Below are 72,089 nucleotides of genomic sequence, written 5' to 3'. Positions count from 1 at the left end.
TGAAAAATTCAAAGATTTTTCTTTCTATAAAACCCGATTCACTAAATTTGAGAGCATGTATTTGAAGTGACGCAGCAAAAAAAATCATACAAGATTGCTTACTGGAAAATCGCCAAGTGCGGACTGACCCGATGTCTTTTATATCCACGCGAAGAAGATATTTAAATTTTTATTTCGCTTTATTGTTCTGGCAAACTTGCAAGACATCGGGTCCACTGGGAGCAGACGTCAATGAAGTTTAAAGCCTCCATTTGTATTAAATAAACTCACACAATTTATTTTTTCCTTTGAATAATTTCATGCGATCTTTATAATTTTGCTAGCGGGGGAATATAAATTCAATAATAAAAACACATTAGAAAATTTAAAGGCTTAGTAATATTTATGTCATAAAGCTGTCGAAACCTTTGAAAACTATCACTTTCTTCACGGTAGATTCGATAGATTCACGGTAGTTCTTCTTGAGTAGAAGTAATTACATACAAACACTACACCTTTTAAACATTACTGAAGTGTTACCCTATGTTATAAATGCCTAAAACATTTGCGACCCCTTTACGTTGTTTAAAGAACACGATGACCACTTACTGTCAATTTAAAAGTATAACAACCATTTAAAATTATAATATTTTTCAAGCCGTATACTAGTATAGAACGTTTTATACGAATTATAAAATAACTAAGCTGTGTCCTATAGTGGAGTTCACGATTTTAGATAATTTCTATTTCCATTACCAAGAACAGCTTGGTTTTCAGTCCACTAACTACATGGGTAGGTGTTCTAATGATTTTGCTTTCTTTTCTAAAAGCTGATTAAGCCACCAACAAGAATTCCAGACATTGAGGGCCATGTCAGCCCTCTATTCCACTTTCTGCTGACTTCACGCCTGGACGGATATTCTATCGCAGTGGGCTTACTACTAGGTTCCTCCGACCACTGTCACGTCCGGAGTCAAATACCTTGCATGTAGACTAATACAAGTAAACATACTGGTTCACGCCGTACATTGCCAAATAAGTCATCAGACTGCGTGAATATTACGCATCACTCCAATGGAAGCAGCTTTGTTTCACATCAACACTTTTTAACACTTCACTGGCGCCAATACTGAAGCGATTCTGCAAGGTATCGAATGCTTTATTCAAACTTAGTTGTATTGTTTGGGGAAATAAATGAAATGGTCCAATCAATCTTTTAATGAAGCTAAAAAGGTCAAGGAAGCCGCATAGTATAACAAGCGAACCGGCGGGCACGGTCTCACTTGGAGTATTGAACTATTACGTCTCAGAAGAAATCTTCTGTGTGTGTTCCACCGCCTGTATAATGGGATGTGTGCTCGATAAGTAGTTTACAGGATGCCAAAGGCCAAATTTTATCGTTTAATATTGGTAGTGAGTCCATCCTCTTACATTGGCCCATATTTTTCAGAGGAACGCTGACGTTACAACTGACACAATGGAATAAAATGATTGCTGAAGTTTTCCTAAGAGACTCCTGAATATGGTTCTTCATGGAAGTACTGAATACATACGTTTAGGGTCGGAAACGCGCAAGTGATATTCTTGGTATATCAGGCATCCACAGGCTACAGCGATCAGTTAATATAAGGCCGACAGTACACTTATTTGCCATCATCATGGTAATAAAAACAGAGACTAAGCGGTATTCTTTATGAAACTTTACTAATTTTTTTTAATAATATTCTTTACAGGAAATACATAAGGGGAAATAAGATCACGAATATAAAATCCCCTTCATGACCTAACTTTATAAGAATGTGTTTTTCATCAAGAGTAGTGAAGTGAAATAATAAGCAAATAAAAAAAATATGATAAAATTGTCTATAACAAGTACAATTGGAAAGAACTTTAAAGAAACGTTTGTATAAAGAAAAACAAAGTATTGCGACAGTTCTCTAACAATTCAATTCTTATGTCTGGAAAACACAGTTAAGAGTTTTCCATTTTAATACTTCTCCGTCCTCTTCTATAATTTCTCACATAGGAGACATTTTTTTGCATTTATAATTTTGACTGTGAAAATTTTGTATTCTATTAAAACAAAAAAGAACAATATATACCACTATCACATGAGACCTTCATTTCAATTTTATATTTTTACCATTATAACTTCAAGAAAACAAAAAGAAATTTTAAAAGAAAAATATTTTTTACTCAACGTCTCAAATTAAAACAATCTTTTAATTACAGAAAACCAATTAAAAGTACAAGCTTATAATCCGAGGCAATTTTGAGCGGACGACTCCTAGTAACACTTGATCTTCCTTGACAACGTTTCGTTTTGTATAGTTGAAAACATAATTTGTAGTACAATTTTAATACTAAAGACTTCAGATGAAATCGAAATGCTCATGGAACCTGTTTTGATTTTGTCCCGAAAATATTAAAATATCTCCAGTTAATATAGTATGAAGATCATTACAGTGTATAGATGAAAAAAAATTTGAATGAGAACCTACATATTTCTTTATTAAACCAAAAATATCTTTCACATTTAGGTTCTCGTTACATAAAGCGTAAATACCGTTTTATTACAGCTGCCTAACTTAATATTCATTTAGTAACTTCTGATTAATATTTATTTAGTAACTGATGTATAATGTAAATTACAAAAATACAAGTTAATTTCTACGGTATGTAGAATTAAAAGATTTTGGTTCACTAACAGTGAGAATTAACTTTTATAACGAAGCCAAATCAAAAACTACTAGATTGTGGTCAGAAATTCTGTCTCAAAATAAACAAAATAACGTCACTGTTATCAGAAGGCTAAAGTTAAATTGTCATTTTCACAAGAGTTTTGCAAACACGAAAATTTCCATTCTATTTCCGCTAACATTTCACGCATACGCAATAATACTATCATAAGGGACATAACTATTAAGTTACGTTTTGTTTCCCGATACTGCAAACGTTAAGTTTCCGCAAGTTGGATATCACACTAATGTCAGAGGATATGTTGAACCTACTTCAATTGATGAAAAAGGAATTAGATAAACAAACAGTAATAATAACTCAGATATAAATCTGATCAATGAAAGCAACGTTAAGATGTGAAAATGCAACCAATAATACAAGCAAATGACACCTTTAAAGCAGACATGGAAACATAAAATATATAAATAAGAATTTGTATATAAAAATAAAATGTTAATACCAGAAAATATTTCTGTATACGTCATCCATTAAGAATAAACTCTTTTTAAAAGATAAATCAGAAGCTAAAAAAAGACAGAGGAATCTTCTATTGCACCCAATAATTTAATAATGCTACCACACAACACCACGTACGCGAAAAAACATTAAATATCCTTCGGAACCACATTACACAGACACTTTTTCTCATATGACGTCTTGATTTTTTCCCTCTGGTTTAATATAGGCATAAAAATAAGACTTAGACATTTCTAGACACAAGAAATAGGAACACATAAACAAACATATGAAAAGCACTCAGTTACAACATATTTTCTTAGGGTGGATATATCTCAGGACAACAAATGGACTACAATTCTGAGTGTCGTTATGAAATATTGATCTGTACTGAAGATTATGTTTTATGTTTTATTTGGTATCCGAAATTTTCTGTGTGACTGCTACTGCTTTAAGTTATTAAGAAGATAAGTTTAGATTACATATTTGGTATAAATATATTCGAAAAGTTTTCTTGCAACTTTATTTAAGAAAATAAAAAGGAAAAACCTTTAACTTACACAATTTTAGTGTAAACAGCAAATTGTAAAAAAGCCAAAAAAATAATTAAATAGATACAGACATGGGTACCAGTATGTATACATCTTTCCATTTTTGAAATAAAATAACTCATTGCCTGCTCAATTTTAAGTAATATAAATACGTATCAATATAAATTCCTGAAAATGCACTGCATTATAAATTAATATAAATTTAACAAATTTTTGCACATATGCATTGACAAGACTACAATAAAACTACAGAACGAAAATTTTTATGGACGATTGTTATATTTTATAGCCGTGGCCATCTTGAATGACAAAAAATTTTAATGTAGGTATATAATTTGTCTAACCAAAGGGGTAGGCCAAATTTCAGATCGATCGGTTTTTAGAAAGACGGTGTAATTTAAATATCTAAATATGAGTTAATAAAAATCAAACGGAGTAAGCTAAATAATATTTTCTAAAAATGGCACAGCTCATTCTATAAACACACACATATATTATTAAAATTCATTTTATTTTTTCGTCTTCAATAAGGATACATTGAAAAACGAGCATAAATATTTAAATAAAGCAAGTAATAGAAGCTTATACTGAAGATTATTATAATTAAAAACTGTATGTATAATATAAATGAAATCCAAGCACATAAACGTTATTGAACCTTAAAAGAGGGTTTGATTTTACAACGCCGACCTTTAATTTTGTAAAGGAATTTCGGTGGCATTATAATGAAAATCCTCGACCTGGACCACTCCAAAAACGCTACGAATTATTTTAGATTTTATATTAAACGGCTCAAAGATATATTACGGCTTATAGTAAATACAAAGAACAACGGTTACGTGTTAGTCGTACTCGCACATTTCATTGATATATTTTAAACACTTTCCCACTTTAAAATATATTAATAATAATTTTAATCATATCTATAAGTTTTTCAATGGAATTTTCAGCGGAAATTCAGACAAGTTATTATCTAATATTGCTTTCAAATTTTAAACGACAACGATATTGGTGGAATCTGAATTAACGCTCAATGATTTTCGTATTGCCTATTTAGGCGTAATTGTGTTCACAAATTAATGTGACGTTAACAAGCACCGAATTCCAAGCTGTAATTATAGCGTGTTTGAATAAATTGTATAACTAATGTAAAAATAGCCTTTAATTTATGAAAGCTGATAGTTAAATAACAGAACATGAAGACGTATCATGTTTTAAAACAACATATGTATGTTTTAAATAAACAGTGAAATACAAGTATTATAACGAGTGCCAACTTAACAAAAAGACGGCGCTTGTGTTGGTTTAATTATAATAAACATCATGTTGTCCCCGGAAACGATAAAATTGAGTTTGTACGAAACAAAAACATGAAAGATCAAATTTGTATATAAAGTGATATTGCCTTTTTATAATTTATTCTTTGACATTGACGATTTTAATGTTGAAAAAAAAAATGATTGTATCTTATTATTATTATTAAAAATTTTGTTGCTTTGTACTTTTGATATTAAAACATCACCTTACTGCGGATGAAATTACCGAGAAAATAGCTCCAGTCGCTCTATATATAAGCCGGAACAAACCTACAGACAGACAGATAAAAAGAAAGAAAATTTAATTTTTCATGTTATATATTTATATTATGTGATTAGTGAAAAGTCATTAATTTCAAGTTATAAGCGCACACTACATTATTTTAAGTACTAGTGTAGCCGATTTATTTTTATTCGTCGAAGATATTAATAAAGAAGATAATCTACCTCAGAGAGCATAATTTTTTTTTAAAGTTTCGATCTGAGTCCAACTCATTTTCTCACCTCAGTTTAATTAAAATGTAGTCAATTCTTTATCCCTATGTAGCAATATCCTATAATTCCTTCAACATATAACAATCTTTAACGACTAATTGAGGTTGTTAAACTACCTTCCACTGATTGATTTTAAAAAGTCAGTATCTCTACCAATTATAATTGATTAGTAAATGGGACTTTCTTCAGGGTCCTTGTGATGCTTGTTTTATAAAAATATTAATAGCCTATAGACCTTATTTTAATGTCATCAGGTTTGAAATTACTCATTCTATTAGATTGGAATTCTAGATCATGATATTTATTTCGTCGCATGTTTCATAAAAAAAAATCTATGTGATAGAAAGAGAAATGTGATAAGAGAATATTTGTCCTTAAAAATGACCTCCTTAGGTTGATATCTTACTATTATAGAATTTTGGGAACAGATGAAAAAAATTATAATTAAGATTTTAAAAAGCACGTTTGCCAGTACTTTGACCAGCTGCTGCTAATTGCTTACGTAATTTGGTGGCTAATGGTACACCCTTTGTTCGCCCACGCTTTCAAAGCAAGAGATTAGATTTTGTTTAAATCCTGCGGTGTATTTGTTTGGTTAGATTGGGATTATTACAATGGCATAAAAATACAAAGTATTAAGTGATGATAACGGTACATAATTAGCTGATTACTGTCCAATATTAGCTTATGTGAATATTTTATTTGATACTCACAATAATTAATTATAACGTCATGAAATTATACTGACAGAAGTTTTGCTATAAATAATTCAATACGCAATATATTACTAATCGATTAAAACCTATTTGCTGGCAGATGAGTATATAGTTCGTTCTTTAATATAACCAGAAGCTTAACATTTTACCTCTAGGAATATAGATCATAAATGATTTCAAACTCACTATGCATTATTAAATAAACCGAAACACTCACATTAAAGCAGCGAAGTGTAAAACACTATCCGAGGTTATTAATATTTATAATGTGATGCACATCACTTCAGTTCATGTGCTTTGTCAGCAGGTTGAAAAGTTTGCACTAAGTTATAGTCTCTTAAAACTAACAACATACATAGGCATGAATTATAAATGATTACCATACTAATGCATCACTTTAACTTAAAATATGTAAATAAGAACTATAAAATCACTTCTAAAATTATCCGGTAATTAAAATATCTTAACTATTATATCTATTTTTTTTATACCCAATTTGTCGCATTGTATCAATTATTGTTATTGAAAAGCAATCACTCATAAATAACGTTCCAAACTATCTGAACAATGGCCCAAAGTTAACACCTTCGAAATTTGTTATAGAAGTTCTCGTATCCTGAAATTTAATCCATTAATCTAAGTTATAAATTACATCGTGCTAAGCAACTCACTATTTGAAATAAACTATTTATTGTAAAACAAACAAAAAGACGAGACATAACATTTTCTAATAATGTTTTATACTTATATATTTTTCCTCAAGTGTGACATACATCACACTGTTCAGAATATTTTTTTAATTTGTCACACATAAGGTAACTAATTATTAGCGATTATTTACTTATTTTTATTCTTATATCTTAATTAAGTATATGAAGGACCGTCATTTATTGAATAGCGCAGATTTTTTTTAATAAATGATTAAAATAATTTTAAGCATTACAATAAGCGTATGAAGGTAGTGAAAAACAAAGAGAAAAGTAATATATAACTTTCTATTTTATATTAAATCCTTTCACAATAAGTCTTTTAAAAAGCATATCTTATAATTTTCGTCTGACTTTTTTATTTTCTCTTTATTAATTTTTTTCGACAGCGGCGTTGAGAAGTTTCAACTAATGCTCACAGAATAGTTTTTATTGCATCCTAATCTATTTCACAAGGCTACATTACTTGTAATATTATATTATTTTATGCTTGTAAAAGCCATTCTTTGCGTATCAAGTTTTTGAAATAATTTCAGTCTTACGTATGTATTATAGAGTTTGTATAAATATTGATCGAATAATAGGTTTCTTTCAGGTTTTGTTTATTACAAATATTCTTAAAGTCTCTGCAAGCATTGTAGTGACATAGAATTTCTTGAATTTCATTTAGTTTTAAAGCTGGTCATCCGAAAAATTTATGATTCCCCAAGTCATTGCTCTGAATGAAGTTTCGACTGAGGCCTAGTTATCTTTCATCAAATTATTATTGCAATAAATTCTCAACTGGCAAGTTTAAACACAACTTGGCAAGTAAGTAGTGCTAAATGGGGACTGCAAAGACCGATAAAAGTATTATTTTGAAGCGTTTAAAATGTTTCTAAGTGTTATGTCGGTCCCCAATGTATTTATACAATATAAAACTTATAAAAAAGCAGATTTACTACATTTTAGACATGCAAAAATTGATAATTCAATACTATTTTTAATATAAAGTACGCTAGCTATTTCAATCCTTATAATATCTCATATCCTTACGCATGTTTTTTCATCACTGTTACGTAATCAGAGCAGAGTATCAAAAATAGCATTGGACCAACTTCCTTTTAAATTTTAAATAGGTATAAAGAGTTAAATCTAGTATAAAGAAATCTCGAAATCTGTTTTCAAATCTTTATTTGAAATATAGGAGATGAAAAAAGGATTTCTGACAGTTTTTGTTTTCTTACAAAGGAGTAAAAAAAATGTTCGAGTAAATCAGATAAAAAGCGATCATTTGCAATAGATGTCGAGGGAAAAACTAAAAACTCAGTAAGAAAAATACTTTATAAACTTCAGTTCTGTTAATGGAATACTAGGACTCGAAATGGTGGAACAAAGCAAGTAAAAAGTCGTTTCTTTATATTAGAACTAATTTAAAGGAATCACAAAGACATTGTTACCGTAAGCCAGAGATTTCGCGTCCATAAAACTGTCTACATATAATTAGAATTATGTTATGTGTTTATTCTCGAAGACTTGTAGGTATAAAAATAGGATAGTATATTTCTCACAATAAAAAACAAAAAAAAAACATAACAAATGTTACTCTGTCTCTTAATAAGAAGTTTCATAGAGTAATAAGCGAATTAAGCAACAGCCACTTGAATGAGGTTTTACTGATAAATAATAATTAGGAAAATGAAAACAGTCCCACATATAACACTAACGTAATTACGAACTCTATTAAGGAGAAACTGGGATTTGCCGTTAATAAATTGTCAGTGAACATTCACAAACAATCTTAATGGATAAGTAACGAAACTAAAAACTAAGTAATTATTTTTGCATAACCACAAAAAAAAAATTTTGTTCAACGACATCCTCTGTATATGCTGCTATATATGTTTTATCAATTTGAGCTACACAATATTGCTTTTTGCTTAATTAAAATTTTTTTAGCTCGGTAAAAGGTCGTCAATGGATGTCATCAAACGAAGCATAAACAGCATCGTATTTAAACTGTGTTGACTTAGGATTTTGTTAATTCTCTGTTTTAAAGTTAACTTCCTAGAACAGAAAATAATTTTGATATACTTCTACGTTTTGAATTACCTACAAACAGATAATCGGATGATGAAAGGAAGGTTTCAATTTTGTCTTTTGGAGGAATAAGTCCACGAAACGTTCTAAAAAATCCATTAGTAGCTGTAACGATTGAATAGTTTCATCGTCACACAAATGTTTTGATAAAGAATATCTTGAATATAAACCGTATTAATAATTATTATATATATTTTAAATATCTGTTTTAAAGTTTCAATCACTTATGTAAAAGTCACTTCAGTTCAGACATATTTGCATAATAATATTGTTTAAAGTGCATATTCACATCGGACACATTGTATTTACAAAAACTGAATTTAATATTATGAATATTTAACATCAGTCCTTCCATGCGAATCACCGCAAATGTGTCGTAAAATCAATATAGCGATAATATGATTACTGCATTAACGATAACGACAAATAACCAAGGGATAATTTATATTTAAAATTTTAATGCATACATATCGTTGATTTTCAATTTTAGGATAAATTTTTTTAACACTGCCTCTTATCAGGTATAAGTGCTGAGAGCACTTTTGAATTCGTGACCCAGTACGCTTTTAGCGATGGCTAATTGAAACTTTTATGTTTCACTCGCATTGCTTTAAGTGCCAATATTGAATCCGTAAATGGGTTTTGATATCTGACCTTATTAAACTATTTGCTAAAACAAATAATCACTCATTTAGAAGCATTTGGTAACATAAGATCCCAATAAGTATACTCGTAGAGTATTACGAGTTTGCCCTTATATATAAATTTACTGTGAATATTTCAATTAATAGTATAGTTAATAGAGAATCACTTTGTATATTTGGAATTGAGGATTTTTTGCTACAGAAAATGAAAATCACAATAAATTATAGTCAAAGTATTATCTCGAGATAACATTTTTGTACCAAATAAATAGAAGAGATAAACGTCTCTCGGGATGTTGGGGTTTGACGGTCCATTTATGTTCAAAATTAACACTTTATAAGCAAAATTTGTATAATCAGCCGGTTGAAATAACTTTTATGTTCAACCGTCCTTCAGTTATATTTATTTTAATAAACAAATTATGATTTATGAATAACATAATAATGATTGAACAAAACTTATCTTTATATAGGGTTTTCTATTAAGGGCGCTTGATCTTTGAAATGCAAAAAAAAATACATGTAGGAAAGATATTTGCGAAATTTTTTTTTTATTTGGAAGGTCTATCGACCCCATTATGTATGGAATATGACATCATTCAAATGACCGCCACGGCTTCGGTTGGTGGCGCGCACACGAAAGGTCCAATTTTCGATGACTCTGGCGCACAAATCGGGCTGTATTTGATCGATGGCGTGGCGTATGTTGACTTTGAGGGTATCGGTGGTTTGCGGCTTGTTGGCATAGACCTGCGACTTAAGAAAACCCCACAAGAAAAAGTCCAGCGGGGTCAAATCGCACGATCTCGGTGGCCAGTTCACGTCGCCTCCGCGCGAGATGACCATGTCCAGAAATTGCTCGTGCAGAACTTCCATCGTAGCGTGTGCTGTGTGGCACGTAGCGCCGTCCTGTTGAAACCACATGTTGTCCAGATCCATATTCTCGATTTCAGGCCAAAAGAAGTTGGTTATCATCGACCGGTATCGCTCACCATTGACGGTGACGGCCACACCATTATCGTTTTCGAAAAAATACGGACCAATCACGCTTCCGGCCCAAAATCCGCACCAAACAGTCACTTTCTGCGGGTGCATTGCCACTTGGTGAACCTCGTGTGGATTGGTCTCGTCCCAAATACGGCAATTTTGCTTGTTGACATAGCCATTCATCCAAAAATGCGCCTCGTCGCTGAAGATGATTTTTTTGCCAAAATCGGCGTCAACTTCCAACTGCTCTAATGCCCAGTCAGCGAACACACGGCGCTGTCTATGGTCATTAACCTTGAGCTCTTGGGTCAGCTGGATCTTGTACGGGTGCAGGCTCAAGTCACAACGCAAAATTCGCCAAGTTGTCGTCTGCGAAAGGCCGAGTTCCTGTGCGCGACGCGGAATTGACTGCCGCGGGTTTTCGAGGACACTGTCGCGCACAGCGGCGATATTCTCGGCAGATCTCGCGTTACGTTGACGCACGGGAACCGGCTGATTGTTAACTGACCCGGTTGACTCGAATTTGTCCACCAATCGACGGATAGTCGACTCGGCAGGACGATCATCGCGACCGTAAAACGGGCGAAGTGCGCGGAACGTTGCTCGAACTGAAGACCCATTTTCATAAAACAATTTTATGATTTGCACGTGCTGCTCGACACTGTAACCTGCCATGGTGGTTTGGGAGGACGGAATGAATATAACACACTGCATTTGACAGCTGTCACTCAAACAACATGGCCGCAATCAGCTGTCAAAGTTCAAGCGTCCCTATTGGAAAACCCCATATATTAAATGAATAGTTCAAAGTTTAGGTTAAATAGTATCCCTTGAACAATATATGTATAAAATAGTAATAAAAAAAAAATATGTTCAAATGTTATAACGTAAACTGAATGTTAACAAACATAAATAAAAATGCATTTAAATCAATTGTAAACAAAATATACAGTCTAGTTTAAATAGAATTTAATTTTATTGACAATTGATACAAACAAAGAATTTAGTTAGTTGTATTTTATGAGATTATTTATCTGTGCGGATATCCTTTGGATAAATTTCCATTCATCATAGTCCAATCGTAAAGACCAATTCCTTAACCTAAGTCGTAAAGTTGCCCAGAACAAGGTTTTACTATCAGATAACACTAGAATGATGTAACATCTTCATTGTTATTCTGTGACTTTATATTAATTGGCATTGTCCTTGATAGTTATTGTTCTTTATAAAGGCTTTTACAAAAATGGTTACAGCAACAAAAAAAACTCCGTGTAAATTCACGACAAGGAAGTTTTACGTACACAGAGAGCGGTCAGGAGGTCCGAGTTCCGAATTCCGCGTTCAGCGTTCATTAGAATATACCCAGTCTATAACAACAACGCACACAGAGGGCAGTCTGACCGCGGCGGTCAAAGCGGAACGTTGCGTTCCAAGAGTTCTTTTCCCGCCAAGACAGGGAACGCCGCGATGGCTGAGTTTGCAAATTATTTGTATAAGCGATTAGGCACTGAAGTAACACAACGGTAAATAATGAAAACAGTTTTGGTTAAGTCGTCCGAACGTCACTTAATCAGTCGCTACATAAATAATTATTAAATATTAATGTGAAAGTTTGCTTAGTGCAATACATTCTAAACGGATTTTGATAACACTTAACCGTAATGTATATTAAATTCAGTATAACACGTGGACTACAAATTATCTCGGAATTCCACGTAGTTTGGGATGGATCACGGCATCACAACAGGGCCTACGTGACACCAACTATAGATGCCGTTCCCGGTTAGCAGCCATATCTTTTAAATTACTATATTTTTTTTTCTGAGTTCAGTTCCATAGACCTCGCGGATAATGTCGCAGACAAAAACTAATTATGTCGTATTTATTACAGTGTAGACATAACAATTATGTTTATTCTAGATCCTAAAATCAACATTAAATGTTTTACCACATTTTTAATGTTTTTTATTAACTCGTGTTATATAATAAGTCGAGATATATTTTCAATTTGTGTTTATGGTTTAAAATTAAAAAGCGATATATTATACAACTGTCTGATACACTAAGTATGTAACAGTTGTAAGTTATAATTAAAAACACAATTTTTGTTTCAAATAAACTTAGAATAAATAAGGCCTCATGCAAAGATTCCATTATTGCACACGACGGAAGATCTCTCGGGAGATTGGGTTCGATGTCTTGGGAAATAAAATATTTTAAAAGAGCCGTAATGCGATCAGTTTTATGATAACAATAAATAATTATTAACCATGTATTAACAATTTTTTCGGTTCAATTATGAACGAAATTTATATTATATTTTATAAAAAAACCGAGATTTAGTAAGAAATGCATGATTATATATTCTTATTAAAGATATAACTTTAGATACTTTATAGTAATATACAAAAATATTATTATATCGAAATGTGCACACAAAAAATCGATATTTCATTAGAAACACAAAAGCGTTTCCTTTGAAAAAAAAAACGCTCTATGTAAAGCTAAATTTCTCTTGAAGATGCCCTCACAAAGGAATTCGATCAATTCGGAAGCACTTTTGACTTAAACATTCTCGTATCTAAGAATCCATATGGGAAACGATTGTATTTTTAGCGTTTATTACGAGTTATACGGAAAAATAAATAATAATAAAAACGTCATAGTAAATCAGGTTATTGGTGACTTTCTTTTGGAATATTATTGATATTTACTTTGTATTTAAAGTTAAGCGATTTTGCATTAAAACATTTTCTTGCAAAAGAATACATATAGGAGCAGATACACTTAGAACTTGGTAAATGTTTCCTTCTTTACACTTTGAAAATGACGACCAAAAAAAGTAACGTCCAAAGAAAATGACGCAATTTTTTTTACAAATCTAGAGTATCATGAAAATATAAAGATATGAATATGAATAAACTGTGATATTAATGAATGGATGTATATAAATACAATTCTTTATTTACACAAATATAGAAAAATATTAGAAATTATTGCGTTTACATAGCTTTAAGTAACACCCAGCTGTGTTTAAATACGACGTACCGTAGGATTATGGGCACGAACTCTTAGACGTTGATTGATGCATTTCATTGTTAACATTGCTCCCTGATCACGATAGGGTTGTATTTTTTTTATATAATAAATCCCGTTTTTGTTAGAAAATTGTTTGGACACTTTTTGTAGAATTTTCTTCGTAATAATATTCATAGGAAAAGTTTTGGGCGAAAAAATCTTGTTTGCGCATTGTTTTTGCTCCCTTTCTTACTTAAGTGCCAATAATAAAATCAATGTGTCAAAATAAAACTAATAAAGTGCTTCTCAGAAACTGAATGTAAATCAAAAAACTTGTTTTAAATATATTTTAATATTAATTGACTCAATATACTTGCAGGGGAATTTCTTTGAATAAAATTTATACAAAACAGTTACGCAAACCTTATTTTATAATTAATATACTTTTCTTACAATAATAATCCCTTCTAGGCCCGTAAAATGAAAGAAGTTACAAGTTTCGCCAATTACTCCAAATTAAACGAAGGATAAAGTACACAATGTTTTAAGAAACATTTTCTGTAATTTATTCACGACCATTATGGCTAAGCGGTTACGACTGTTAAGTTTTGCTAAGTCCCAGAAAGTACATATTGCGATAAAATTTTTATGATAACTTTTTTTTTATATCAATCCTAATTTCGAAGCCGTGACCTTACTGACAATCGTATATTACATAACTTAAGTTAACTTATATTCTGAAATCTTTTATTTTCCGTGTTTGGCAACCAATAGACATTTATTACAGAAATTTAATCTAAAAAAAAAAAAACTAAATAAATGGCGGGAAAAAATTACGCTGAAACAGCATTACATTTACGAAGTCAGGTAACGATATATTTTTTTACTAATTAGACATAAAGAAATATAATATAAGAAAAGAAAACAAAAATGAAACGAAAAAAAGCAGTCGACTTATACTGTATAATACATAAAACTTTTAAAACGGCAAGTTAAATTTATAAATTTGATGAAATTGTTGCTGAAACTGTCTGATTCAAATTCTAAAACTTTCAGGTTATGAAAATGCTTATTGTATAGGTTTATGCTCAATAAAAAGTCAGTGAAAAGTATACCTTTTGGGCAATAAACATATAGAGATATTTATAATTTAAAAGTGACACACGAAAGATACGAGACATTAATTTTTACTTTTAAAGTTAAAAATTGTTTTTAGTAAGAAATGGACCACTTTGAATATTAATAACTGTATACAAAGGAAAACACTTATTACAAGGCTACGTATTTTATATTCTAATTTAAAAAAAATCGTTCTCGTATAGGATCAAAATTGCAACGAATAGAAAAATTGTAACTTAAGGGAGGTTTATAAAAAATTCTATCAAAGCTAAATTCATACCTTTTCACATTTGGGTGAACATTAGAGGTTCGTAGTCTTAAGGAGCGTGGATTTCAAAGAAAATAAAATTCCTAATAATAATCTTCACATATAACAGAATCAAAAAGCCTGAGCTATCGTAAAATCCCAAAGATTTTTTACAAGTATCCATATAATGTAAATACGTACATTAGTACTTTAGAAAGTAGTTCATTAGAAAAGAAAATATTTTTTCGAATTAACTCGCTTACACTGAGACAGTACTCCTCACCTTGCGCAGGCAAGTGTAAATATGACATGACATGACGACTCAGATGAAATAAAGTGTGCAATCTAAGGCATCGTTTGTTGTTACCTCAGGGTGCGATATGAAAATTTAGACTATGAAGAGCATGGAGTAGCTAATAAACAAATATAACGACTAATAGGTTAAATGATTGAATTCATTTTATGGATTTGTTAAAAGCTGGTTCTTATAACTGTAATTTATCAACTACCTTACCTTACTTAAGACTTTCACATCTAAATGAGTTAGAAATAAATAATTGTTTATAACACTCATAAGAAGGACGTATTGGAAGAATTTCTTAACATATTCGTTGAAAAAATGTAGGTGTTATTTAAAGTTTTTTTTATAAATACCCTTTGTCAATATACATCAAAACACAAATTTTATATTCTTAAATCTGTAAAGGTTCAAACATACATAAAGATATTCTCAAGAGATAATATGCTATCACTTTTTGAAGTGATTGGGCAGTTATTCCGAAAATGTATCAAATATTTGATTTTGAAAAGACCTAATATATATTCAGATTCAAACACTTAGTATTAAGTATTTAAGGGTTTAAGATTTATTAAGGATTGTTACTTTTTCACCATATCAAAAGTTTTCTCATTTGTCGTCTTCATCTCCACACGTTTTCTGTTGTAACTCTTCCCATTACTTCATTCTATTATACCGCAAAGTAACACTTGAGTATGTAATAAAGAGAAGTACAGACTGTATTATATCGTGAGTCGAGAATTACGACACAACCCGCTTTGAACGGAAATTGTCTTGAATTACTTGTAATTTTGCTTGGATGTAAATTTTTGAATAAACATACATACTGTAAGGAATAGTGTGCTCTTTCATTAACAAAATTAAAGTAAAATGTTACGAGTATATTTTTATGTCATATAGAAATACATTTCAATTACTTGATAAGCTGAATTTCTTTTGAACTCTGTATCATTTGAACTATGTCGATTGTTAAAATGTAGAAGCTGTCTGTTGCGTTGTCTTTGTGTTGCATAAAGTTTCTGTTAGTTAAATAATTGTCATTCTATTGAAACAGCTTTTAAGAACAAATTAACTTGAAAATTTCAGTTTAAATGAAATTGTTAAATATTTTGTAAGTTTCAGTAATGAGCACAACGAAGTTGTTCAAAATCGACTGAAGTCATCCGTAGTCCAAAAGAACTTTGGTATAAAGACTCGACAAAGCTGACTGAAGCTCTAGCAACAATCCAGAAGCAACTCCAAAGTCTTTCTGGGATTGAACTTCCAACGGCCGTCGCAGGAATCGTAACAATCCCCCACCAGCGATTCCACTGCGATTGTATATGGAATTTAATTCACCAACTCGGGTGAGGACGTGATAACTTAATTGCTAAAGCAAATTTAACACGATATTCCGAAGGTTTGAATCCCGCTCGTGTTGATGAATTTTTCATCCTATATTTTCTACAATTCTTAAATATTAAAATCCAGCCAGTGAATGAAACAAATATTTTATAATATTGGTATAAAAAGTGAAGTTAAATTATTAAAATATATGAGGAATGAGCTGTACCACTAAATCCAAAAATCCGTAGACGTATAGTAACTAACTAAGTTTTCATGTCTCCGGTTAGGTTATACGTTTTAAAGAAAACACCATTTTGCATTTGTTTGCATATACCTCGTCTGATGTTTAGAAATCCCAGGAGACTATTAATTTATCTTCGCCACATTAGCTATTATTCAGAAAACATTAATAGTACGTGACTATAATTATATTATAAAATCATAAACAAGTTTTTGTCTCAAGTCATATTCTCAATAAGTACCTTTGCTTGATATTTAACATAACATATTAAATGCGGTCTCTTGGACATAAAATATTAACACTCTGAGAAAACTACTTTGAACACACTAGTAAAGAGATCAAGATTACTTGGTAGAGGAGATAAATTATTTAGAAAAGGAAATTTGTTAGTTATAACGAATTTCCTTCTCGCAATGATTTTAGCGGTTTGTTTGTTATCGTCCAGTTTACATACATAGGGCAAAAATAAAAAGTGATTAATTGTTTCATATACATTCGGATACTTTATTTTGGCAAGGTCTTAATTTTTTATCGAATATCCAAAAAGCTTTCCAATGCATTTAACTCAGTGATGCTTGCACTGGCCAGTCAATTTAAATAAATTTTTTAGCTCATGTTTATATTTTTTACATGAATATCTCAATTTTCCGAATAACTTTTAATGTACATCAAAAGTAATAATCTATCGAACCAAATATAATCAAATAAAGAAAAAATCTGAAAGATATTAAAGCAGATTGCTTGACTGTGTTTTTTTTTGGTAGGTTCAATCATTCATATGAATGTACTGTTCTTATTCGGGGCTATATTTTTTTATAATGTGTGTAAAATTCAATAATTTCAATATTTTCTAAGAAACTACATCTGAAATATTCTTAATATATTTTTAAGACAAAATAAAAGCATTATTAAATTCTTTTTAGCTATAATTTCATACAATCTCGATATAAATGTTTATCAAACATTGACATATTTAACTGCATAAGAGTTTGGTTACAGTAAAATTTTTCCTGATTGAATAGAAAGCTCGGAAAGCTAAATACCGTCTTAATTACAATGATTATAAATATATGTTATAAATCCATTGCTAAATTTACTCACAAAATCGCAATGACTACCTGATGAAGATTTATCGAGCAGGTATACTTACACTTAAACAATATTTAAAAAAAACCTTAAAAAGAAATACCAGCTAATTTGTCAGCAAAGAATATTTGGATTTGGATTGTAACCCTTAAAAATGTTTTTCCACAATTCATAAATAAATCAAAAAACAGTAGATAATAATATTTCAATATATTTAGCTTTAGTCAAATGGTCACTAGTTAGCTAATTTTGATAATCAGTTCAGTTTGATTTACATCCCAAGCGACGTCTCCGCTTTCAACTAATCGACACCCAAAGTTTACATCATTTCATGTTCCACTTGAATAATTAAGCTATCCTATCGATTTAGTTATATTGCACGCTCAATTTGTCATCATAATCCGTATTAATATCTATAGCGTTCTCAGTGTATTCTGAGACTATAACTTTCAACTCATAAAAGTCTACGAACGTTTAATGTTATGAAAGTTTATAAAAATATTACATTAAGAAATGTATTTTAAATAAAAAAACAACAAGATTTATAAAAACATGATTTAAAATGAAACAAAAAATTTAATTGTACATTCGAGCAGCAACTTATTCTTTCCAATAGTTATAATAGTTAATACAGAAAAAGCCCATAAAGTGCATCTTCAGTAACTCAATTGCCAGCATAAAAAAGTGTTATATTTGTTTGCAGTCTGTGGCCGGGTGTGACGTGACGTTCCGTTACGCATGCGTATTGCGAAACTCTAAGTAGGATCCACTTGTTTTAAGAAATTATCGGTTTTGACAGCTAGCTCAGGTTAAACAATTTGATTGTCCCATCAGTGTTTCATAGTATGTTATACTTGCAATGAACTATATAATGTACAAGAGATGACAAAAGATAATAAGATAAATCTTATACAATTCTTAAATTCTTTTTATTCCAAATAATTAATGAAAATCTCATAGGATAAAATACAGAATTTTTTTTTTCATGCCATGCAAAATAAACTACTATATACATTTTCTATGAAATTGACAACATAATCAACATTTATGGGGAAGAAAAGACACATGCACTTAAAAAAATTAAGTATCACTGTTTTCTTGTTTCGTAATCATAAATTCTACAAAAATCGGCCTTATCCTATTAAAGCCTCCCCACATGTGGTCACCCTAAGTGCAGCCTCCAGTACCCGAGGAGGTTTCATATTGACCTATACGTATTATGAGTACTCTACGCTCTTTCAGGCTGTGCGAGCGAGAAAGGTTCTACATTAAGCCTAAAAGCTCTTCGGAGTGAAAGAGAGAGCTATTATCAAAGACACGGCTGGGTCTACACTGTTCAGTGTGTTCTGGACGTCGGTGAAAGGCACGACGTTCTATTCAAAATACAAAACTAGATTAGTATATCGGAAGATAGAACGCGTGTGAACTGTACCTAAAAATTATTATATAGTGTAATCTTAAACTTGAATGTTTGAGTAAATAATATATGTGCCAGTGTGGTGTGTGTGTTGTGTTATAATTTTTACATTTATATCCATTGGGAGCCCTTTGCACTATGTGAGTAAATTGAACGGCAACGTTTTCATATAAATTTAGGAAGCGATTTTGGTTGTATCGTAGTTGGAAATAATCCACCCCTTCCCATACGTTGACATCGAATATCGACTCTACGTGATCTTAATATTAATGTGAGGATAAACTAAACTTTCGTGTTTTGATGTCATGTTATGTTTGCGTTACATAAATGAGATTCCAGATTTAGGTTGATTCTAGGTAGTTAAACTGTTTTCAGAGACGCAATTTGTCTATTTTTTTTTTTTGCTTGATTACAGACTTTTATAGATAGATAGGATATCAATATAATTTAAATGAACTTATAGATTGTATATAGAATATAATTTTATATAGAATAAAAATTATTGCATACAGTTACCAAAAAAAATATTGAATATATTTATTCAAATAATATTTTTTATTAGATGTTTCAATACTAAACTGAAAATTATATATACTAAAGTGAACTAGTGAAAAGAAAAACAGTCATAATACTTAGTTTTTATTCCCCGTTTATTTTACAATAAATCGTATTAATTCAGATGACATCGTCATTTCAATAAAAACTCAAACGGGAAACGTCAAAGCTTTGCTTCCCATCTATAACTAATGGCATACAAATAGACGGAAATCCAATTAGTGACGCTCCAAGAAATCCAGTTCTTACAGCAAAGAACATGGATTGGATTGGATCTTGGACGAACCCAAACCTTTACAAGGTACGGTATGTTTAAAGTTGTATATGAAATTAATTGATTTCAAGAAAACTCGACCTTAAGATACTGGTAATTTCAATATTACATTTAAATAGTTGTTCTGTCTTTTTATACTATACTGCAAAAGTTTTTTGGGATATAAGAGGTGCACGTTTTGATGTTAACGATATATTAGATATACTGTGGCAATAATAGATATAGTCTTAATTGATATTAATTATATGCTGCCATCTTAAAAATTATAATATTAATTTTCATACAAAAACCTGTGTACTCGGACATGACAACTAAATTGTAATATTAAAGCTAAGCTAAAGGACGGTTTGTAAATTTCTTTCACCAAAACTGTTCCTCTACTTTCAAATGGAAATAAGTACTTGGGGTTTGGAGTTTCAATTTCCTAGCTTAACATAACTAGCTTATGCCCTTGGCTTCACTCGAGTAAATTAATTAAGATCTAGTTATTGCACTTCCAAGCTAGTGGTGTAATTATTATTTGGATAGGTGTTTAACGTGATCGTTTTCCACGATAAGGCTGTTAATTTAATTAAGTTTTCTATTACTTTTAAGAACTTTTTTTTAATATTTTTTTAATATATGTTAAGAAATAAAAATGTTGCAGTCCAAATTTTTCTGTCATTCAGTGAGAGTCCTGTAAAATTAATGAAGCTATCGAGAGTTATGACCCGGGCCAGTTGTAATTCAATTAGTCCAATATAAAAAAGGACGGCTATATCCCGATATTATCTGAATACCCAAAAAGCAAAAGCACAAATCAAATTACACTCTCTCAATATAGTATGGTATTTGTCATCACGAGCAAACACTACAGTTTTGTTTATATAAATATGAACAGATGAACATTTTATTTCTTTTCACACGTTTAACCGAAATGAAAAGGATGTTATGAAAGGAAATAACATAAAGAAGGAAATCCCGTTTTCGGAGTTTCATACAGAATAATAACCAAATGCTTTGACGGATGGCTCGCTGGCACGTATATGACATATAACAGTTCGTGTGTAAAGATTATATCCAATTTTAATAAAGACACGAAAGTTCCGTCAATGTATTCAATGTATGTACGTAGAATACACGCGAAAATTAGTAAGACGTAAGCATGACATAGTTTTTGAATAATGATGTCATTAAATTAAATTGTTGAAAGGTTTTATCAAGGTGGGAGTTTCTTTTTAACGAAGCGGAGAACAATATCATAAAATATTGAATTCAAGCAAATTAAGAATAATTAAAATTTTGCGAGTACGCTTTCAAAATCTTAAAACATTAAATGATGGATTAAAATTTAACAAGGACATTCTGTTTCACAAGCATATTACTCTGAACAAAGAGTATTTTTCATATACACAAGGGACATACGTTGTTCTGTAAAACGTTCCTTTGTTTTGACCGCAGCACACAAGAAACATAAGTTTTAGACATGTAACACCTCGCCACTTCGTTATTTATATTACAAATTATTTCAGCTTTAAATTCTACTTTAATGATGAAACAAAACTTTATAGCTGTTCATTATTAAACAAGATATAGAACGGTATTTAAATAATAGATGGAAAACTTGATTGCAAAGATAAACCAAGTTTTGTCTTCTACACAGATCAATTGACAGTAACTCATATTTCATTTTAATCGAAAACAAAAATTGCGAGATATTTAAAAATTTATACAAATCCACAATATCTTATATTAAAAATAAATACTATAGAAAAGCAAACTTACAACAAGTATTGAATTATACATGATAGGATAAAATATACCAATTCAATATACAATCCTATCTTTACATGCAAGTTAAGCAACGTGATCTTCAATTTATCAAGGTTCAGTACACCTACGAGAACGAAAAGGGTCCTTGTTAACATGACTTAGTTTATTGAAAAGGTCAAATATATCGTTTCAATAATTCCCACGATACATAGTGTATCAAATGGATTAAAAAAAAAAACAAATTATTACATATTTATTAAATTATTATTTAATACGTGAAAATTGTAGTTTATGTTCAGTTAATACAGATCAAGCCTTCAAAGGATATTTAATTAGAGCTGTAAATATCTATACATAATGTACTTATATTTGTAGTACATTGGGCGTCACCGTCAGAACTTTTTAAAGAAAATTCTATATGGTGAAAAAATTTTTTTGGCTACCACTTACCACTGTTTATCTCATTAGTAATTCAGAATAAAAATCAAAAATAAGCAAAGAAACCGACTGCTGTTCAGGATTTACCTTTAGCCATAAATAGAAAGAATATTGCAGCTTGATTATTTTTAGCTGAAGAACAGTGGAATTTTGTGAAATATTTATCTTAGAATTACACTGAAAGAGAAAGGAGGGTTAGGGCTTCCGACATTCTCAGACATCACACGAAATGCTGCTGTAATTGTTACTTGACGCCAATTTCCTGTAAGAAGGTATGACCGAGTCACGAAACGCAATTAATTTGTTTTTAATTTTTGCTAATCACATTATTTGATTAAATAGTGTATGAACTTAAAGGTTTAATGGTATTTTAAAAATAAATTTCACACACGGATAAAGCTTTCAAGTATTAACATATTGATTATAAAACACAGCATATGTATATTAATAAAAAAAAATTCTGAACTCTATCCTAGTCGAATAGAAAAAGTTTGTCGCGACTTCAATTGCTCTAATTTTTATATTAAAATTATATGAAACTAAGAGGAAATTGTTTAATTAACCTTTATATGTATAAATTTGGGACCAATAATCAATATGTGTGTTAATTTATATTTTTCTTTCTAGTTTTTGGAATATGAATAACATGTTAATGAAATCAACGAATAACATTTGGTTTTGTTTTCACATAAATAACCTTAATTTCCTTTCAATGGACTCCAATAAAGAATTAACCTAATTCCGTTCTTAGTATAATATTCTCCACACGGGATGCTTTCCCAAGAAAAATACGCTGAGAATCCGAACCCAAACCGACCCTGTAACAGCAGAACTCTCTAATTAGGCCGGATAGGGCTTTGTTAATAACCCTTCATTCGCTGATCGTAGGCACAATGGAGGGATGTCGGACTGAAGTAATTTAAGGAAAACCATTGACTACCAAAGCCAAACTGACACTTCAACCGATCAATTTTGACGAGATTTATTCAATTTACCCTCGCTTAGGCAGATGTCAATATTAGTTCTAACTATCATTAATTTTGATTGGATTATTTAGGATCAGATTTGTGACGTTAAAGGATTAGTTCATAATTTTGTAACCAAACTCTAAGTTTGAAAGATTTTTTTTGGTAATATTTATTATGTAAATTTTTTTTTTTGATAATTTCCTTTATACTATTAAAAGTTGTTCTACTTTGAAATTGGCTCAAGTTAAAGGGTTTTTATTATGAGATATAAATTAATTCTATCACAATTTCATTAACCACGAGAATTGCTAATCAAAGATGATCTGTCTTGGGAATGCTGAATTTTAATTCATTTATGTCTATCTTAAGCTTTAACTGGAGCAACGAACATCTATGTGGAATGACTTTTTTAAATTTTTTGAATTTTTTATGTTCCTATATTTATGACAATATAATCTTCTGCCATAAATGTTAGTCATTGCCTAAGATTGGAGTAAATTATATTTTTTATTTTTTAAATTTTTTGCAACTTCGTCAGGAAATAGATAATTTCTACACAGACTTGTTGATAGCAAACTTGTACTTTATATCTATATTAAAGTAATTATTATTTTTTTTTATTGTACTGAAAATTTTTAATATCTATAGCTACCTGAATATATAAATATTATTTCAAATTTTATCATATTAAGTTACATGCATTTGTAATGTATACAATCAAGTTCTAGATAAAGATTCTTAAAATATTGCAATTCAACTATTAACGTAATAATATAAATAAGGTCAGGTCATCAATTTTACCTCATAAATTTCCGTATCCTATAAATTACAAGAATCGGTAAGAAAAAATATATTATAGATAGAACCATCCCTAAATTTGTTCAAAATAAATGTCAGAAATCAATATTTCTTCTTTTCAAATATGACAATACTAATGTTAATAATAAAGTCTATTTTTGTATTACAATTCAAGTACAAACATTAGGGGTCAGAGATAATATCAATATCTTCTTGGCATTATTTTACATTATGCCTTTGTGGTCAAACAAAGTCATGACGGTGTAAGCTTGACTGTAAATATAAAAACGACAGCAGAAAACCGATCGCACGTTACGGATTACAGAAGAACTTCCTGTGACGTGTCACAAAACAGATATCTCACGATTTATGAATACAAACATTTTGGTTCTGAGCTCTTTCCAAACCTTATCGCATCTACAAACATTTTTATGTAAATAGGATGACTGTAACTATATTTCACTGGAATCTTTTTTATCGACACGCCCCTGTAAGATATTCTTGCGATTTTTGCGGTCCTAGTGGCTTTTATCTCTCTTTCAAAACAAATCAAACTGTCATCGACTACGCCTTTGTGGTTCCGATTGACGGCTTTTAGGTGTCACGTCAACCTCAATTTGTTTAAGTATTTCATCTATCATTGAGAGCTCTTTTTATTAATTTTGACATTCAGTTATTGGAACAAATTATAGAGATTTATTATTTTTTATTTAACACTCAGTACATTAGTAAGAAAAATATAACAAAATGTTTTTACATAGCTTGTAACATTAACTCGTTTGATATTATAATCTATTCGTTTTTAAGAAATTTAAAAACAGTAAGAAATATATTATCATACTATTCAGTATTTAATAAGTGAAAATATATGATGTGATTTTTAAAAATCTCAAATTCCCTCTGGATTAAGTTATTATTAATAATAGACTAATGTTTAAGGCATTTAAATTAGAAATCAAATATTCATTTTACCCTTTACATATAATCAACCCTTACTTGTAATATTTAAAGTTCAAAGAGAACTTTCCGGAAATTAAGGTCCCTCTCCCACCGGTACACCAAAAAGCTATACAACAGAGCTGATTCAAATAATATTATTCTAACATGCAACTCAATCAAACGGGTTTCAACAAACGACGCTCCACGAAGTTCAACTTAACATTCCAGTAGCTTCGACAATGTCTAGCAAATTTATGTATAAAATTTTTATACCTATTTTTTCTTTATTATTAGAGATTGCTTATTTAAAAACCTTAAAAACTTATGATAATATGTATTTCGCTCATTAGCAATATTTATCCTTGAACTTCTTGTGTGTTATTTTCATCACTTGCGTTAAAGGACAAAAACAAACAAAATCAGAAATAAAACAAAATAGTATTTTTATTTAAAGACTAAATACGTAAAAATGTAAATTATACATATGGGAAAAAAAGTCCCAAACAGCTTAACGAATTTAAATTAGGTTATAAATTAAATGGGTTCTTTTACTCACTTGTTATTCTATTGAAATGAGGATTAAGGTAATACAAAAATAGACAATTTTTTTTTATAATGTATGATTAATATGTTATAAAAAAAATATATTAGTTTTCGGCAATAAACACCCGACTTAGCCAGTGATCATGAATGATATTCTCTCACTTTATTTATGTAATAAAATACATACCTACATCAAGGGACTCATGAAACCACAAAAAAATATATAAATTTCACATTAAGATTCATTATAATAATTGAATAACGACCAATTCACTCTGCTGGTTTATCACATCAGATATTCGTTTTATTGAGGTGTAATTTTACCATCATCAGAAACCTCTCAGAATCTGTAATTACTTTTCTGAGAAAAATAGTGAAGCGTCACTAATAAAAGACTCTATCCCATCGAATTTCGTGTAATATGTTACAGTAATCGTCTTACCTTTATAAATTGCTACGTTGTAGTTTTTGCCCGGACGAGAGTGTTCTTGAAAAATCACAATTCAGTGCCGGCCATAGCTATCCCTAACGATCTTCATTTTACTAATGCTTTTTACTTTTTTGGGATAGACAGCGAAGGATTTAAGGCTTCTAATCAATATATATTCGACATAAGTGAATTTTGTAATAGAATTAATGTAACCTAAATTCGATTTTTACCTTTATTTTCTTAAATATCTTAAAACATATCAAACCTTTGTCTAACTTTCGTTTTCTTTAGTCAAAAAAAGTATTGTTTAGAGTATAATACTCAAAAGGGTATTACTATCAGTTTCACGATTCGCTAAAATTAACGCAGAGGTATATGTTGTACTTCATTAGAGGCGTTGAACTATCAATACTCATTAAGATCATTAAGACCTTTGTTTAATAATATTAAATAAACATTAGTATATTGATTATAAAACAGGAGAAGGTTATAATATTTGAATGCATTCTAACTTTAATCTCCTATAGTAATAGTAAATTGTTGATGATCAAATTATTATAAAGAATCTTAAGTCTCTGTTTTTTTTAATGTAATATGATATATAGAAATCGTATGTAAAAAAGACATGTATGTTATAAATCATTTAAATTTATGCAATTCGTGCATCATGCTCAAAAACGTTTTTCGGCTCTCAGTACTCAAACACCACAAGGGATATAGTGATTTAAAAAATAGTAATTAAGAAATCAAAAAATTATTTATACTTTATATAAATTATAACTAAAACTAAGATCTGAAACAATAATATAATTAGGATTTATTTAGGAATCCTGAAATAATAACGGATATTGATTCTTATATGTATAATGTTATATTCGAAGTTTTTTTTGGGAAATTAAGGCTATAATAATGAGATCTAAGACTTTCGCGAGTATTCAATTAAATGAAACTAATATTTTTCGAATTACTACGAGTATTTTATTATTTTAAAAGCTATGTATATACTCCCGACGTTTCGGTTACTATGCAGCAACCCTGATCACGGGCAGACGAAATTTTTTTTTTTTTAATAATAAAATATGCGTAGTAATCCGAAAAATATCACTTTCATTTATAATAAAGTTATTAATAATAACGACCATAAAATCGTCTAAGTGAACAGAAATTGTAAGTGATTCTTTTGAATTCAACCTTTTCGGATATTGGGTCCCAGTTGTTGCCACTTAACGAATAGTGCCTTTACATGAATCAGTGAGTTACATATTCTATATCATTTATTATTTTAATTTGTTTGTGAAATATGTAATATTTTTATTTAAAACGTTATTACTAGTTATTATTGGAATTTGTATCTCTCTACCTACATACAATATATGTATTTTAAGGCTATATATTCACTGTTGTTTTATTATTTTAGTCCACAGTCATAAAAGCGTCAGCATGTTTTCAGTCCACATTTTCTTTTTTCCTAAAATCCCTGTTATTGTTTATTTGTTTATCGTATTTACAAAAATGATTTATAGGCCCTCCGTGTTCCGTTTTAGGTTTTATGTAACATTGGACATTAGAATAACAATAAATACGGATTTATATGATGTCATCAAAAATGAATAATAACACATTATAAGTTATGAGCTAAAATATGTTGATTATCTGTTACTGTGAAAGTGTTTAATTTATTCCATACAAATAAAGTGAAGCACAATTTCTTAAATTTAATATTTCTAAACTTTTAAGAAAGCACCTTTAAAATGTTGAAAGTGTTTCGAGTCTGGCTTTAAAAATTTGTTCCAAGGTAAAATTTTTGCACTACACGACATATAAAGTAGTCCAATTCATAAACGAAATAGAAAGCTTAGAAATTTTGTTCATTTATTCATCATGAGTTGAAGGTAACAGAAATGTGAAAAGGTCACGTAGACGTCTTCTTTTAAAATGTGTCATTTTACAGAAAAAATAACATTGTCCGTTTCTTATTAAAAGATATAATAAAAATGTAACAATAATAAGTGTTATGTTGTTGGATTAGCCACGTAAATATACTTAACGGTTTTTGCTTATATAAAGTTTCAACATATTTAAGGCTGACCAGAATCGTCCTAGTTGTCATAAAATTTAAGCTCAATATATTTTTTTTTTCAAAGAAAGCTAATTTTTCCTATTGAATTTACTTCTACCAATAATTTCTATCTTAATTTATTTGCTGTTATATTTGTAACTTAGTTTTAGTAATATAAAACAAGCTACTAAACATCTCTTAAACAAGATTAAGTAAATATTTTGGTAGTCTTGTGATTTCTAATGTTTGAATATTCCAACTTAATTGTTTCGTCTGAAAACCTTTCAAATTTCTCTCTTTATACATACTTAACAGTCTATCTAACAATTTAATATATTTTAACTAGTCATGGAATATTATAATATATTTAGATTTATTATAAAATACTTATTTATTAATAACAAAAATCAGTTAAAAACGATTTATTTCTAATTTACGATCACCACGTCTTTGTAATAGGGCGGAGCTAACCCATTAATCAAGGATCCAAAATAAAATTTATGGGTGCCATTTCAAGTTACATGTTCAAATCGTGAGTCACGATTCTACTTCAAATGAGCGTTACGTTATACCAAAATATAATTACTTCTAAAACAAACATGTAATAATTTTATGTGGCGCAGTAAAATAAAATTGTGTGCTTCCGAATTTATATAGTCTGAGAGTTTGGTAGTAAACGTTAAATAAAATTAAAATATCATTATCATTATTTGATGATGGATTTCTCCACTTTGCCATAACCAACTAATATTAACTTTTGCTATTTCCCGTAAAATAACAGATAAAAGTTGTAGTTACAGAGCACTTCGGTTTTATTTCAATGATCGTGAAATTATTCATAAATTTTCACTTACCTTTGAATTAGTTCTGTTCATAATCCTCAAGTACTATTATTGCAAATATGTAACGTTTCATACATAAGTAATGGATGTTATAATATGAAAATAATACTTTAAATATAAATAGTAATTTTTTATGTGATTTATGATATTTTAACGTATTTCAAAAAAAAAAATGTATTCGTTAGAAACAGTTGCGTGAAGGGAAGACGAAAATAGAGACATTCATTTGCCTTTCATAATGATAATCAAACACGAAAAAGAATAATTCCTTGTTAAAAGACATACGTTATCTAACTCACGTTGTACTGATAAATTGTGCCATAAATTAAGTGACGTCGACCCCGGAGGTTTTTTATTGAAAATTACCGCGGCCATGTTTGCGAGGGGTTAATGGATCGTACCTTTCCCGCTCCCCAATTCTCAATTTTAATTAGACTGAACCTTAAATGTATATAACTATATATATTTTATAAAATGAATGCTTTAAATTATTATTTTTTATGTATTGAATTTGAAATATAACGTTCATGAGATTTTCGAAATAAATAACTAATATCTAGACTATTTGTGTTTAAACAATTACTATTTTTTTATTTTTTATGAAAATATTATTCAATATAAATTCTAACGGTAAATATTAACTTTATGAATTATTTCACACAATATTAAAAATAAATAAATTTAAGTTATAAGTTATTAATAATTATTACTTATTATTATTAATTGGCTTGCTATAATGTTAGCTAGTTTATTATGTTACACGCTTTTTATTAGCTTCACCTGTATGTTTGTAGGTTTGTATGTTTGTATGTTTGTAACCGACTTCTTTGGGCGCGATTTTGACCCATTTTGAACGGCAAGATTTCGTTCAAACTTTGTAGATTTATCGAGGACCGATGATAATACACTGATTTGATAAAATTATTCCATTTTTCAATTTGCAAAATATGATTTTTGTTAATTTATATAATTTTCATTTAAAGTCGATAAGGTAAGAAACTTAATTTATTTATTAATTGTTATTAAACGACACTGAATAAATTAGTCATTCGCATTCGATGATCTACAATTGTCGATTAGAATAAAAAAAAAAAATAACTCAAATAATTGATTTTCTCATAATTTAAAGTGTTTCCGGAGTTTTATACATGACGGACAGGATTTTTTTTTTTTAATTTTTTGATATTTTTTCCGTTTTTATTGCGCGAAATTAATTTTTAGCAAGTATAGAATTAATCTCCATTAAATTATCTCGACAATAGTATACAAAATATTTTGATTCCGTTAAGTAACAAGACTATAATACTAAAAATAGTTGCCAAAGTGAGGCGAAAAAAAATGTTCGGTCGTAAAGCACTCTCTGATGCTTCGCATCAAGAGTCGTGCAATAGTTTAAAATTAAAAGAACAATCTTTTATACACAAACCAAACTAAAAAGTAGAAAATAAATAATAGTAAAAAAAAAAAAACTAAAAAATTGAAATTAATTTTAATAAATTTAAATTAAGAATAGTGTTAAAAATTGCAATAAATATAAATTTATAATAGTTTGAAAAAAAAATTATTTTATTTTAAAAAAAGTGTGGGGTGCATGGTGTCAGTAGTTATAAATATTTTATTGACATATATGAGTAGAGTGATTATCATTTCGATAAAATCTTAAAATTATATATTTATTAAAATTTTTAACACTATTCTTAATTTAAATTTGTTTTCAGTTTTCTATAAAAAGCGTGTTTTTTTAGTTTTTTTTTAAACTATTATTTATTTTTATAGACTACTTGGTTAAAATGATACGATAACATCAGCCAATAGTCCAATTGACTTTTATAAGAGTATAATAATTAGTGCGATGAATATTTAGCCTACAAGACATATCACCAGAACCCACATGAAATAGCTCTTAAAAAATATTTTACTGTAATTAACTATTTTAATTGAGAAAATTGTGTCATAAGCTTCCATTTTTACAATTGCTTAATATTGTATTAAATTGTAGTTTATTCAATACTATTTTTGACATACAAGCTTAAAAACATCATTTTAAATGAAATTTCTTGTCGTTATATGTTATATATGAAATATGTGTGGGCTAATAAAAAGTACTCTCCAATGACCCATGTATTTAATATTACGAAACCCTTCATATGCGAGCTTTAACCGCAATTGGACGTTTTTTAATTAAGTCCGATGTAATAATTATATTATATTTATAAGATGTGTATTTTCATAAAAAAATCATTTCTCATTACTACATATTTATATGTTGGTCGAGAAAATAACAAAATCAAGGATAACGTGCTTCGACATTAGTGAAAATAGGTTTATGCATAGAAATGGTGTCAAAAAGTAATGTTCCATGTCAGTACACTGTAAACGCTCCTTTAACCATGGTGTCACATAATATGTACCTTAAAGAAATATAAGGATAATGGTGGCTTAAAAAAATAAAATTACTTTGGATTTCATCATTTCTTTGGTAACTAACAATTTTCTTTTTCTTTCTGATATAATTTGTGTGAATACACCTTATAAAGACGTACTTATAATTTACTACCGGTCAGTTGTTTGCCAGGCTCCGTCATGTAATAATACCAAATGACGCAGTTCCAACTCACTGGAGTTCTCTTAGGCTTACTTTGGTGAATCTCGGTGAATCCACATCCCCGAAAATGACGATTGCCTTCAAATCAGCAGCTCCATCGCAATGTAGGTAGATCAACTATATCCACCAACCAGAATCACACCGACTATTTATATTAACAGAAGTAATATATTGGAAATGATGCATAACTTACTTTATGATGCGTAGATTAGAACTAAGTAGGATAGCTAAAAACTTCAAAATTGCTGTTTTATGAAGAGCATCGTGTTATAAAAAATAAATAAAGTAGTGACTGAAAAGCATTGACTTTGACCCTGTATAATTTTCAGATGTCTTAACAATATTTTGTTTTGAAGATCGTCTATATCTCTTCACAAATGTTTCAATATATTTTGTAATAAAACATCTCAAAACCATATCTTCAATATGGAAAAGTTAAGACGAATTGGGACAGCGGAGACAGTTCGTAATATCTAACTGATAATTTATGGATCTACTTAGGCCTTTGCGTTTTACTACTCAGATAAAATCGAGAAACTGGTTGAATCTTATAAAAGTTTTTATGATCCACACAGACGTGAGAGACCAACGGAATATTAAACAGTTGAAATTATAGATTTACCAAAGTTTAGTCACGAATATTAGAATCTCTCGTTAAGGAATTATTCACTAATAAACATAAGCAGTTTTTATAAAATTAAAATACTATTTAAGGTCATAAAAATTCCGAGACATCTTACATATTATAGATAATATTTAAATGATATCTTCAAGATAGAAGCGACACAATTTAACCAATGTAAAGCTCGGGTTCTACGAAAACAATACATTAGATTTCATCATGGCAACAATCACAATAGAGGTTACAGTTTCTTCAACATGCCACGGGTGGCTTGGTTTGTAAAGATAATTAAAAATGCTTCTCAACCTTTATTATTAAAGACGTTCTTTGTTTGGTTAATGGAATCTTTCAGTAATATGAGCTCTGTACCTTAAGAGATGTGTCAAATGACGTTAAAAATAAGGCATTGTTGTTGTTACATGATCTGAACTAGGATATACTACGCCCAGTTAGTGTATTTAAAAGTGCACTTAAGAAAAAATATCTCTTGCAATTTTCAAATTACGAAACTTAACATACAAATTATGAATTATAAGATATATTTCAGATGGAAGACACAATGAAACGACTGTCCTAAATTTTAAACGTTGATTTCGAAAACAGGTAATCAAGAGAAGAAATAATTAAGGGAAGTAATAAAAACAGGGTAACTGTCTGTAACTGACATTCCAGATATGAGAAGCCTGTCACAATATTTCAAATGTGAAAAAACATTACAAAATATAACGTTAAAACCGCTTAGACTTAAAATGGGGTCGAAGCAATAAAAGTGCGTTGGAAATAGGGTTGGCACGATTGTCGATAGGGAAAATTTATTAGCTAAATATTTTATCATGTGACTAGCCATTGCAGTGCAATTGTTGTTTTTTATTGAACGCCGAGCCAAATTTCTGTGATTTCGTCATTTTTTGTGTTATTTTTTAGCACAGTAGTTTGTTTTTTTTTATGTTAGCATACTTGATTTTCAAATATATTAAAATTTATGTGGTTTTAAAAGTGTTAAAGCTTGTAGGTAAAACTATTTTATATCTAATATGAAAAGACTAAAGGGCTGACTACTGTTATTCTGTGTTATTTTCTTGTCATATGACTTCCTCATTTGCCAAATGTTTCACAATAACATTTTATAATTCCACAAAGGCGTTTGAATTTCCTAATAAGAAGTTTCTTGTTACTTAAAATGAAACAACTAATTTAATCCTTTTAAAGTAATCAGCCAAGATTTTGCTCTGTCCTATTTTTAGTTTTGGCAACCCTGACGGTGTGTCTTGACCCGTATTCAGTACTGCGGACACTGGGGAGATTTTTTCTGCAGATATTAACTAAGATCTCTTGTTATTGCTGAATTTACTGTCCGTGATTAAACTAGACAGTTCTATGAAATGTAATGGAGTCGAACTGCCTTTTATTTTCGCGGCAGTTTTTACAACATTAAATACGGTTTTATTTTAAATTATTATGAAATGAATTTTTTACAGAAGACATACTTTTTAGTAAATAACAATTTATTATTATGAGATTTGAATCTAGCTTAACTTTTTGCTGCAATCGAAGTAATGTATCTTGATTACTGTTGCTTCGTTGCATATTTTTAAAGGTATTTTTTTCAACTACTGCATTTAAATAATTTTAATAATAAAAGAACCGATGCATCGAAAGAAATTGCTAATTGTAAAAAATTATGCCTGACAATCCAAAAACAAATGCGACCACATGTCATTAAAATAAAATTGTAAACAATTACTAATCTTACCTTCACTATCTTTATATATTACACATTTTTTTATGCCAACATAAGCAAAAGGCCAATTTAAACAGAAATAATAATTTATCATCCTTAGCTCTAACGATATAAATCAATTAAAATTTTCACTGATTTTGAAATACAATATATTGTTAATTACGACCCCGAAGCAGTCATTATTGAACATCAACTTTAAGTTAAGGCAGATGGAATCCAAAATGGAGATCGAGTGAAAGGAAATTTATTTGAAAATGTTTTATATCAAAAATAAATAAAACATATAAGTTAAAAAAAAAAATGAATTAAACGAAACGTAATAAAAAAATCTATTAGCTAGCTATTGGTGTAAAGTAAAAGTAAAATCTTTAGTTGATGTAGTTTTTTCAGAAAACCTGTAGTGAAATCTTATAAATTTCTAGAGAAAATAATTGAAATTATATGTGGTAAAACCTAGCTGTGGTAAATAACTACAGCTCAAATATGGGCTGGCTCGACCGGGGAAATACCAACCTCTCACAGAAGATCGGCGTGAAGAAGTCATTCACGACTTCGTTTTTTCCGATGTGTGAGAGAGCCGGTTGCCCTTTCCCTGTTCCCACCCTTTCCTGTCATTTCCTTATTTCCACTTCTCTCTTTTCCTCAACAACTAAGGTTGGCAACGCATCCGTAACATTTATGCTGCGGATGTTACTACTGCCCATTAAGTATGCCGTCTGCTCGTATGCCACCTTTGACATAAAAAAAAATTCACGAATATTTAAGTATTTTATAACAAAGTGATAATGAAAAAATAGTGTGAATCCTTTTATATGCTTATCAGAAAAATGTTCTCGTCACCTTTTGTGTAATGAATGCCCTCAGTTTGGATGTAATTAGGAAACTGAACGGTTGCTTTCGTAATTAGCTCTCAATGCTAAAGAAAAAAAAATAAACTCTTCAAAATGATATATTTACTTTGGAACTGATTACGGCTTTTGGGGGTTTCATTCAACGTTTTAAAAACACATGTTTGCGAATTTCAAATTAAATCAAATGTAAATATTTTAGAAAAGAAATTGTGATTAAAAACAATGCACAAATAACTGGAGACAATATTATGTTTAGCCTAAAAACGTAGAATTATGGTAGAAATAGCAAGAAACAAAAACTAAGCAAAAAAAAATTTTACATTTCTGTATGTATAAATTCTATTAAACCGAACAATGAAGGATGGATAACAAACATAACTCATGGGAAAGTTGGTTGTGGGATGAAAGGACCGACGAAGTTACTATTCAAACGTCAAAACAAAAACAGATTCGAGATAAACAGAACTATTGTACAAGACTTTATTTTTATAAATGCATATAGGTACTTATAGTGACACTATACATATAGTGACATATTTTTCTAGGTATTCGTACTATATTTGTCAACATAATTTTTATTTTGTTTAATACCTTATAGTTGAAATCAATTTTGTTTCCAAATCCAGAAATTGTAGTATTCATTCACAAGTTTCGTAAATATAATATTATACTGACTACTTAGACCAGCGGTCGGCAACGCGCGGCCCGCGGGCCGCATGCGGCCCGCGTATGTCTTTCTTGCGGCCCGTAAATGTTTTGTAAATAAGCCCTAATAATGTCAAAATACATGCATGAACAAACCGCAAACAACCGTATAGTCAATAGTGTGTAACGCACTTCGCTCTCCCCGAGGATGAAATGTGCATATATCAGAGATTAGTTTTTTTTTACCTTGAAGACTGACATTTAGCGTATTTAATTCATGAGTCATCCTCTTTTTGAAGCCATTAGTAACTGTAACATCAAAAGTATTATTGTAAAATTAATAAGAATGTCACACTTTTTGTCCGCCGCGCGCGAACCCTGACAATCCATATAGTAGTGTGGAACGCTTCGCTCGGCTCGCGAATGAACAATAAATGAACGATGCGCGGGAGGGGCACGAAAAGGGCGCGGGCGGAACAAACGAACGTTAGCGAGAACTAGTTGCTTTGCTACGTAATTAGTGAAACAATTTCATTTGTGCCGTTTTTTTTTTGATTTCGGTAAGTGTGAGATTACTTTTTAATATACACTTATGATAATGTAACAATCTAGGTAAGTTTGGTCTTGTAATAAACCACTTCAATGGGTATCAATTACTTGTTGCTTGCGCTTTGCTTTGCGTTTGCTACAACATAATGCTTTTATTGTTACAGTTGATAATGGCTTCAAAAAAAAGGAAGTTAGCAGAAGAAAATAGGGTATTTAACGATGCATGGACAGATTTATACTTTTTTATTAATTGCAATGGCAAACCGCTATGCTTAATATGCCAAAAAACCCTTACTATTCAAAAAGAATATAATGTCAAACGCCATTATGATAGCGAGCATAAAGCTAAATTTGCATGCCTAGTAGGTGAATCTCGAAAAAATAAAATTAACGCACTGAAATCTTCAGTTAAGAACCAACAAAATGTTTTTAAGGTTCAAGTACAAAGTAACGAGTCGAGCATACGTGCAAGTTTAAGGGTAGTGGAAATTCTTGCGAAGTCTGGCCGACCATTTACCGACAGCGAACTTATAAAACAATGTGCTTTAGTCATGGCTGAGGAGGTGTGCCCCGACCTAAAAAAAAAATTTGAAAATATAAGTCTTTCTGCAAGAACATGTACTCGCCGAACTGAAGATTTGGGCGATAATTTATGCCAGCAACTCCGGGAAAAAGCACAACAATTTGAATGGTTCTCTTTAGCTACCGATGAAAGTAATGATGTTACTGACACTGCCCAGTTTTTAATATTTGTTCGCGGAATCGATAAGAATTTTAATGTCTATGAGGAGCTTTTACAGTTATGTAGTTTGAAGGGCACGACTACCGGAGAAGATTTGTTTTGTAACTTAGAACAAGCGCTAATATCAATGCAATTACCATGGGAAAAATTGGTAAGTGTTACAACTGACGGAGGCAGAAACATGAGTGGACAAAATAAAGGTTTGGTAGGTAGAATTAAATCAAAACTGGCAGAGATAGGATGTGCCATCCCATTATTTTTCCATTGCATCATCCACCAAGAAGCGTTATGTTCCAAGGTCGTATCATGGAAAGAAGTAATGGACATCGTGGTATCGACTGTAAACTACATCAGAAAAAATGGATTGACTCATCGTCAATTTCAACAGTTTCTGTCAGATACGGAAGCAGATCATCGAGATGTTGTTTATTATTCTGAAGTACGATGGTTAAGTAGAGGCGCAGTGCTGAAAAGATTTTTTGATCTCAGAAAAGAAATCAATACTTTTATGAATGAAAAAGGCAAATCTATTCCAGAGCTGACAGATACTCAATGGTTGATAGACCTTGGATTTTTGACAGATGTCACTCATGAATTAAATACGCTAAATTTGAGGCTTCAAGGTAAAAAAAAACTAATTTCTGATATGCACACAGACGTAAAAGCATTTCAAATGAAAATTAAACTCTTTATAAAGCATATTGATGAAAAAAAGTTGGATCATTTTCCGAATTGTAAAGAGGCTGTTGAGGAAGCTAGAATTAATTTTCATTGGAACAGTGATAACATGAAGGAAATTTTAATTGAACTGCAAACTCAATTCCAGCAATCTGAAGGTGTTTGCGAATCCATTTTCATGTGATATTGAGGAAGTACCGAGTAATATACAAATGAACATGATTGATCTCCAATCTAATGATGTTCTTAAAAGCACTTTCTATGAACTCAATGATCTCATTAAGTTTTATGGTAGCTTGCCTTCTGATTTTGACGAATTGCAAAAGTTTACTAAGCAATTCATTACAATTTTTGGTAGCACCTATTTATGTGAACAAACTTTTTCAATTGTCAATTACAGAAAAAATAAATATGCATCACGTCTCACAGATGAGCATTTGAGAGCTATTCTACGAATTGCAACTACAAATATGACAGCCAACATACAAGAAATAGCCTCCCAAATACAACCTCAGACATCACACTGAAAGTATATTAGTAATTTTGTAAAATTAATTTCCATTTCAATTTTGTTATTTTCTAACTATAAACGTAATGTAATCACGTGTACGAATAAAATTCCGTATGTTTTAACAATTTGAATGGCGTTTTAATTTTTTTATGGGATTTGAATTAAATAGGTATATTCGGCTTCTGGGGTTTGTATCACTCGTGCGGCCCGCCTTTAGTTTATTTTGCCACCAAGTGGCCCTTGCCTGCCAAAAGGTTGCCGACCGCTGACTTAGACAAAAGAGATGACGTACTTACTTCGTCTTATTTTTTTTTTATGTGAAAGGTGGCAAACGAGCAGACGGCATGCTTGGTGGTCAGTAGCCACTGTCGCCCATGGACATCCGCAACATCCCTGTTGCGGATGCGTTGCCAACCTTGTTTATTTAGGAATAGGCGTGAGTGGGAAAAAGAAAATGTCAGGAAAAGGTGGGAATAGGGAAAGAGTAACCGGATCTCTCACTCATTGGACGAAACGCAGCAATGAAAGGCTACTTCACGCCGATCTTCTGTGTGATTGTGGTACTTCCCCGGTTGAGCCAGCCCATGTTCGATATGTAGTTACATAACTACAGCTAGACTCTACCACCTACAAATCTTAGTTCTTGCATACACAACATAGAACAATTTATCATTTGCAACATATTACTATACATATTTATTTTAAAGCCGGTTACATTAAAATTTGTTGTCTTTTCGAAACACAGATATCTTAGTTTGTCTTATATACATAATATTATTATATTTCTCACACAGTTGATACTAGGATCTCAGAAAGTGTTAAATATCCTAAAATTCAATAAGACTTCACAAGGTATCACTTACAAGAACATGCTCATGAAAAATACATAACTGGCAACTAATACATTCCTAAATAATATGCTGTTTTTCATTATCAATTGAATTTTTTAGCAGTCATAAAGCTTTTTAAAATGATAAGTAATTGACGAGGTATGAAGTGTGCGAAATGTTAACGATCAGTCTACAAGCATTTTACGATGAAAAGTCATAATTTGTATATGATCATCGGCTGTAGTTTGCTCACCCTCAGGTAATATAATATTTACGTGGTGTTACAAATTTCTAAAAAGAATTTCATAAGAATACTCGTCGGTTGCTCTAAATTCTTCGAGATATTCAGATCATTTTATATGGACGTATTATTATTAATGAATTCAGCTTACAGGCTTTGCTTGTCAGACGCGACCATATGAGTCACTCATAAAAAACTGCCGCATTGTAATAATAATGACATCTACATATTTCTCCGCAATTTTTTATTCAAACGTTATTGTTCCTTTTTCAGTTTTGAATTATTTTTAAAATAAAACTGTTATTTTTCGGATCAACTACGCGAATTTTATTATTTTAAAAACTACATAATCCCGACGTTTCGGTTACTTTTCAGCAACCTTGATCACGGGCCGACAAAATTTCAATGTCTATCAGTAGATCCTGTTATTTATCATCTACTGCCGTCGATTTCTTAATTTTTTGGAATACCGTAACATGTATTACACGTAGCGTGTACGCAGATACAATCTTAACGAGACAGATGGCAAAGGTTCCTAGTAGAGCCCAAAATGTAACATTTATTAATAAACTTTATTTCAGTAGGTATTTTAATATATTTTAAAAGAAAACGCAAAGATGGGTCCAAGCATTCGGTACACAATTTACTCCAAAGCAATTATTTACAAGTGTGAGCTAAACCACATACCAGACACTGGTACAAGCACTTATTAAACTCCAATCCACCAAAGCTAATTACAAAGACAAATACATCAAGGGATCAGTAAACGGGATTTAAAGTGTCGTTTGATTAAGATACATTGCTTTTGAAATGTGGTAATTGATTTTCAATCATCCTTAGGGAGCCGACTTCGATTTATATCTCATCTTTCAAAGTCTGTAATATATCAAAAGCTAAGCGTTGAACTGACAAGATGATGCAAATTTAATTGAGGATATATGATATTAACTGATCAAACTATCTGGATATCATTTAAGCTGTCTGCATTGAGAGTAAGAAAAACTGTTTTAATTTAATTCTGAATTTTTATATAATAATGGAATTCATTTACAGAAATTAATTTTACATACCTCTATTTAATATAACTCGTTCAAAAACTTGTTTGAACTTCAACATATTCGATTTTGATATCAAAGTCAGTTCAACGTTAATAGATGATATTGATTTATCAGGACCCTCGTAAGGAATATGAAATGAGCTATTTGTCATATTTCAGACATTCGGGGATTGGATTTCGGGTATTTGAGTCAACTTTTCCTCCATTTTCTTAGTCGTTAAATAAACGATGGCACCCATCCTTTAGTTTGAATTGTGTTTCGATAATGGACTAGAACAAAGTAGTTTCTGTTATAATACATATTATCGTAGTCAATTTCGTATTACTAAATGATTAAAAAAAATATTCAACTGACATCAAAGATACAATAATTATTATTAACAGTGAGTGAGAGATGTTAAAAGATTAATAGAAATAATAAACAAATTTTAAACAGACTATAAAGCGCAGTGTTACTTGTAAAGACTGTATTTATCTTTACATTATCTTAATTGACAAATTTAAAGTAAATTCCTTTTTTATATCATTCTATTGTTGAATGAATACGTGACTCAATAATTATACGTGAAAATGAAAACCTTTTGACTTATTTTGTACTCTTTGTAATTAAAACATTATTTTTTACTTTTTTGATTCATAAAGGTATTATCATAGATAGTGTTGTTCCTATAATGTCATGTAATTTATTTTCAATTTCTTACTCTCTTTTTCTGATGTTTAAATGAAAATTAAACCTAAAAAAAGAAAAATTAAATTCCCTCGTATTAGGAATGTTTATTTTTTTCACCAAAATCGGATATTTCACACGTTCATTAACAGTAAGAACCGAGTTACATCAAAAAAAGGTTTTTTTAAATAATAAATCAACAAAAACGAGCGCGGACTGAACGTTAGATCCGGTTTTTCTTTCCTGTTTGAAATTTTGAGCTAAGTACAAAAAATACGATTATAAATTCAAATATCTTTATTCATGTTGTAATTATTATTTATGTTACATCCCAACAATGATAAAGATCACGAAGAGGATAATTTTGTTGCCGGTATTTAAAATGCTAAATTTAAAATTCTTTGTACCTTTTAATAATGCGAGTACAATTTGATATTATAATTTCCGTGTCAAGGAAAAATTTTTTGAGCTTTCAGCTGGAAATCGAGCTCAAGAATCATGTAGAAGCTACTATCGTAGCTGCTTCACTATGTAGCTCAAAATTAACTTTAATTTAGTTTAAACTTTGACAATTTCAAACGAACACTTGACAGATTTGAATAATTAAGTTTTAATTTAATTTTAACTGCTCCTTTGTTCCAGGTCTAGTGATGGGCAGCTCAAGCAACAATGTAATTCTAATTACGAATATTCATAACATTTTGACGGAGATTGTATTGCAATGACTTTTGATTATGATATACATCGAGTCCAGTAAAGAAATGTGTTTGCAAAGGTGATATATGAATACAATGGCCATCCACAAACTGCCATTACATATTTGCAACTCCATAAAGCAGTACTGGTTAAAGATAAGTATTGTAAAAAAACTAGAAAAATCAAGTAAGACGAATGCAGTGAATCGAAAATGCAAACTGGAAACTCAGGAGAGATTTTCTTTAGTGATACTATTGGTGTTACTGTTAAGTGTAAATTCTAGTGGGAACAGTTTTAGTGGTGGTAGAAATTCTATGCTAAGAACTAGAATTATAGGTACGAGATACGGAAAATTACAAGGTGTTATACTACCAATGGATCAACATAAGTACTTAAAACCTGTGGAAGCTTATTTGGGTGTGCCATACGCTACACCACCTACAGGATCTAACAGGTAATCTTATATTTAACCTTTCTCTGTGTTAATTAACAGGATATTTTGTTGTACTTAAAACATATTTTTTTACTTGCAATATACATAATTTAAATTTAAATACCGATTCATGTACCATGTGTTTAAATATTACATTCCCCTATAGACTTATAAGATTAATACCAAAGTTTGGGTCCAGTCTCAATAGTTTGGAATAATTTATAAGTCAGGGTTTTGGAAATAAATAGTACCTGTGAATATTATAGATGTTTCTTTGTCGTACATTTTGTATTAAATTAATTTTTAGTAAAACTTTAATAATTTCAATAGATAGGTATAAAACCAATGAAAAATTTTAATATTTCCTTTTCTTGAGTATCCTAAAAAATCGTACGTCAATATTTCCTAAATTATCATAATTATTTCAAAGGTTCGCTCCGACACGAGCCCCAGCTCCATGGGATGAAGTGAGGACAGTTGACCAAATGGGACCAGTTTGTCCTCAACGTCTGCCAGACATCACAAATGAGACTATCACTTTGGAGAGGATGCCAAAAGGCAGGCTGGAGTATTTGAGGAGATTGCTGCCGAGACTAAAAAATCAAAGTGAAGATTGTCTTTATATGAATATTTACACTCCAGTTCAAGGTATTTTTACTAGATCTTTATATTTTTTATTACATAATATTCAAGTAAATCAGCCACAACATTAAATCTAATCTGTGGTATATTAAAAAATTAAACACAGGAGGCTTACCGGTCAGCAGTCGAGTGCGCATCACTCCAAGACCATTGGATAGAATTTATTTAAATTCTTTGAGTTTTATTTTTTATAAATTTTTCCCATATGATAAGTCTTAATTACATCTAAGACTTTCGTAAGTATTCATTTAAATAAAACCAATATTTTTCTGATTACTACGTGTATTTTATTATTTTAAAAAACTACATACTGAGACTGAGACATTCACATCTCGTCTGCCCGTCATCACGATTGCTGCAAAGTAACCGAAATGTCGGGAGTATGTAGTGTTTAAAATAATAAAAAACGCATAGTAATCCGAAAAATATTAGTAAACATTTTTAAATATTCCATATATCTTTTGTTTAGAAAAGAAACTTGGTATTTTTTTAACATGCATATAAATAGATCAAACGACGAGTTAAGTGTATGCTAGTTTCACTTATCCTACAAAATAAAATGACGCAACAAAATTGCGCCTTCTCTAATAAACGTTAAGTATATTTGACACTTCTGTATAAAAATAGGAAAAAACAAAATAATAAATCTTTTAAGATAAGTGACCACAATTAATGTTTTCGTTTTCAATTTTATGATTTTTTTTTGTAATTAATTAATGTTTTGGCTGAACGAAAGTGATTAAATTCAAAACGTTGTTTTAAATCTGACCAGATATTAATTATTCATCCTCATAATTTTACAAGTATTTTACCTTTAACATTTTAACTCGGTAGTATGAACTTGACTTGTACTTTTTATTTTGACTAATTCAAAGTGGGATTATATTCATACTTTACGTAACGCTGACTTGGTTTTAAGTATTTGAATGTCTGAATGTTATTACTTTTAATAAGTAACTGGAAGGCTTAAACAATACAACCAAACCAAATTCATGACATGGTCTCAATAGCCTCGTAAAGTTTTCTTAGTACAAAATATATGATAAAACAAAATCTTACACGTTTTCTCACATCGAGCGGTGAACTTTAACACAATGTGCTTGGTATCGCAAATACGCACAATTTCATCCAATACTTTCCCACAAACAGCATCCAACGCTATCTTTGAAATAGAAAATGTACGCATCGTTGATTTTATTTTTGAAAAGCAACTTAGATAAGCTGAAACGGTTTTGATTCCAACACAGCTGGACAGCTATATATGTAAGAAAGAAACTACATAATATGTAGTATTCCTGTAGGAAATGCGAGAAAAACTACCAAATATATATATTTATTTTTAATTTGTTTATTGTGACAATTATATCTTTGAATTCTTAACCAAAATCTGATTAAATTTTGACGCGGAAAGATTTTGGTATTAAAAATTATAGTATATTTAATTATAGCGCACGAAATTCAAATTTGGTCTACTTCATCGAATATCGAGGTGGCGAAAATTTCAATGGAAAGATATTTTTACTAGTACAGAATTTAATTAAACAAATACATACTTAAGTTTTATTAAATACAATGAAAAAAATTCGTTACAATGTCATATATAACGGTTTAAATTCGGTTAAAGACATTAAAATTCTTGAAAATTTATTTTTAAAAAAATTTATAATTTTAGTTTAAAAGTTTTTCTCAAATCCGATGAAGTTTGTGACATCATATTAAATTCTTTAGTATTCTTTTACCTTTTTTCATTGGAGTTAAATATTATATTAGGTTGATAAAAATTATTTCACAAATATGTACATGTATGTACATATATATATACATATGCGAGTATTCCGAGTTTCCTTTGTTGAAATACAATATTATTTCCAACAATCATAAATTACAAATAGCTTGCAATTTCGTTGATTGCTTGTCGTGGAAATATTTTATTCTGTGCAGTCTAGTGATATATTACAAAATTTTCTGTTTACTGGTAATTTTTACATAAGCTATAAATAACAGCGATGATATGTTAATATTGTAATACTTGCATGCATGCATGTTTATGATATAAGCAAGTTTAAAGTAAAATAGATTTATTTTTCCTTTCTACGGAACTAAAAAATATAAAATATGAAATAATGTGAGAAATTTATTAGTATTAAATTATGAATGACATTTATAATTCGTATGTCGTATCTTAATTTTTGTATGCTCTTTGAAGCTAAAATAATAGAATGAATGAAATCGATTTATAAGTAAAGCACTTCGCTAGCACATGAAAATGTATGCAGCAAAATTAGTAATTTAGCATATCAATGTTTATGTGATCGTGATCATAATTACAAACAGTTCGTTTAACCGACACTATCCAGATCAGAAAGCTAAATCATATAATTACGTCAAATCCAGTTCCAGTCAGTCGTTGGAATTTAATACAGTGATATGTGAGAGGAAACGTAAACTACGTCTAAAGCTAGACTCATCTGCATACAAATATAAACCGTCACATCAACGCGACCCATATTTCGTTGTGTATGGAGTGCTTTGTAGCCAACCAATTACGGAAGAGGTATCACCATTACATATGATTGTATCTTTTAGTTGTTTATTTTTATGCATATGTATATAAATTAATTATATAATTATGCACTGATTAACTGTATTGTGTCTAATTCAATTATGCGTATTTTAATAGGTATGACTGCTATTTAAAATTTTGAATAAATGGTGAATTTTTCGAAAAAGTTTTTATTTATTTTTAATTCAGAAATGTTCTCTCGTGTTGCAATTGTAAGAAAATAACTTTACATATTATTGCACGGGCTTGAATTAGGTCACGACCTGAAAAGAGATTACTCCAAAAATGTATGTTTTTAGTTGTTCAGATAAAAGTTGATTTATAAAAGTTTTAAAGTATTTATTTTATATTTTCTTTTATTTTTTACAATTCAAACTTTGTAGAATGGTGGTGACAATACCGACTTCTATACAGCTAATTTAATAGGTACAATGAAGAGTAGTATGCCCTAAATCAAACTATTAAATTAAAATATAATTAAATAACTTTATACTTTAACCTAAGCGTAATATCAATGATGTGTAAAAATTGTGTTTTATCCTTATGTACTAACTAAAACTGTATTTCTAAGCAACATACTCTTAGATAACGTGCCACTGAAGCGTGTTAACCCATTATTCATATTATATCAGCATGACCATTCCTAACCTTAATACTTAAACTTAATTTAAAAAATCTATCGATTTTCACAAAACTTTTCTGGAGCGATTCGACAAAATTCTCGTTAAATAAAGAACTTAAAAACAGTAATCACTTACGTGAAAGCTGGACGCTCATTGTACCTTTGCAGAGATCTAAACTATTGTAGCAAATATCTACTATTGTAAACTATGATTAAAATCTCACAAAGGCGGTCTCCGATAGTATATTGACATTAAAATTTAGTGCCGGTTGAATTCTTTTATTACGATATTTTAATCATCCACTGTTCGACAATGGTCGCTTTAATGAATACTTATTATATTATAGGTTTCCATTAAACATTCTTTGTTTATAATACCACCAGTACAGATTCAATTAGCTGATAGAAAGTATACTTAAATTATTTTATAATTAATATTTAAAACTAATCATCATTAAGTGTGAACGAACCAATGGGAATTAGAAATGTATTTTTTTTTAATCTAACACTAATCCTATATACCTATATCATATACATATAATATTCTTAACTACCATTTTAATCTGACTGAAAACAAATGTGCAGTCAACCAGCAAAACCTCTACCAACACCTTTTGTAAAACAAACGGTGTGTTATTGCGTATTAGAATGTTTAAATGCAAATATACAAATCTACTGATGTATTCGTTATTTGAACATATACTTTATGTACGCTATAGAATTTTATGTTTCAATGTTATGCTTGGAAATAAACAAAGTAGGGCAGGAGAACAATGCGTTGTGACGACAGAACAAATATTTGTTTTACATTACTGTTCTATTTAGGCTTCTTTTAACTTGATTTATTGTTAGGCATTTTGTCAGACATCATATAAATACATTATTCATTTAGATATTTCTGTTTCAAAACTATATCTTAAGCCGTACAACAGTATTGGTTGTAAATAGTGAAATTGTGTTATAACACCTTAAAAACGATAATATCTATCGAGTATAAACTGGTTAACATTTTCAAAGACATATATGGTTTATAAATTTTGTATTTGCTGTAAACCAGTAAAAATTTATCGACGTAACTCACGTCAGTGCATCGAAAAAAAAAATCATCTGTATATTTTTATTTTATGTCAATACAGCGCTTGATTTAGTGTACAGCTATTGCTTTTTATTTGAAAATATTGCTGAAAATACTATATAAAGTAAAATATGTACATATAGCATTAAAAACTCTATAGCAATTATTTATCTAATTAATATATATATACGAACGCATATGCGTTGTTCTATAAATTTCATTCTATATGAGGTCCTATAATATTATAAATAGTGTGAGGGTAAATATAACATTCATATTCAATAAGCAGACGTTTTTCATATTGTTGGAATGTTTCCAATAGTTTATCATGAATACTTTGACTCTTGTCATCCGAAACAGTAATAAACAAAGGTGGCTTTGAAGACTCGGGGCTGGCTTTTATCTGGGTCGTATTCGATTTAAACGCGTGATACTTTATCGGATCGAAGGTTTCTTATAGTTTGCACGGACAGTTTTCAATTGAAACCAGGTAACTTATTGAAAACGGTTCATATTCAAGGGCTTAGATTTAATATAAAATGATATAACATAAATTAACGCTAGTTATTATTTTTAAATTATTTTGTTTTGACTATGAAATTGTTTACTAAATGTTTTTTTAATGTATACATGTATGATAATAACTGTATCAAACTTGCTCTTTAATATGATAAACGAAATTCATTACTTATGTCTTTCGAAATATATGCAAGCAACACCTGTAAAATTATGTTTCTTAAAAAAAAATCCAATTATGAATCGTCAGTGTAACATATTTATAAATTTCATTCAGTTGGTCCAACACTCCAAGCCAAATACCCTGTGGTGATATTCATTCACGGGGAGTCGTTTGAGTGGAACTCCGGGAATGTCTACGATGGCGCCGTTCTCGCCAGTTATGCGGGGCTTGTGGTCATCACTATTAATTACCGACTAGGCATATTGGGTATGTTTTGTTTGAATATTGACAACATCATACTCAACTAATCAATTCAATCTACACATACGATATCTTAAGCGAAGCCTCATGTTTGTTTATAGATACCTATTTTAGAATTTTCCTTACACAAATGTATTACAGTGATACCATTCATAACTGTCTTGAAACATCTTGTGACTAACTGTTCGCATTACCATGTGTATGATTATGTCATATGCCTCCTTCAAAAACTGTTTACGCCTATTTTTTATACCGCAAAATAATGTTTGATCTTCCCATCAACGTTCTTAAAGCTCCTTTCCAGTTAATATGAATATTATAATCCATTCAAAATTTTAATACAATAGCGAGATCATTCAACTCCCTGTAGATATAACACTCTAAATGCACACGTACCTTAAAATATGGTGGAAATGAAATCATTAAAACTTACAGTGAATTCACGTCTAAACTAAAATAAACTTTACAAGAAAGTCATAAGGTACTGATTTGTATGAATATAAAAACATAAGTTGACATTGAAAGCGCTACAAGAAATGTTTAATTAAGCAGAGTGAAACGTGACGAAGCTATCGCACAAGAGCTATGCATAATTAGATTGAAGCTGAAGAAAATTAAAACAAAATTCTTTTATTGTTGTGATTCTATTAACAATATGTGGATTGTCTGTAATGGAAAAAATGTTTTGGAACAATAATATGGAATAGAGACGAAAATAGTCCAATATTCACATTGCCATATTTGCCAAATTTTCTTAAAGAGATTTGATATATAATTATGTAAACAAAATGAAATATATAAATTTCTTTCAATAAGATGCTTTTTAATTTTAAAATTAAAAACGACTGCTTTTGTGAAATAAATTAAAATAGAGCCTACATTTTCATACTGGTTAAAAATTCAACTGTGTATTATCAGGATTCCTTAATGCAAACCCTATACCACATTTGAAAGCGAGAGTAGCAAATTACGGACTGATGGATCAAATAGCGGCTTTACATTGGGTTCAACAGAATATCGCCCTATTTGGAGGTGATCCTGGAAATGTTACTATGTTGGGACACGGCTCAGGTGCTGCATGTATAAATTTTCTAATGATATCACCAACTGTTATGCCGGGTTAGTAAAATATTAGATAACTTTTAGGTAAAACTTAAAAAGAAAAACTTAATAAAATGATTAAATAAGAAGAGAAAATAATATATACGTTCTATATAAAATGTTTTAGGACTTTTCCATCGAGCAATCTTACTATCTGGGTCAGCTTTGAGTTCTTGGGCACTTGTAGAAGATCCTGTTAGTTATTCCGTCCAACTCGCTAAGCAATCTAATTGTACTCTTCCCGAAGATATCGTCAAGGACCACGAATTGATCGTAGACTGCCTCAGAGAAGTACCTTTACAAGAGTTAATGTCTGCTGAAATTAGCACGCCGAGTTATCTCACAGCATTCGGACCTTCAGTTGACGGAGTTGTTGTAAAAACTGATTACGCGAAAGAATTGCTAACTTTCTTCATTCCAAATGACCTACAAGGGTTCACTAGTGTGTCCGGTGTCAACAATGTGAAAATGGACAAAAGGAGTGGAGATAGGATTTTCGGGATAAGAGGCGGGCAAAATAAATATGATCTGTTATTCGGAGTAGTAACGAGCGAAGCCCTTTGGAAATTTTCGGCTCAAGATATACAAAATGGATTTGAAGGAGAGAGACGAGACAGAATAATAAGGTAAAAAGATGTTTTTACAACAAATGGGTATTCATATAATTTTAACAATACTATAAATATATATTTTTTTGTGAATTAAAATATGTTTTATCCGTTTAATAGTATTATTATTTCACAACGTTGGTTTTTTTTTCAGAACTTACGTTAGAAATGCTTACACATATCATCTAAGTGAAATATTCTTTACTATTGTCAATGAGTACACTGATTGGGAGAGAACGGTTCAGGTAACATTTTTTTTTCTTATTACATCAACAATAAATTGGACCAGACCAAAGATTGGCAATTTCTTTTCTGTCGCATTATTATTTTGATCAGTATTTCGGCCAGCCTTTACGTACTAATACACGTGATGCGAAAATAAACGAATATAGATTGCAAAACTTTTCCAAATGAAATAACAGTTGCTTAGTTGTATTTTTAAAATATACACATGTTTACTAACGAATTCTGTTCAATTTAAACATATAATATTGCCTACTACAGTGTGATACATTTTGGAAATTTGCTACTATCGAGTGTCAAAATACAAAAAAAGGAAAAAATTATATCAGCTGGTCCAAAACCTATAATCAATTTGAAAACACTATCACCATCCTAACGGATGATAAAAATTTTAGAAGCAAAGCGTAATAGCACCGTTGTCGCTATATTCTGGAATATAGCGACAACGGTGGTTGAAAATCTAGATATGGTTGGATTGATACGATTTCCATTTGAATTAGATTTTATATTGGAAACGGATGAAACTGCAAACAAAAGTCATTTGGCACCAATTTAGATTCCGAGCTTAGCCAGCTTATAGAAAATAACAGCAAAAACGCACAATATATTTATTTCAGTGAACTATGAATTTGTGTTATCTCCTTAATTATTTTGTCCCTTGCAAAGCTAAGTTTTCTATTTAATCTCTAAGGGCATTTAGACTAAGTCTTAGATTTCATGTAATCTGATTTTAATCAAAGCGAAACATGGTGCTTCCATAATAACCAAATCTTATTTGATAAATCTCTTTTAAGGAGACGGTCATATTAATTTTACTTGGATCCATAAAAAAATCTTACGTAAAATATGTCAGGTTATTATTAAATATAATCTTTTAAACAACTTTTCGAGTCCCATTAATTCAGGAAACGTTTGTCGGTAGCATCCAATCAATACTCGGGATGCGGCAGTGCTAGCGCTATCAGATGCCCAATATGTTGCTCCATTAGTTCAAACGGGAGATTTTCTGAGTGTTAGCAAAAGTTCTATCGGGTCTGGACCAAATACCTTCTTTTATGTATTCGATTATCAAACGAAGGACGGCGATTACCCGCAGGTACGTGTGAAATTGTTTTGGATTCTTTAGATTGCTGTCGATTTCTATCTTTAATATATTTGTTTTATATATTTCTTTTTCATACTTTATTTTGTATTGTATTCTAAAATATCATTTTTAAGTCTATTTAATTTATTCACATCTTAAACTTCCGATACGATCAGCATATTTTTTTATTTAATTTTTGGAAATATTTTGTAGCAGTTTTTACTTACTGCTGCATCATTGTTTGTTTGCAAACTATTAAGAATCACAAATTTACTGATTATAAAAGTGATTAGTATTTTTTTATTCCTAATAGTATTCCTAACATTGCTTTGTATGTACGTATATATATAAAAAAACTATTTTGTTAAGCTTAAAAAAGTGGAGCATATGTGAAACTGCTCTATTATTTATAATCCTTGAAAAAAAAAAAAAAGTTTGACCTGTTTTCTCCATTCGCAAATGTATTTTCATTATTCACCGGAACGTATATTGAAAGCATTCGTCATTTTAGTTTGAAATAGTTCAATGAATGTTACAATTTTCAAATCGATTTGGATGTCCGAAGACGCGGAAGAGTGATTGATGATCGAAACCGAGTTTTCTTGTTTTGTTTTACACATATAAGAAATTTCACGAACTTTACTCCATAATAATTACGTCACAATTTTAAATTAGTTTTCATACAAACGTACTATTTATAAAAAGAACAAATAAATTTCTTTTGAGAATTACAACTTGAAATGTTGTTAGTAATTTATAAATAGCGCTTTTGTGAAAATGTTTCTTGTAGCGTATGGGTTCTGTACATGGTGAGGAGCTGCCGTATTTATTTGGCGCGCCATTAGTAGAAGGACTTGGACACTTTCCCAAAAACTACACAAAATCGGAAGTGGCACTATCTGAAGCTTTCATTCTCTACATAGGTAACTTCGTCAGGACTGGGTACGTATAAAACATGCATAATTTAAAAAAGAATTATATCACTATATTAAATGTTTGAATAAAAATATTAGCAAAATATATTTTACGAAATCTATCTTTATAGAAGCCAACGTCATTAAGTTTTTTTAAGCAAATATAATTACATATATTTTTTCTGTTTTAAGTTCTTTTATTAAAATCTTTTGTTAAAGAACTGTCCAATAATAACAAAACAATGAAATATAAGCTAACAGTCAACTTCCCGTTTCGCTTCGATGGTAACAAAATGGTAAATTATTCTCCGGTCTGAACTTTGTTTGGTTCGTTGCCTTTGTAATAAAACAAAAGTATTTATATTGACTTGCTATCTGCGATTTTTTTATTGTAATATTGTTTACGAGAATTTAATGATTTCATTACTTTTAAATTGTTTCATTAAAATTAATCAGTTTTTTAATGATGTTGACTAAATAGGTGAATGAAATTGAACCGTGGGTCAGAAATACGCCAGGAAACTTTTTTTTTATATATTGCTCGGAAAAGGGACCATTCTAAAAATATAATCTAGATGTAATATAAAATTATTATCCTTATTATCAGTCTACCATACAGCCTGACCTCAATGTAGGGGTTGGCCGCGCTTAGACCAATATAATACCATTTGTGCCACCGGCGTTTATACACAACTGTTGCATTATGATAATTAATTTATCTTTTATAATTATTCCATTCCGATTCTCATGTTCACTTCTAAAATTTATAGTTTTGATTAAAATAAAGCTTTCATCAACAAAAAAAGGGTTGTATCCGAAAAATTTAGTTTCATTTAAATGTGTAGGAACACGTAAAAATATTAAATATTCTTTATAGTTTTGTTTTTCATCCACAGAAAGTTTTTAATCACCTAATTTAATCTGAAAGTCATCGCATAATTGTTTTTTCATAAAAGTTTACAAATTATTATTATAAATATGATTACTTTTTCAAATATCCTAAAAGATATTAAAACCGGAATATCTGCCTTTCATTGATTTTTTACTTTTATAAAGATATCGGTAGATAAAAGTCCTCGAGCAGAATATAAAGTGGACATGGACACAATGGACACTTAACTATATTGCTTAAGATAGCTGTGTTATCGAAATTATGATGAACTATTATTATACAATATTTTTTATCTACGAATTGTTTATTTTGTAATGTATAGTTTGTAATGGATCTTACAAATATAATTACTTTTAAGGAATCCCAATGAAGCCCAAAGACAGGAGGCTGTCCTACCGATATCAAGAGAAAGAAACAAATTTAAAAGCATTTTCTGGGATGAGTATGATACGTTGCATCAAAAATATTTAGAAATTGGTACTTTTTTACGATATTTAATTAAACTGTAGAGATTTATTTATATAAATTATTTAAATAATTAACCATTTCTCATTGTGTAATCATAAAATTTTATACATAATAACTGTAAATCAAACGTAATTACTAAATAACGTCAGTGGTGCTAAATTATGACTTTAATATTCAAGTATATAATTACATGAATAAGTATTTTTTATTTTAATCTCAGTTTACCAAAAGAAATTAAAGAGTGTAATTATTTCTTTATTGAATTGAATTTTATGAAAAGATATAACTCGACAATTATTTTTCAGGAATGAAGCCTCGTATGAAAAATCACTATCGTGCACACCAACTGTCTGTTTGGCTTCGTCTCATTCCTGAGATACATCGCGCTGGAATGAAAGACGTTGTCGCTAAACACAACCTCTTCCGTAACCACAATGATCCTGAACTATACGACGGACTGGTCCGACCCGATCCACTAACTCGCTACAACTATTACGACCCCACTCTTGAACTCTACAGACGTCCCAATCTTACATTATTAGATATACCATCCACAATAGAAACTTACGTTACCACATGCGTCAGTGTCATGTCGCCCCGACCCGACTCGCTTGTCACTCAAAGTCAGACCAACATATCGCATCCGCAAGACGTATCCAATTTAGAGGTTGCTGGTTACACTGCGTATTCCACAGCTTTGAGTGTCACTATCGCGATTGGCTGCTCCCTGTTAATTCTAAACGTTTTGATATTTGCTGGCGTTTATTATCAGCGTGATAAAACAAGATTGCAAGTAAAGGCATTGCAGCAGCAAAAGAGAAATCAGAATTCGACATTTGACAGTGTATCGTCGAAACACCCTCACTATTTCGTTGGACATTCACAAAGTTCCAGCACAATTGTGGACATCGATCATCAAGACAAGAATGCTATTATCTCTATGACAAACCGTGTTCACCACTTTACAAATCAAAACTGTCCGAACGTTTGTCACACTGGGATACAAATGTCCAATTTGGCTCAAAAATCCAGTCCGACGAATAGGGGACAATGTACGACGTTGCCAAGAAAAGTGGGTTTCAGTTATCAGAATCAAATTTGTAGCCCATCCAATTGTATGACTCTACCAAAAAATGCAACGTTCATGAGCAGTAGCAACTTGCCAGACGTACAAGCACAGACAGGGCAATCTCAAACATCAGGAAATGGCTCGGTCCCTTCCTCTTCACCACCTTCTCAACATTTCTCTCAAAAATCCCGAGTGCCGCAAGCCGCGATGTCCGAAATGAACGTATGAGAAATGGAGGATATTTACAATTATGTATAAAGTGATGGTAAAAAAATTTCTCTACTCACTGTACTGCATGGTTGTAAATATCGCAATGTGAAATTTTGTGTAAATAAACTGTTACGTGTAACTCGAACGATATTAACATTTTAAAGTTTATAGATATATAGTGATTTAAGTGACGTCATCTGAATGGAAAGTCCTGTGAATACGGCAGTTACCATTATGAATGGATGAAACAAAACATGGATAAATAATGTCACTATAAATTTAATCTGTAATAATTTTAATCGCTAATAACACATTAAAATACTTATTGTTCTGGCTCTAGTATAACGTCATTTAAAATGACGTCATTGTACATAGTTTAGGACCTAAAGACTGTATCATTGTAAAAGTAACTAATAAAATTTACGTGTCAAATTTCCTGTAATAACATCGGTTGAGGATTTCTTTCCAATTGAACCTGATCATTATTTATAATTGAAATGAAAATTCAGAATTTTATTATTGAAACACGAAGTAAATTATAAAATGTACATTATGAGTTGTAAAATGTCAAAATGCAATTAACGTTTGACGCTTTAATACTTAACGTGTATTGATTTGTTTAATTCTTTTAAATATTATGTCATATTAAAATTATTCTTGTGTGTATTCAAGTAATGGTTCATTAATTGTATCTTTCTTTAATACTTATATCTAACCGTTAATACGAATCTTATGACAAGTATGAGATAACGAGAGAAAGATGAATAAAATCATGACAATTTAAAATTATTTTATTTACCAGCAAACCCATTGAGAAATACCTATACATATCTCTTTTTTTTAACTCAAAAAATAAATTATGTTTGCCACATTATGAAGTCTACAAAACTTTATCATTTTACTATTTATTTATTCACGTTTTGCATACAGACTCTTAGCAACTCAAATAATCTACAAAAAGTTTTCTTATTTCAATTTTAAGAGTGATAAAAGTCGCTTGATTACTATTTGTTATAAAAAATTAAGATTACAAATTTTAAATTATTGACTTGAATATGATGTAAATAGCATTAGATAACATTTGTTTTAAACAAATATATATATTTTTTACAAAATCTTTGTATTGTTTCGAAGAAAGACAGAATATGTAATTCAAATACAATACAAAAAAGCTAGTGAAAAATTCATTCTCTTAGGTGCTTAGCTGTAAATGGATTGCTGTAAATAACACGCAAGTACAGGGGTAATACGAAGCACTTCAAATGCTTAACAGATTTTTTACTTAGTGATCTCGTTTACTAAATAAATAGGTTTTACAAAAAACTTTGTTACATCATTATTTTTTTTAAATTAATTATTCCAGTATAATTTTTAATAAAAACCATGTCAAATTTATGTATGAAAAAAAATGATTCTCCTCAATAGTAAAAGATTGTTGAAATTTAAAATACTCATGATGCAAGTATAATGTCCCACAAAATTTAAAGTGAAAAAATTGAAAGGATAAATGAATGTATTAGAGAGGGACTGCTTTTTCTGAATACACTGAAAATGTAGACTTAATTTTCGCCCCGGCAACATAAAGCCAGGATTTAATTTCACTAACAAAAAGAAAGTATTTGAGTCAAAAGCCGTTAATGATCTCGTCCTTTAAATCTAAGTGCTTTTAGAAACTATTTTCCTTATAAAGTGAACGCTGTTCTATTTTAGAGTAAATTACAATTGTCTGTTACAATCTTGTCATCTAACAATTGACATTCGAAGAAAAGAAACGTATTTTGTTTCCAGTTTTATTTGATAAAGAAAATACATAAATATAAATTCAATTTAAGGTCATTTAAAATATACTGTAATAAAAATAACGAAAATGAAACTTAATTTTACAATGACCGTAAAGAAGTAGAATTGAAATAAGCTCTAAAACAATGTAACAATCTAGTTAAATTACTATTTGATTTCTCTTAGTATTACAAGAAATAAATATGTATACGTAATTACTAGTAGATGAAAGGTTGTGTCGCATATTCTTAAACTAAGTCCCATGTGGTCGAAGCAATTCTGCTAAAGAGCTAGTTTACTTTTCGTCAAAGGAAAGCTGAATTAAAAAGGAAAATATATGTATTTGTTCGCTAAAGTTTTTCTTGGAGATGTCTTTATGAAACAAAATGGGGCTTCTTTTCAGCTTGAAGAAATGGAATTGTGTACATAAGATACATAAGAAATGTTTTAAAGTAGAACTCCTTTAAAACCAATATTATAATAAACTTTGATAATGTTCCTTCCTTAATAAAGTATGCGAGTTTTATCTATATTCTATTGTATTAACCTTGTTTTATAATACTTCAAGGTAAAACTTATATTCTTTATGGTAATTGACGATATAAATTTTAGCATTCAGATAAAAAAAAAAGGAAGGTCCGTAATCCTTGTTAGGTTCAGACAACAAAAATTAAGTAAACATTATGTTAATAACCAAATCGAGGCTTAATGAATTATATAATTTATAAGTATAACATAGATAAAACTTGAACTGACCCAAATTCAGACCCTTATACTAAGAGTGCTCTGAATGCACCGTGTGCACTTTACAAGGGTTGCAAATTGCATCGTAAACAAATTTTCAGTTATGTACCGTAGATTATGAATAAAAATGTCCAAATATAATAATTATCTATTTAAAATTAAATAAATCATCTTTTAATTTTAAATCTTAACTTGAGTCTTTATATCTATTGTCTATATAATATATAAAGGAAAAATTCACGATGACATATAGCCGAAAACAGTTGGCAAAAAGGTGAATTGTGGACAATTATTTCATTTAAAAATGCATTTAATTAAAACAATAAATAACACATTTTAACAAAAGCACGATTTGTGGAGATCTACGATTTTTTATCTTCCAAGACGATTAGTAGAAACGTCCGCTACCGCATATAAACAAATTAATTAAGTTTGAAATTTCAAATCCAGGAAACGATCCTAAGGTTTTTGAAATAATTAAATGTAAAGAACGGATGGCTCTTATGGAATAATAAATTTTATAACAACTTCCGTACATGAAAGATGATTATCACGTTATTCTAACAGCTGTTAAAATTTTATTGCTTTTGGTATTCATATTTCTTTTAAATTTTAATTGTAAATGATGAAAACTCTCGTGAAAGCACCACCAATGATTAGTGTAGAATATTTGTCATTGAAATATACAGTTTAAAAATTTTACATTATAGGAATAACTTGGAATCAATAAAGGGATCTTTAAATAAAATGATAAAAGTTTAAGATATCAAGATAAATGAGTCTGAATAATAATTCCACTATAATTCATTCTCCACCACAATATCATCACTAGCAAAACAGTTTTCTACTTTTAAATCCTTTATAATCATCGCACTAAATAATTCGCAGGACCAAGTGATATTTTTATAGCCAGATGGATGATTTTAAAATAATAGGTAGATATAAAATTCTGTTATCGCAAGGACTAGCAGAAGGATATGAATTAAAAGCTTTTGTTCCAGTTGACTTTGTGGATTCCTTGAACCTCTAGAATAACGAGCGAGCATAATATCCCGAAGATCGAATTGAATATTCTGTATTTAAATACCCCTTAAAAAAACACTGTTTTATAAAACTGCATGGCCAAATAACCTTAACAGAAAAATATAGCTCAGGAACTTACCAAATAAAACCACTACCATCCCGACTTTTTACGGGTCCTTGTAAAACCTTGTCAGGATCTCCTACAGAGCCAGTTATGCCACATTAATAATCACAAAGTTACCTTAATAGGTTCACTTATAGAAAATTAATCGATTCTATAAGAGGGCCTTTGTTTCCGTGTCAAAGTTGTGATGGCGGTGACACCGGATGAAAGACCTTTAAGCTCTATAGCAGGCCACCCGAAGTTCAGCAATTCCAAGCATCTACCAATACGGCACTGAAACACGGCTTCGCGCATGTTGCCTTTGAACAATTCCACGTCAGATATCTTACTGCAGGGATCGGGATATGCGCATTGTTCCATCTCCCATTCCAAAAGGTTTGATTCTCCCACAAGATAATCAACCCCATTCCGGACTAGCAAAAAAAATCTCGAATCGGGTAACCGACTTCAGGTCTGACGTCTACATAAAAATCTATTAGAGAAAATTGTTATACCCCTCTGTACTTCATGCTCATTGACGCGGACAAAGCCGCGGTCGTCTTCTAGTTGAAATATAACATGCACTATGAAGCTGAATTACAAAACACATAGATGTAGAACTAAGTATATAATGAACTAAAATTAGAACAGAAATATACTATGACCGATATTAAGTGAAATTAAAGCGTTACTAAATATTTATATACAATACAAGTTCTTAAAATAATATAATACCGGTTAACATTTATTTTTAATCTAACATCAAAGTAGCTTACTGAGTTAGAAACAAAGTTACAATTTAACACGCTATAAAGTACGGAGCAGTGTGTTATTTTTATTTTTACACTTCAAATAAAATCATTTATAGCGAAGTTACTTATCTTGCCTTTGCTTAGAAACAAAGTGATTGTAAATTTATTCTTCGAGTAATAGTGTATGTTGAACAGTAATTTATTAGTGAAGGTAGACGTTTTATAATCATTGTCACTGTATTCGTGATTTCTTTACTTAGTTATTTGTTCTACAGATTTTTTAAGAACAACTAATACTAATTCATATCTTAATAACAATATAAACATACATAGAAATTAAAAAGTAATAAATTTGTTGTCAATGTTAATCTATCATACTTTCTAAAAAATATTAAGTTACAAGGTAAAAATTGGACGATTTAATTAGAAACATCGAAAACCTATGCAGTGATTTATGATTATTTAAATGACTGAAATTATTCATCGTAATTTAAATTTGAGAATAAAGAGTAAGTGAAATGGCTTCACAAAAAACACACATTTATATTCGTAAGATTACAAATACAGAGTAGAGCGGGAGCATCCCATGAGGAATCTTATCAAATTACAAGCGCAAGATAAGGCTAAAATGAACTAGTGTGAATGCTTTACTTGCAAAATATATATATAATCTAACTATTAAAAAAGTGCAAGTTTTTAAAATCAAGTCAGAAATGGTTGTGCGACATTTACAACACAATAAATAAAATTCATAGGCAAATATAACTACCGTACTTGACAAACATGATGAACATATCATATTAGAGATATGATTTAAGTTTACAAGAGAGAGAAAGCCAACATTATTATTTTATTATTCATCTTATATCATCCTATAAAACGAAACATATTAATTTTGTTGTGACCATATATAACAAATGAAATACGATTATTCATTATGAGTAAACAATCATATTTTGAGGAGTTAAAGGTATGAACCGACGTTTGTTGCAATTTAATAAGCTTGTTATTATCAAATTGTACTTTTGGATATGATGCATCCTTTAGTAATCTCTGATGCAAATATTATATTGAAATTTGAAAAAATATAAAATGGTTTATATATATGGGTCAACAGCAAAATAAGTCAAAAAATTGGATTCATTCTAAAAAAGAGAAATAGTTTTATTTATTAATTGTTTCCGTTTGAAATGACAGAAACGTGAGAGTTTCCGTATATTTCAATGATTTAAGAGATCTCTAAGCGTAAGAACAAATAGATAAGCCTGGGCTTCTGCCAGAAATGGAATTAAGAAGTGGAAACAATTAATGCTGAATGAATTTCAAAGACTGTCAGACTATTTTGTTGATTGGATTCTGATGATGAAAAGAAATAAAACATCGAAGATGCTTATTTATTTCAGACAGTTCAAAGATCTTACAAATTAAGGCGAGGTTTTGTTGTTATTTCAGATAAAATGATGATCTTTCAAACAACAAAATCATGAAATTCAAATTTATGAAGAACAATATAAAAAAACGTCCTCCTAATACTAATTGCTATTAAAATGTACGGCTTTGTACTTCATTTTAATAATTATTAATATTAAATCTCTAGGCACAATATATTTAACACTAAACTGTTCATTACAATACAATACGTTCATTACAATATTCTGTAAATCATTCTTACTCCTTAATTTTTTTTTATTTTTGGTCCTGAACTTTAAATAAATCGCGATTCTTATTTTGCAACTATTTGTTTCTTTATTATTGAAACAAATTAATTAACAAAGTAAGTAACAAAACAAAATGTAGACAGTAAATCATTTATATTTATTTATTATTAAGAAAAAGATAAATAATTATTTCAAAAGGATTTCCTAAAACTTAGTTCAAAGTCTGATGTCGTAGTAACTTTAAGGTTTAAGAAAGGAAGGGAATGAACAAAAGGATTAGTTTAAAGGGGAAGAGCACGACAGGAACTTCCATACTCCAAAACTCAGTTATATAACAAACGGTATTAATTGCTACGTAAGTACATGCTTAGGTTGGCACTTTCCCGGTTTAACCACCCAACTAAAATTTATAATTTTATGATAATTTTGATGGCGTAATGATACATTATATATATATAGATATATAATACGCATTGTTTGGAAATAAACAGTACATAAATGAATTATACGATTTATTATATAACATAAAAAACATATTAATCAAACGACTGAGTAGCATAATAGAAACATTTCTTAACATAAATCTCTTGTCATTAAAAATGATATAAAACAGATGTAGTTTAACAAATGCCTAGCGCTAGAACAATTCAGATAATGGTCGTTGTGAACAACAGAATTAGCGCAATTTGTCGGACGACCGACGCTCATTGCGAATGATTATGTTTGCTTCGTGTACATTACTCTCAAACTGTCCTTGTAAGTGTTTCAATTTTCTTATAATAAAGAAGTTTATTTGAATCTTTTGATCATTCTCATAAATGAATTCAAATGAAACTAATATATTTCGGATAAACTTCGCGGAGTATATCCGAAATATATTAGTTTCATTTAAATGAATAAAACTCGGGAAAGTCTTAGATCTTCTCATGAATGAAGTTTACGTTTCACCGTTTCAAGTTAAATTTGAAATTTCTTATTTGAAAATTATAAAATGATATTATATATATATATATATAAACTATAAACTATGTGATACCTTACTATAAACTATGTGATACCTTTGTCGTCAACGGAAATATATACGATAAGTCCATAACAAAAACCTAGCTTATTATAGTTGTAAAAGTCACAAAAAATCAATAATTTCATAGAATAAACTTAACAATAAGACACAGAGACGTAGAGTTCGACGAATCCATGGATAGCATGTCATTTTTATAACTATATTACTAGTTTTCCGCGACTTCTTTTGCGTTAATTTTATAATTAGGAATGTATAGCTGACCGGGCGAACTCAAATCCTCCTTAAAGACAGTAAATAAGAAGATTTTGGATTTGATCAGCTTAATTTTCTTTCAATCGAATGAAAAGTGTCCTTCGTTCTAAGTATCTCTCCAACTTTCAGCCAAACCCGTACAGTCGTTCTTGAGTTATAAATAGTGTAACTAACAGAACTTTCTTTTATATATAATGAAATGTATATGTAAAAATAAATAGTCATGAAATGTATATGTAAAAATAAATAGTGTGAATAAATAAAATAAAGATTATAAGTGTCTATTCAAACAAAAAGGTTTAGGTTAGATTTAATAAGATTAATTACTAAAAAGCAACCACACCCACCTATAATTACTTAAAATCGAACTGTTTTATTTTTCCTACATTAAATCCCTAACATTATTTGAAAACAGTGCCGGGAAGAGATTTTATGTTTAAACTCATGATGAAATTTCAAACTATATCAAAATAGATACATATGTTGACAAAGTAAGAACAATTATGACACCTTTATTTCAACAAAGTTAAGAATGGTATTGATTTGCATTTTCTCTTTGCCAGGGTCTGGTCGTATTTCATCGTATGTACGAGTTGAATTGAGCTGTGAAATATTTTATTTCACAGCTCTGTTTTGTGTTTTTCAAAACCAGAACCAAGAACTTGTAGTGCAAATTTGTAAATTAGCCCTCGGGACGTTCATCGAAATTTTGAGTAAAATGTTATATGAAAATACAAAATACCAATACATACTGTAATAATGATTTAACCGGATAATATTTTTTTTAGATCACAATCAGACCTTTCGATTATTTAGTAACTATACTCACAGGGTGATAAGAATATAATCAGGATGAACTATGGAAGTATAAATAAAAAGATTTATAACCTTTTTTTATATGGTTTTTATAAAAATTCAATTACAATTAAAATAAAAGTACCTACCTACCTGTAACCTACCTTCCAAAAATATATTCTTTATGGCATATTATGTTCCTAAAAATATGAAAAAGACAAATTATATCTATTAAACTTATTAATTACATTGTGACTGTTAGTTTTATTTCTTATGATAATTCATGCTTCTTACGATTTCTCTGTAATTTTAGAATGTCTATCTCGATTGTACCTATCTTTTTTAATGTTTCCTAACACTTCTCGGTAGATTCATAAAGCAAAAATATCACAAAACTGATTAATGACCTTTATTGTAAACTTTTTAGTTTTCTCTTTGCTTAAAAGAGATTGACATAACCGAGAGTTGTCTGTCAGTTGTAAAGAAAATGGCACCACATCAAAATCGTTAATAAACATAAAAAGCGACATTGGAAAAATATTCGACGATTGAAGTGCGAATGAAGCCATAGCATAAAAAAAAAACATAAAAAGGGAATTAAGTCATATTTAATTTGCGTTAACTGGTTGCATTGATCGGTATAAGGGAATTTATTATAGAAATCCAAGGCCAGCATTAGGAACGAATTATGACCCGTACCCAGCTCCCTGGCCAAAATGATATCTTTGACAGGACAGGATAACGCCTGTCAGGACTACTAGTATCTATTAAAATAAATTAGTTTCCCTCTTCAACATTATTATCACACTATTCAAGACTACCCTTTTTAAATATTACAATTATACCATTTTGTTTTTAATTATTTTAATTAAATAAGGAATATTGGATATTAGGATTAATACAATATAACTTTAAATAAATGATCGTACATCGCATACTTAGTTTAAATTAATGACGATTTGACGGAAGAATGAACTAAACCGATCCTAACACAATAGGCGTCCAATTATTTCAGTCGAATCATTCACAAAGGTCAGAAGAGAGTCCACCGACACTGAACAGTCGTCTATGTTCATTAATTTTAATTACGAGCTAACTTTATGTGTTACAATTAAGATAAATACTTCGAAATTACGAACATTAACAACAAATATAAAGTCTTAGTTTGACACATATATTATTAGTTCAGAAGTTTAAATAAGTGAAAGTAATATACATTACTTAAATTTTCTGACCTACAGGTAAAGGCACTTCAGCAAATTGTTCTTCTTTAGATCGATATCCCAACTTGTTTGAAGTGTCTAGTCCAGACGTTTTAATAATGTGAAAAACGCTGTCGTAATAAGGGTCTTGATAAGAATATATCATTTCTTTTAACTTTTCATGAACTAGTTATATAAGGAACCTTAAAAAGGTATTAGAAAAATATTTCAATATAAAGAAAATATCTACGAAATGTTTTTTTTTTTATATGTTTAGAAAACTCGTACGCGTAAGCTAACTAAAATGTTTGAAACAAAATTACAAAGAATTAGCTGTTGAAAGCCTTAATATAAGTAAAAGTCGTTGCAGGGAACGTCTGCAAAAGTAAATTCTATATAATCCTGTTTCTAACTTTTGCCTCGTGTTATGATGATTTTTATTACGTAACAGCTAAATAAATATCTGTTTTTGAACTAAAGCCACATACATATATCGTAATATAATATATATACTTTCGCTATGCATCAATTTCAATGCTCGTAAATATTATGTTTTGGTTTCGTCAAACCATTTTAATATCGGTGAAAAAGGGTTCTATAGACAAATTTATTTAGAAATAAATATACAACTACTACAATAAAATGAATTCGAGGATTCGATTTGTCAATTTGGTCTCAATAAACTAGATATCTGTTTCAAAAGAAAGCCTATCGGTTTATTGCGCGTATTTCTCGAATTGAACTAATTGCTTGAGTACACTTGTACTGAATCTTCATTTCGTTCGTACTTAACGAACAATTAATTGATTAATTAGAACGCTACAATCTCTTGACTTCAAGCTTGTTACAATAATATAGTATAAGATTTATTAATTTATAATTTGTGATAGGAAAATGTAAAGACTATTACTGCCTATAATATTTTCTTAGGGCACTTTAATTCGCTCAATGTGTTCTTATTATATTCCTTCGATAATAAACTTGAAAGAAATATCTTCGGGTATTCTCGATATCCTCTGGTAACACAAACAATTTCATTGAACGAGTCATTTCGACAGTATATATGCGAAACCGATTGTAACATTACTTTTTATTTTGCCATTTGTGGAAAGTGGCTTATCCCATCCGTCCCAAACTATTCACTAATAGCCACGGAACCGATAATACCGCTTGAATGTAATTGTGCTGTCTGATATGAAATAAATAATGCTTTTATAAATAACACAATTAAGCTATTACTACTTATGTTCCATTTCTATATTATTTTTTATTTGTCCATTATTATAATTCAGTTGCAGAGCAGTTTGTGGTAAAGTGTTTTCATAGAAAAGTAGGTAGATTACTTCTCAAGCATATTTTAATCTTAAAAAGGCTTTTACAAATTTGTTTTTCCATTAGCTGTTTGATAGACTGAATGCAAAAAAACTGAATGCTATTCTCATTCAACTTAAATGGCCTCGTCTAGGACACAGAAAGTACTAGCATGCAGTTATTGACGTTGCCCTACAAATGGTAATAAGAATATTAAGAAATGTATTAAATATGAATTCTAATGGTACATTTAATTAAAATAAACACATTTTTATTAATAATATAAAACATCAAAAGGTTAGTAAACCTCTGTTATAGACAAAGATAAATCAACTCGGTTCATATTATCTTTATCTTTGTGTATAAGAGAAAGTCGTGTTAGTTACAACTCAAGAACGGCTGTACGGGTTTGGCTGAAAATTGCTGGAGGGATAGTTTAGAACAAGGAAAAGGACATAAGGATAATATTCATCTGATGGAAAAAGAAAAAAAAGCTGATCAAATCCAAAATCTTTATATCTAATACCTTTATGGAGAAATAGAGTTCGCCCGGTCAGCTATTAATTTCTAATTCTGAAACTAATGCAAACGAAGTTGTTGGAAGAAACTAGTATGTTATAATTTTCATTACTTTGATGTTGAACTTCTAAGGTAAGTTTTTATTTTTATTTGTGATGGTCGAAATTCAGACGTGATTTTTAAAAATGTTAGTATTTTTCGGTTATCCCGACAAAGAGAGAGGAATTGACAGCTACTTCAGTGACGAATGTAGTTAAGATCGAACAGAAAAACAAAATATATTACAGAAATATTCATTCAGGCAGAATTCAAAGCTATTTTTTAACCGTCCAAAAGAAAAATTTGAAAAGTAAAGTATCATTTAATAACTTGAGAAGTCTTAATAAGACTTTACCCAAAAATAACCAGCCTCTTGGAAGGAAATTATATATTTTCTTCTTAATCATGTTAAAAAAAAGAGAATCCTATTAGTTATTATGTACATAAAATATGGTTTATTTTGGAAAACTGTTCTTAAAAACCATTAAGTAGTTCTTTCCATAGTGTGGTGCTTCAAGCAACTGATAAAGAAACATTTAAATAATAATCATATGTATTTCTTTATAACCATTATCTGTAACCAAAAAAGGAAATAAATATTACAATTTGCAGAGGATGCTCGTTTTCTGTATAGTTGCATGCTTTAAAAAGTATTCCCTTCTAATCTTCTCTCATCCTTAAACTCTGAATTAAAGATAATTTGTATTTATTAATTAAAAAAACCTTAATAACAATGAATCAATTCAAAATTCAAAAGCTCAAACATTAGATCTAAACAAGATGAGAGGGTTTCCATGATGCTCTCCTTTGTCGGAACAAATAATTTAAGTTTACAATCACAATAATCGCTTAAAGTCATTCGTCTGTTTGTGGATAGTAATTTTAATAAAATGATTTTACCAATAATTGTACTACCAGCGGCTTCATATAATTTAACAAATAAGGAAAATGACGTTCATTCTTTGAAAATGATTTATATTATGATATTGTCATTGCTTTTCCTTTTATTGTCTAGTTACTGACAATAATTTAACCAAATGATGTTGTTTAAATATGAAGGTACATAATATATGGAAATGAGAATAACATTACATATTTCAATTATTTAATATTTTAATTATTAATCAAAGGGATGTTTTGACTATTTAACAATTCCCTCTATTCTCGAATGAAAAGCAAATAGTTCTCATGTTAAATTATATCCACAAAGTAAATAATTTAAAATATATATGCGTATATTTAAAGGATAATAATAATTATTATTTATTCCATAAAATATTATTGTGAACATTTAAAACGTTCAGTGAGGTGTAGCTTTAATCAGTAATTTAAATAAAATAATTGGGTCAACAACATCGTGTGTAGTGAAAATATCAAAGCTCTAGCCAAGTCTATTCTTAGCAAAACACTGACTATGTTTCATGTATGTCGCCTATTTTGACACTCGGCAGAGAATTTTGGACTTGTATAAGAACATCTTGATAACCCAATATCATAAATAATCTCAACTAGTAATAACATATAGCACTAGTGAAAGGAAACCATTTTAGGTTTACCATGTGACGTATTTTTAGTAATTAAACTAACTACCTAACAGATTTCTAGTTAATTGATACTCCTACAGTATTTCTAAGACTTCAAATCAGAAATATTGTCTTTTGTGCCTATTTCCATAATAGGTTTAATATTATTAGTATGTTCAACAGTTAAAAGTGCATTGAAGTTTTTACTACAACAATAAACTGTTATTTCATTAAGTTCATATAAGAAACAAGGAACAATCTGTAAAGGAGCCGACTGGCAGATATACAATGTGATTATGTCTGCCCGTGATCACGGTTGCTGCAAAGTAACCGAAACGTCGGGATTATGTAGTTTTTAAATAATAAAATCCGCGTAGTAAATCCGAATAATACTAGTTTCATTTAAATGAATACTCGCGAAAATCTTAGATCTCATAATGTGATTATTTCATAAAAATTATAAAACCATCTGTCTGCGTGTTACACAAAAGGATTAATATATATATATATATATATATATATATATATATATATTGTTATTATTATGTCTAATTTTAATACATCAGAAAATAAAGTTATATTAGTTCCGGATATTGCCCATTACGTAAATACTTTCATATCAATAATAATAATACTGAGTGGCATAAGACATGAAACGATGCTGTTAGGTACAGAAATATGTGAATAAATAACATGTTAGCACTTGTTTTAACACTTGTGTCAAAAAAAGTCGTGGTGGCCTGGAGGTTAAAGGCCCGCCTCTCATACGTGAGGGCGCGGGTTCGAAACCTGCCAAGTATAATTGTGATCTTTACCGGGTCATATGTACTTTCTAAGAGTATTTAGACACCACTGACGGACGGTGAAGGAAAACATCGTGAGGAAACCTGGTCTTATAATTTCAAATTATAAGATTGAAATCGCCAACCCGTCTTGAGCAAACGTGGTGATTAATGCTCTAACCTTCTCCATGTGAGAAGAGGCCTTTGTTCAGCAGTGGGCTTCGATAGGCTGATGATGATGATAACACTTGTTTACTTGATTTTTAGAAATACCTTCATATACACCTAACCATTTATTTAAAACTGAAATTATTCAGATATCGAATCCTTCATAATTAATTGATTTTTTGGTATTCTTGGTTTCAATTCACTGTAAATATATAAAAACGTCAAGTAATGATTTATACAAATAACTAAGCAGGGCGTTGTCTGTAAAATTATACGTTATGTAAGTCTGAAGCATGTTATTTAACGTCCATTGACATTTTGTATATGACACACGTATTTTTACTTTGCAAATAAATAATTCCTTTAGGAAATAAATATGATAATAAGTAATTTACCTTCAAATATATCTTAAGCTGACAATTTTTATTTTTTTTGTATTGATTTAATATTTTATCACATTATACCAAAGACAACGTCGCTTTGGGTCACCAGTTTATTCTGGTTAAAACTTGAATATTAAACGAAGTCTTTTTCTTGTAAATGATAATTACGGAAATATCACCCCACGCGATATATGGAAATCCTTTAAGGCCAAGAAAGTAGGAGATAATGCTAGCTTTTCTTTACCGCTATATATACGTTTCGCTTATTGCGTGTTCATTCATAACATATTGATGGCAAAATAATGTGGGGGTATTCAAATTATAGCTTTTCCAGCTAACGGGACGTTTTATCAAACTTTGAATGTATTGCATTATGTAAGGATGGTCTGTAATTATGAATAGTAAATTATGTTTCTTGGAAAACGTTTGCCGTCATATGGGTCTTATTTCATTGTGATATAGACCGTAACTTCTTTTGATCTCATCTTACGAACGTGTTATGATTTCCCCATTAATCTTTAAGTTTTCTTGGAATTGAATTCATGTGCTATAAATGGAATTAAAAAGGAGGCTTCTCAATTACCCCGCACGTTTATATTTTTATGTGTGGTTTTGGACAACTCTACCGTTGATAAACTAAATTTGATTTTTTCTTTCTTTCTTTGATTATAAAGGATATATCCTAAGGACATATCGGATATAAGTAAAATACGACCTATTGATGGCATCATAGAAGAATCGAAGAGAACTAAAACAAATCTACAGTAACTAATTTGAAAATCGTTTAATGATACAATTCATTCTCTACAATTTTCCACTTCCAATCCCTCTCTGGATTTCGAACTATCTCCATACTAAGTTTTCTCTATATCGACGCAGTAGTTTCTGAGTTTGCATTTCGTTTAATCCTATTTTTCTAAAAGTTTATTTATAAATTGGCGATTAGTGCGCTTAGTTACTTATTGGAGTATTATCTTTTTAAGTATACTCTACAATTAAAATAATAAAAGAAAATAATTTTCACTAAAAAAAAACAACAACAGAGCAAGACAACAAAAGTTAATAATTATTTACTGTATAACGAGTAATAGTTATTTTTATTTAATCCAATTAATATTTACAACAACCTTTCTAAAACATCAAATTATTAAGGTCAGACAGTACTATTAGTGTCAAACACAATAACAGTATAATTACGGTATTAGAAATGTATAGGAGTGTCAGAAAATTATAATGTACATATTTAATTTCAAAGTAACTTTTTAGATATTATGTCACCTAAGTCCTGTCCTACAAAGTTATAGTCATAGAAACAAATTATAAAAGAACAAACAACTACTATTAATTACCTAGTAATGTTATCTTCAGTCGTAAGAAGAAAAAAACTAAGACATGTAATATAGAATAGGGCAGTAATAATTTGCTATAGAATAAGGTAGTCAAATTTTATGAATTTCACATTTTTTCTTTCTAACACTTAAAAAATCTACAGTACTGATTTTCATAAGTTCTTATATCGACTGTTATTGAACTTTTCACAAAAAATTTCAAAAAGGCTAACTAGATAATGATAAGATAAAAACTAATTATTATTAGTTACCATGAAAGTAAAAGGCACCTCAATTTTACCACGTATCTTCGAATCCCTATCTCAGTCAACGTCATCCCTTAATTCTGTGTTCAATCTTCATAGATTCAGTTTAGTCCTTTTAATACACGACTTTAAAAAGCTTACTGGATATATCTATGCTATCTTTGTATCAATCTTATAGTGGAGACATGGAATATGTGTAGTGAGATTTCACATTTGAAAATAAATGATAACTGGGCCGTTTGTTCTTACCATTTTTTTAATACACAAAAATCAAAATGCATAAAACACATTCAATAAAATACTTTTAAGAATACGGCTATTTAACAAACAGTCACATATGCTAGTATTTACTTTCTTCGTTATAGAAGAAGTTATGCCTAATGGCACGTGTACCCTGAAATAGCAATGAAAAAGTAGTTATAATCTATTTGGCTAACTCATCTATAGTAATATTATCTATGTATATAATGTCAGTATCTGCAATTTAATATAACACTCGCATATCTATAAAATGCTTAAACTTGGTTTCGTTTTATTTAAAATTTCAGTTGAATACTTCTTGGCAATGCCTCTTATTCATTTCGATTGATTTACGAGAATCAATCGATGTATTATTGCTTACAATAATACAGTAGATTCCTTTACACATTGATCACATGCATCAAAAGGGATATCGGCTTGTGTTCGTAATCAATGTTTGCACAAATATGTATGCTGTGTTTTCCTGTTTGAATTGAATTTTCAATTAACGAATGGATGTAATAGTTCTGTTCATTCAACATAATAACGACATATCAGATAGTGTTTGAAGTAGTTTATATAGGCACTATTAAAATAACTATAAGTAAAAGTTAATGCTTTTGAGTGTTATTCATAATCAATTAATGATTAGTTTTACTAATAGTATAATTGTATAGAGCTTTCATATATTTTCTTCATTTTAAGACTCCTTCAAAAAAATGAAACATCGCTAAGTAAAAGTAACTCTACAGTCGTCGTTTTTTTTTATGAACGGAGGAGGAACTACATTATATCCCTCTCGTTCATCTTTTCTTCCCTCATCTTTTCCGCGTTATCCTAACTAGAATTAAATTTCTCTAAAAAGAAAACACAATTTTCTATACCATACATACTTATAATTAATATCTTAAAAAAATCTACAATGCAGTTGTATTGATTATACTGACTGATTACTAGTTTCAATCAAAAGATCGGGTCGTTTTAGCGTGGAGTATGAAAGCTTGTTTCTATATAAAAACAAACTTATTGTTTTAAATGAAAACGCTTTGTTTTGTTTCAAAGGCCTGGTTTATTTTAAATACCGTTTCATTTAACTGGAACGTGGTGCTTACAATTCTTACCAACATTTTCAGATTTCGCGTATGACCCAAATATTTCAACTTACTATCTCTTACACAACTCTATTAATAGTTGCGTATAAAATTAATTTACTATCTATATGAATTTAAATAGTTGATTAATACAAAATCAACTACGTTTAATTTATCAAACGTTGAAATGTTTAATTACAATTTGAACTTATACAGTCGAAAACAAAGTTAATTGCATACTGGACATATCGCTTCGAAACACACATCTCTTATCATATTGGATAGTGCGTACCGTTTAAACAATAATAATTTTAGAAAATAAGACTGTTATTACATTCGTTTGTAAACATTATAAATAAATACAAATATAAATTGAAAAATAATGATATATAATAACGTAGCGCGTTGACTCTCTGTTTATCGATATCATTTCACATACATATATCTTTATTCATATACATTTAAGATATAAAGGTTTAATTATGAACTTACATGCGGGTATTTTATTGGATAGTTCCATTTAGGAAATTTAACATTGATTTTTATCTTCGATTCAATTTATAGATTTCTGTACTAAAATATTGTACATAGCATAACGATATACATATACGTGTAGTATATTGGACTCACCTTTCAAACGAGCCTGCAATTAATTTTATTTTATTCTGTGTGTTTTAATTTCAGTAAACCCTTTAGGTCAGTATTTGTAGGTATATTTCGTTTAAATATTTTATAGTGTTTGTATTATTTTGGTTATAATGGAGACCTTGAAGCAATTTACGTCTGAAC

The 72,089-nt window shown here is 29.8% G+C and overlaps 1 protein-coding gene across 1 annotated transcript; it reads left to right on the top strand.

The window, feature by feature from the left end:
• The first annotated feature begins 19,335 nt into the window (after nucleotides 1-19,335).
• On the top strand, nucleotides 19,336-55,104 carry LOC116765347 (neuroligin-4, Y-linked-like). Its single transcript, XM_032654807.2, has 11 exons — nucleotides 19,336-19,561; nucleotides 41,401-41,908; nucleotides 42,318-42,535; nucleotides 47,583-47,735; nucleotides 48,648-48,848; nucleotides 48,958-49,456; nucleotides 49,593-49,683; nucleotides 50,604-50,777; nucleotides 51,556-51,707; nucleotides 52,930-53,048; nucleotides 53,345-55,104. Exons 2-11 carry the CDS (start codon nucleotides 41,541-41,543, stop codon nucleotides 54,334-54,336), a joined length of 2,967 nt encoding a protein of 988 aa, XP_032510698.2. The 5' UTR covers nucleotides 19,336-19,561; nucleotides 41,401-41,540; the 3' UTR covers nucleotides 54,337-55,104.
• The last annotated feature ends 16,985 nt before the right edge of the window (nucleotides 55,105-72,089 follow it).

Source organism: Danaus plexippus (assembly GCF_018135715.1).
Source record: "Danaus plexippus chromosome 3 unlocalized genomic scaffold, MEX_DaPlex mxdp_25, whole genome shotgun sequence".
NCBI lineage: Eukaryota > Metazoa > Arthropoda > Insecta > Lepidoptera > Nymphalidae > Danaus > Danaus plexippus.
This window is presented reverse-complemented; position numbering and strand designations above follow the sequence as displayed.

Excerpts from the sequence above, each read along its gene's own strand:
- LOC116765347 (XM_032654807.2), top strand. The coding sequence starts at position 41,541 with ATGAATACAATGGCCATCCACAAACTGCCATTACATATTTGCAACTCC. Across the intron at positions 41,909-42,317 it reads CCACCTACAGGATCTAACAG|GTTCGCTCCGACACGAGCCC; the intron begins GTAATCTTATAT and ends ATTATTTCAAAG. Across the intron at positions 51,708-52,929 it reads GGTAACTTCGTCAGGACTGG|GAATCCCAATGAAGCCCAAA; the intron begins GTACGTATAAAA and ends ATTACTTTTAAG.